This window comes from Spinacia oleracea, chromosome 4, assembly GCF_020520425.1.
Source record: "Spinacia oleracea cultivar Varoflay chromosome 4, BTI_SOV_V1, whole genome shotgun sequence".
Lineage (NCBI taxonomy): Eukaryota > Viridiplantae > Streptophyta > Magnoliopsida > Caryophyllales > Amaranthaceae > Spinacia > Spinacia oleracea.
In genome coordinates this window covers 132,378,233-132,450,321 of record NC_079490.1, presented here as the reverse complement: position 1 = coordinate 132,450,321, position 72,089 = coordinate 132,378,233, and the positions used below count along the sequence as shown (strand labels likewise).

The window sequence follows — 72,089 nt, the reverse complement described above, 5'->3', positions numbered from 1 at the left end:
TATTCTTTATATTGGTGAGAGAGAGTATTGAGGCCGTAGATTCTTAGCAAGGGATGACAATTACATATGGGTGCTTATTGATTTCTTTTAAATGTTAGGAAGGGAGACTCAATATGTTTTAACCTTTTAACTTGCAGAACGACACCAAGCATTAGGACCGTTTCTATGTATAAGACAACTAAGACTTAGGATTTAGAATGTACTTTGGCATAGCCTAGTCTAGACTCGGATTTATTTATTTTTTATTCGAACATTATTTTTCCTTGAAAACTTTATTTGAACATCATTTTTGAATACTTTGCCCATGTGACATTCAAGGTCATTTAATTAGCGTGCTCAGTTTTAGTGCCGAACATTGTTGTCATAGGAGGCCTATATAAGTCGTTCTTAGAATCGAGTGCCTTTTTTCATACGTCCTCGTAGCAAATTTGTTGCGATTTTTTTTATTGCTACGTATACTTTATGTGCGGGCACCGAGGCTGATGTGCCTGACCAAAAGGCCAGGCAGCAACTTCAGCGCTCAGCTCTGGCGTAGAAAATAATTGGCGCCCAGCCAGGGGCGTTGAAAATGCGTCCCTGACTGGTACTCGTATTCTGTTCGTCTATCCTTTTTTCGTACGACTTAATTTTGCGTGCTTGCCTAATAACGTCCTTTACGCGTTGTGCAGCGTTGTGGGATCCGTTACAGGTCGTCCTGGGCGTCGCTTATTTTTGTGGCGATCGCCCGGGATTGCGGAACACGTATTTTGGTATAACTCTTTGGCCAATCGGTGTTTATGAATGTTTGGGCAATTTTTAGGGTCGGTTTTCCGGTACTATTTGTCGCACACAATCACAACACAATCAAATAATTCGCTACACACAACTAGCATTACAACATGAAGCAAAAAATAATATGTCACGTAGTTTATGATAGGCTTCTATGGGTAATATTTGCGCCTGGCTTGGTACCGCTTCTATCGTAGATCCAACACGTGCCCCGGTCGAGGTAGTGCATTCAACAGACGAATTTCATCCCAAGAGGCCAATCACGATGTAAGCCAAGGGGGCATGCACCAATGAGAGGGACCTAGTGGGCGAGCGATTGGGTATGGGACAGGTGTCCTACTAGCGAAAGTGTCGAGTGGACAACATTCGAAGCGTATGCACCCCCGGAGTGGCAATGGGTATCCTTGGTCCCAACTCTCGAGATGAAATACACCAAGGGAGCCAAGATTCGTTATGCGGTTCTGTCCGTTCACATTAATATGCTGATTTTCAGGTCGTCCCAACTTGATAAGGAAATAAACGCGAAGTAGGATCGTTTCACCCTTCGGCTATTTTGATTACCTACGAGCACGAGTATTTCATTAACGTTCCCCAGTGGAGTCGCCACTGTGAGGGGGTCGAAAAAGCACGAGTCTAATGCGTGACCTCGTCCCTTGTGGGCGTGACGTTGTCAGATCAAGTGTAATTGGATTTCCTGTGAGTTTACACCCAATCAACTAGTAATATAGGAGTCGCCATTCAGTTTTTAACGACAATGAGAAAAACTGACAAAACCCGGTTATCGTGACATAAAGGGAGTGCAATTATGTTCGACCACAACGGCCATAGGTTCCCTTGTGATCCCTGGTGTGGGGATCGCTCAACGTACACCCGCCGGGCAGAGATTGAGAGTTCGGGGGACTGTAACTACCGAGAGAAGTGCTCATCGATAACTCCAGAGGCAGGTTATCCTTACTAGCTCAGCATAAATAATTGAAGGGACATGCGTTAAACTATTAAACTATTTTGAATTGATTTTAGCAATATGCAACACATAACACTAAATCGATCGTGATTATCTTATTTAGATTGATTTAAGATGCCTAGCATGATAATTCAATTGTCCAAGGTATTATCTTATTAGGCGTGATAGATAAATCAAGTTAATAGTTTGACAATTTTATAAAAGGGTGATGAAAGCGATTAAATCATATGAGGGACACATTACAACGCACCCTTGAGAGGTGCGTTACGGTTCTCAGAAAACTAACCACTTGGCTTTGCTATTTCTCCTTTTATTTAACGAATCTCGGGTTTCCAAGCAGTGTTCCAGTATTTAGGCTTAATTCATCAGCTACAAGGGGCAGGATGCGTTCTGTTCGACTTTTGGGTCGATTGCGACAGAACGCCGGATCAATTTCGCAGCGTGAGGCTAGGCTTAAGGCTGGAGTCAATACTCAGGTTATGCCATTGTGTGTTGTTTTCACGTCGGTTTTAGGCTGTATTTATAGGAAAAGGGTGTGTGGAAAGATAGATTTTTAAGATACGAATCCAAAAAGAATCCGGAGATAAAACGGCCCCAGGCATTTTCAGCGCCCAGGGCTGGGCGCCAAAGATTTCGGCGCCCAGGGCTGGGCGTTGAAAATGTGATCTGGGCCGAGTTCTTGTCAGATTTGGACTCTTAGAATACGGAGCTTTTGAGATTTATCCGAGTCTTTTAGTGCGTATTAAATTTATGACGGAATGCGTCTGGGCCCGTTACGAACTCTAGGTTCGTTAGGAATTTAATTAATACGTAACTCTTATTTTCGAATTATAGCAGGAATGTAAATTCTATCTCTTTTAGGATTTATGTTGGAGTGCAACACCTAATTCTGACAGGTTTCTATCTTTTATGACTTTGCCACTTTTAACAACTACCTTTTACGGCAGTTACTATCTTTAGCAGGTTTCCATAAATAGCAGTTTTGGCTGAAATGAAAAGGGTGATTGAGATTCGTTATTTTATAGGAGATGCGTTGCCAAGTGGAGATTTATGTTCTCATCATCGAACCTTCCTTTTCGGGAATGGGGACAAAAGTAGGTGTCTACAATAGGTAGATTCCGTTTTCAACAACGCGGAAAAAGCCTCATCAAGGCGTGGTTGTATCTTAAATGGGAATGGTAGGAAAGAAATTAAGAGTGACGCTGATATTCCCGAGTTTTTTACCGCACCCGAGAAAGATGGGTCGTACCAATTGTGTGTGGTACATGTTGAGAAGGGGTTTGATCCGAGGAGTAGATTTCCTTCACATGTGAGGTTGTACAGTGAGAGTGAAATGAGGGAAGTGAAGGAGGGAGTAATTATGTGAGTGGTGACTCAACAAGGGGGGGCCATCTGTTGTCCAAGTCAACAGTACAACCAGCAGTGTAGTCAGCCCTAGTAGTCAAAACCCTCAATCCAGTCAACACTCACAACATGTGAACAAGTTGCCTTCAACCACAAATCTGTCAAACACATTCCCTGCATCATTCTTGTCCAGAAAAAACCCACCCCCTCCACCAAATCTGATTCCATCCCTCATACTCCCATCTATCCCTAAAAAACCTTTCTCACTGCTACATCAAGCAGTGAGACAGAAACTACCCACAGTTTCCCTATTCAAGAGAACCCTTGACCAAAAAAGGGAACAGTTAGGTGTGACTGGTGGAGGTGATCAGGAGAGACCTAATGGTGTTCAGGAGAGACCTAGAGGTGATCAGGAGCTAGTTGTAGGTGAGCTGGTGCTAGCTGGAGGTGAGCATGAGAGAGATGGTTTTGAGCCGGAGTGATGTGTAGGTAAGCAGGTGAGAGCTGTAGGTCAGGGGAAAAAAGGTGTGGGTGAGGGGAAGAGAGCTGCAAGTGAGGCAAAAAGAGCTGCAGGTGAGGATACAGTGGTAGAGGGTGGGTGTGAGGATAGTGAGGATAGTGTGGATACTGATGTGCTCTTGAGTGACAATGACTTTGAGGATGGCAGTGATGATGATCTATTTCATAAGTTTATAGATCATGACATCAGTGAAGATGTTTCTAGGAGTCTGGGTGCACTGACAAGGGCAGCATGAGAAGGGGTTGCAAACAATGATTCAGATGAAGATGGTGATGTTGGTGGGCAAGAAATTGGTGATGATGTGGAGTTGAATGACAATGATGGTGAGGTTGTAAGTGTTATAGGGTCAGATGATGAAGGCCCTAACTACCTTGTGTTTAATCCTTCACAAGATTTCAAAGGTAGTGTACGTTGAGCTGTGGAAAGGGTTGAAGTTTCCATCTAACACAATTTTGAGGAAGGCTATTAGGTACAATGCAATTGAAAAGGGGTACAAATACTACTACTTACACACTAACATAAAGAGAGTGTCCATTTATTGTGCCAATAGGTGTAAGTGTCCTTGGAAGAAGGCTAGGATACTAAGTTGTAGTTGCAAACAGAAGAGAAAGTGTAGATTTAAGCTTCATGAAAGGAAGTTGAAGGGGGAAGAAAGTTGGGAGATTAAAAGCATCAGGCCAAAGCACATTTGTGGATGACAATATGAGAACCCCAAGGGCACCTCAAAGTATATAGCTGAGAGATACTTAGATGATTGGAGAGATGAACCAAATACAAAGGTTAAGGCTTTTATAAGGAGAGAAAGGAGAGAAGTGAAGTCAGAAATTGGATATTTCAAGGCATATTATTCTAAACAAATGGCTTTGTAAATGATCTTTGGTGATGCTAGCTTAGAATATAAGAGGGTGTGGGACTATACAGCTGCAATTAGGAAGTATAACACAGGAAGCACTGCTGTTCTGAAGGTTCAAGGCATAGAGAATCCACCCCCCTTGTTTCAAAGGTTGTATGTTTGCTTACAACCTTGAAAATAGGGATTTATGGGTGGATGCAGGCCTATTATTGGGGTTGATGGGGCACCTTTGAGAGGTGCATACCCTGGCATACTGTTGACAACAGTGGGGAAGGATGGGAATAACAATATATTCCCTGTGGCCTGGGCAGTGGTTGAGACAGAAAATGCAGAAACCTGGAGTTGGTTCCTTGAACTATTGAGGAATGATATCATTTATGTAGCTGATGCTGTCACATGGGTGCATGAGAAGGAAGAAGAAGTCACCTACATGTCTGACAGAGAGAAGGTACACTGCTTCCTTGTATTTTTTCTTGTTTTTTGTATTCTGTGAAGGCATGTTTCTTTAATTAGTTTAAGTTATTCATTAGTTATTGTAGGGGTTTTTTTTTCTCGTAACTCTTTTTTGTATTTTTCCCTACGGAGGGCGCGCTTTGTATGTTTTTGGATTTCGAAGGAGTCGCCACCAAACAATTTTAAGGGTCCCGTTTGGAAAGACCAAATTTGACTCTTTAGTGGATAAGGCATTGAATCTTAGAAACGGATGGGTGAGATCCGGGCAAGGGAACGAAATGCTTATTCTGTGAGCTTTAAAAATTGTATTTGAGTACTCCCTCCATCCCAAAATTATAGTCCCGTTTGACCAAAAACATGGGTTTTAAGAAAAAAGAAATATAGTACATGAAAAAGTAGAATAAAGTACAAATGATGATTGAGTTGGATGAAAAATAAGAATAAATTACATGGAAAAAAAGAATATAGTACATAGGAAGGTGGAACATAGTACATGGGTGGAGTTTTCAATGCATTTTTAATTAATATAGTACATGAGAAAGTGGGGACCTTAATAGCCAAAATTAGAAACAGGACTATAATTTTGGGACGTCCGATTTAGAAAACAGGACAATAATTTTGGGACGGAGGGAGTACATGGCAAATAGCATTTTCGAATAACCCTACCACTTTGCTTTAAAGTTAATTTGAGGGAACCTAAGGTCGGTTTGTCCAAGAAATTATCTTTGTTAAGCGTGGCGTAACTTTGTATTTTGTTGGATTTAGCATGTGAGGTGATGAAAGCAATAAACAAGTAAAGCAACATCATAATAAGTAAATGAATTATTGAAAGTGCGTACAAAACCACATCACCTTGAAAAAAGGTGAGTAAAGAGTGCGGAATTGAAATAGCAATAGTAAAGGTGCAATATTGAAATGCGTTATTGAAAGGTGCGATATTGAAATGCGTTATTGAAAGGTGCGATATTGAAATGCGTTATTGAAAGGTGCGATATTGAAATGCGTTATTGAAATGACGATATTGAAATTGCGACATTGAAATGACGATATTGAAATTGCGATATTGAAATGACGATATTGAAATTGCGATATTGAAATGACGATATTGAAATTGCGATATTGAAATTGCACTATTGTATTTGAGATCCGAACGCCAAACGACTACTTAATAATAAGTGCGTCCGACATGGCTTCAAGTCTAAAAATCTCAACTTTAGGACAAGTTGCTCATCCAAAAGTGTCTTAGATTTTGGGTTATAGAAGTTGAACTTGAAATATTGAATTTTGTATATATATTGAACTTGAATATTGAACTTAGGAGTCTTGAATCTCAATGGTTAGACCTTTTAATGTTAAAAAGGTTTCACCTTTGATATTCTCCATAAATTGAAAATGATTCTAGTTTAAGGAAGTGATTACAAACAACCTTAAACATGATAGAATCTTGAAAATGAAACTTGTATTTGAACATTGAAATGTGGAGTCTTGAATCTCAAAGATTAAACCTTTTAATGTTGAAAAGGCTTCACCTTTAATTTTCTCCATAACTTGAAAATGATTCTAGTTTAAGGAAGTGATTACAAACAACCTTAAACATCATGGAATCCATAACTTTGTACTTGAATCATAGAAAGTGTTGGTTTTGTAAAAATATGTGATTGTTGTAAGTGACACTTTTGAGAGAAAAAGTGTCATCTTTACTAATCATTTTGGAAGAAAAATTGAATCTTGTACGTCATAATGGAAATGGTCTTTTTGGACAATCATTTGGAGAGGGTTTCAAGTATGAAACCTCCCCAAAGATGACACCTTTGTATAATTTTCCTAGTTACCAAAAGGCATGAACCCTAAATGGTAACATCATTGGATTTTTGTATTAGAAATACATGGTAGATTTGAGTAGGGATTCGGAATTACCTAGTTAGGGTTAGGTTGGAATTCCTTTTAGAGCTCCCAATTGCTTGAACACTTGGAATTGTATAGGAATTTGAGGATTGAGGGTTGATTTTTGTATTTTGATTTTGAGATTGAATTTTGAAATTACGACGTTCTGATTCTGATTTGGTTCCCCTAAAATGCTTGGAAATCAGGGTTTAAATAGAAAATTAGATGGCTAAACGCCAAATGCCAGCTGCGCCCAGCGTAGAGACTGGCGTCTGACGCCGCTGACGTGGCCCAGGAAACGTCAACGCAAGGACGATGACGTCGTCCTTGCATTTGTCTTTTGTGAATGTACCATTGTATGAAATGTATGAACTTTGGCGCGTTGCATTTTCTTAATGATTAAGGATTTGATTTTGCGACTAAAAACTAGCCGTTTTCGGGTTTTTGAATTCGGTTTTACCGGTCGAGGCCCGGCTTGCTCGATTTTGTGGGTCGGCGCCCGAATTTGGATTGCTTAGTGTCATTTTGATTGGAAAAGGCCTTGTAAAGACAATGGAGAGGTCCATTAGGTGAGATTGTGTTTGGATTTTGAAATTAATTTTTGGAAATTGAATTTTGTACCAAGTTCGGTAATGGGAACGGTCTCGGGAATTGGATTTTGGATCTTGGACTTTGGAATGTGTTTCAGCAATCGGGACTTCCGCACGGAGTTGTACCAACCACCTAATAAGGATAATAGTATCGTCATCATCCCATGGGGGAGACACGATTTAGGTGTCTACAGTTATCATGCCACTAAGTCACTTAATTGTGTCCTAAAATGACTTATGTTGACTTAAATTGGAACGTTCGGGTCTAAATAGACCAAATTGTGTCCTAAAATTACTTATGTTGACTTAAATTGGAACGATCGGGTCTAAATAGACTTATTTGACCAAAAATTCCCTAAAATGACCTAAGTTGACCAACTTTCACTTAAATTGGAACGATCGGGTCTGAATGACCTTATATGTCCTAAATTTACCTAAGTTGACCTTAATTGACCAACTTTCACCTTAATTGGAACGATCGGGTGTAAATAGACTAATTTGACCTTATACGACCTAAATTTAACTAAGTTGGCCTTACTTGACCAACTTTCACCTTAATTGGAACGATCGGGTGTAAATAGACTAATTTGACCTTATATAACCTAAATTTTCCTAATTTGACCTTAATTGACCAACTTTGACTAAAATATACTAAAATGACCTAAAATGATTTGAGTTGACCAAGTTTGACCTAAATTGGAATGATCGGGTCTAAATAGACTAAAATGACCTAAAATGACCTAAGTTGACCAATTTTGACCTAAATTGGAACGATCGGGTGTAAATAGACTAATTTGACCTAAGTTGACCTTAATTGGGACAATCGGGTCTAAATAGACTAAAATGACATAAATTGGAACGATCGTGCCCAAATGGACTATTTTGACCTAAAATGACCTTAGTTGACCAACTATGACCTAAATGGGAACAATCGTGCCTAAATAGACTTATTTGAGCTAAAATGACATGCGTTAACCAACTTTGATCTAAATTGGAATGATCGGGTCTAAATGGACTCATTTGACCTATTTTCTGCTAAAATGACCTTATTCACTTAAGTTGACCAAAGTTGACCTAAGATGACCAAAGTTGACCAACTGTAACTATGCTCTGCATCTGTTTAAATTGTTTCTGTTCTGAAATTAGCTACTTCAATCTCTATTGACTGTGACTGGTTTTGTTTCTGTTTCTTGTTCACATTTTTATGCAGGGTTTACTTGATGCATTCAAAACTATCATGCCAAATGCAGAGACTAGATATTGTTGTAGACATATATGGACTAACTTCAAAAGCAAGTTCCCTGGTGTGCTGTACAAGGAACATTTCTGGAAGGCAACAAGATCATCCACAAAGGTTTATTTTTGAACTTCTTTTGATTCTGCCTTGGTTTCCGTGGTGTGTGGCTAATGCTTAGTCATTTTTTTTTGCAGCATCATTTCAACACCCACATGAAGCTATAAAGGAACTAAATGTTGAAGCATTCAAGTACTTGGAAGCAATCAAAACAACTCACTGGTCTAGGCATGGGTTTAGCAATACATCTAAGTCTGGTATGCTACTCAACAATTGTTGTGAGAGTTTTAATAATGTTTTGAGGGAATCAAGGGCTAAACCTATCCTACGGTTAATTTAATGGATAAGGAGGTATGTAATGCAAAGATTCAATAAAAAAAGGGAGGGATTGAAGAGCTTTCAGGGTGTTATCATGCCATATGTGGTTAAGATGGTTCAGCAGGGATTGAAGCAAGTGCATAGCATGAGAATCAGACAAGCTGACCTATATGAGTTTGAGGTGGACCATGAGCTCGATTATTTTGTTGTGAACTTGGAATATAAGGTTTGTGGATGCTACAGATGGAGTCTGGTGGGAATTACATGCTTGCATGCATTGGCATGTATCCAAACAAGGCGGCTAAACTATGAAGACTTCATCCACCCAGCTTACCATGTTCAGACATATGCTAAGTCTTATGCCAAACCATTTAGAGGTATGCCTGGTAAGAGCCAATGGGAAGTAACACCATACACAGGTCCATTGCCTCCTCCTTATAGAAAAATGCCTGGTAGGCCTAGCACATACAAGAGAAAAAAGGCAGCTGGAGAAGATGAGGGTAAGCAGCCTGTCAAAAGAGCTAAAAGGAAGAACAAGTGCAACAGATGTGGTGCTCTTGGTCATTACAAACCTAAGTGCCTAATGCCTGGACTACCTGGTCCTACTGAAACAGTGGCTGATCAACCTTCAAACCTTGCTGCAGAAGAGATGCTGTCTTCACAGAATGCTCCCCCTGTTACTCAAAGTCAGCATCTAGGGTGACTTAGTTAACTTAGTTAATTTGTTGTTCTTCTTATTTAACTCGGCAGCTGATTGTGTGTAGTGAATTAGCTCAAAGTGTCTGCTAGTATTTTGCTGACCAAACATTAGTCAAGTTTGGAATGAATTGAGTCAACCTTTTGTTAATGTGACTACTTTTGTAATATTTTGCCAAACTGAGGAAGGAAAAGTAATATATTCATCTTATTTTGCCTCTTATTTTAATAAGATTTGTCCTTTTGATTTAATTTTATTTTTTTGAATTTATCTTGTGAAACCGAAATCGAACTAGTTTTGCAAAAACGAGAACTTAAACAATGTTTTTGGCAATGTTTTTTGATGGAAATGAAAGTTGCATTATGAAAGCGAGCATGTCAAGTGGAACCGAGCTATTTATCAATACGTTGTGAAACCGAGTATGTTAGGTGGAACCGAGAACTTTAACATTGATCTTTTCATCGAAATGTAAAATCAATAAATACCTGATATGTATTATGATAGGAATTAATTGTGACAAATTTTCATTCATTAGAAACCATAATGGTTTTATTACAAAGAATTCATCACACCAAAAGACAATACAACGGAGAATTACACCAAACCTAGCTTCGTACTTGGCTAAAACACACCATTCTATGAACTAACCAAATACCTTCATAATGGTGAAGCTCACTACAACAGACACAATTTCACATACACCAATCATCACTACTAGCTTATTATCAACCAAATCAGACTTGTCAGACCCTCATTCATTCTTGGCACCATGAACCTTCATCATGCCCTTGTTCTTCTTCAACCTTTTGACCTCTTCAGCAAGCCTAGCCTTCTCTCGCTCAATACATGCCATTATGTTCCTCATAATGGCAATATCAGTTGAAAGCCTATGCTTTTCTGCTACAAGCACATTAGTAACATCTCTCTGCTAGTCAACTATACCTTCATCAACCCAATCAAATTTATCGCAACCCCTTCTCCCAGTTTCGGGATTATAGAACCTACAAGCTACAAACTTCCTTCCCGGGTTTTCAGGAGTCCACGCGGTCCTCTTTGCTACAAGAAAACCACATCCACATCTAACTCCCCTGTAAGGGGTCATGGTCCCTGCAATTTCTTCCAAAAATCGAATCAATTCACACATTTTGGGGGAAAAAACCCTAACTTTCCTACATTAAAATTAGGCAAAATTAATGAACAAAACTTAACAAAAATTAGTGGTAGAGTGTCGACAATCACTTAATTGAGAAGCAATCTACAAATAACATCCAAATGATTCAGCAGGAAGAGATGGCTTTGTGGGGGAAGATGAACAGGGAAGAAAGAAATTCTTGGGGATTTTTATTTTTTACGATTTCTGGCTCGAAATTGCTTTAAGTGGGAAAAAGGGAGGGAAAGTGGGTGCAAGTAGTAAAAGCGGCCAAGTCAAACCGGAAAATCCTTGGTCCACGCCTGAAAACACCAAAAGGTTGTCTTTCGCAAATTACTTTTAATTTAAGGTCTGATTTCACAATTTTTTTTAAAAGGTTTTTTCTCGCAAGAAAATAGTGAAACATTACTATTGTTACATATTCCCTCCGTCCCTGATGTAGTGTTTGTTTGACATTTTTCACAGGATTTAAGGAATTTGGAAAAATGACTTGATTAACAATTAACGTTACAATGCTTGACTAATTGATTTCATTGCTTAACTAATTTGTTTCAGTGCTTAATTAATTAATTTCATTGCTTAAGTAAGTAGTTCTAGTGTTTAACTAATTGGTTCTAGTGCTTAACTAATTGGTTCTAGTGCTTAAATAATTAGTTCATTGTTTAACTAACGGGTTCCATTACTTAACTTATATGACACCAATGTGGTCTTTTGTGTAAGACCGCCTAATATAAAATTTGTATAAAACTAATGTAACGCCTCGACCTCTAATTCGCATAATTAAGCAGCAGACTTTACCTAATTCGGTCGGGACATTACCGCTGTAACTCCCTCATGGGAATTACAAGGCAACCATCATAACATAAGCTATTAGAACTCCAAATTAATATAATAATCCTTTATAATCCCAAATAAAAGTACATAACTTACTAAAAGTCTTTAATTAAACTATTAAAACTTTAAGCATAAACTAGGTGAATATTATTAAAATGAAATTCCTCGCCACTACTCGTGTCCATCGTTCCCATCAGTACCTAAAACAGAAAACAAAACGGTGAGCCGAAAACTCAGTAACGAACTATTCTAGCAACGTAAATTCATTTCAATTCATTTTATTTAATAACACAGGGAGAATAGAATAGTGTAAAACATTTTATAAAACATCATATTTAATTCCTTCATAACATTTTATTAACATGCTAGTCGTTGGCAAGTATGACATGGTGGAACGTCTTCCACGATGGACCGGTGTCCATAAAACATGGGGCCTGGGCCCGAAACATGAGAGCTTGGGTCAACGGGCGGATGCCTCGTGGGTACATGCATGAGCGAGAATAGTAACTTGTGAACATATACTGCCAAACGGACCATGTCTTTCACTTTCCTTTATCATGTTTCGTTTAATTTTACTTTTCTTAGCATTTGTACTTCAGTTGAAGTAGTGTAAATTCCTTTAGATCATAAGATCAAATATCATTTCTTTCATGGTTTCTCATAAACATCATTTCATAGGAAAACTCAATCAAATCATTTATAAGGAATAATTCAACCAATCATATTTCGTTCCCACAATCCATAAAACATGTCAAAACATTTATTTCATAAATTCATCATAACGTCATAATTTCACAAATCATATTTATAAGGGGATTGAGGGTACTAACAATAGCCGTTACCTCAATTCCGCAATTTTCTAAGGCTTTTCCTTGGTTCGTTCTTCCTGAGCTCCGAGTCCAATTTCTTTCAAAATATTAAATCATTGAATTAGTATTAAAACGATAAATAATCTTAAATCAATAAATTTATAAGTAATAAATTTTATAAATAACGAATTTTAATAAAAACATAATTTCATAATTTAATGAAAATATTATTAATCAAAATTTCAATCGAAATATATATTTATATTTCATAAACCGGTTTACATGAAAATATTATTTAAATTCCGTTTTTGATAAATAAAGCTAGTAACTTATTTTCGTAAAATCCATAGTTAAATATATTTTTCCTACCTGAAAAATAATAAATAATTAGATTATAGAAATTATTAAAACATAAATATTCATAAGTAGGAAAATCTGAAAATTGGATATAACTTCCCCAAAAGCACAAACAATTAAAATGGGCCAGCTCAAAAGGGGGTTTGGGATAAATCGAAGTTTCAAAGTTGCGCCGGTGAAGATGGCGGTGATGGTGGGTGGTTTGCGGCGGCGGAGCAGTCAAGAGAAGGGGTGGAAGGTGCGAACAGGGGAGTTTGGGTAGCGGGTGGTACTAGGGAGTTGACTGGGGTGGCTCGCCGGTAATGTGGGCGGTGGAGGTCGGTTCACAATTTGGTGGTGATGGTGGCCAGAGTAGTGGTGAGGCGGTAGTACAGCGAGGGGAAGAAAGGGAGAGAGACAGGGGAGGAGCAGGGGATACGTGAGAGGAGGAGAGCAGGGGACGGTGGGGTGCGGTGGTGGTCGAGTGGTGTTGGGGTGGTTGAGGTGGTGTTAGACGGTGGTGTTAATGGTGGTGGACAATGGTGGTTGCAGGCGGTGTTTTTTGGTGGTGGTTCGAACAAAAGGGGAAAGAAATGGGAAGTGAGATGGAATTTTGGGTTTAGTTTTTGTTGGAATTCAGTGAAATTGCAATTGATTTGTATATTGGTAGAGTGAAGAAGAAGGAAAATTTGATTGGGATCCAAGGAGTGAATTTAACTGAATTGTGGGAAGGAAGGAAAATGCTTTCTTCTTGCTTTGTACGTGGAGAGCAAGGAGAAGAAGAGAAATGGAATTTACTCTTCCAAGGGCATTTTTGTAATTTCACATGGTTGTTCTAAAATTCAGAATTTTTTTGCTAATTTTGGAAACTACTAAAAATAGAAATGTTTAGCTAAAATAATTCTTTATAAAAATATCATCAACGAAAAATAAATAAATTTTCGTTTATACGTTTATCGTTTAAAATAAATCGTAAAAACGTTTAAAATAACAAAATTCGTTTATTCGTAATTATTTAAAACGAAATCAAGCTGATAAATATTTTAATTTGGAAAATTTGATAAGAATAGTCTCAACTTTCACTCATCTTCTAAAAATAATCCCAACTTTGGATTATTTTAGAATAATCCAAAATTTTGGGGTTACATTCTCAAATAATTCAAAGTTTTTTTTTTCTTGTCATTATTAAACCATTTTGGGTCTATTGTATATATGCAAATTGATAGTTTAGATTATTTTAAGAAGACATATACGATAGTTGGGGATTATTACAAAATAATTCAAAATTGGGATTATTCTGAGAAGATGGGTGAAAGTTGAGATTATTTATGTCAGTTTTTCCTTTAAATTTTAATAAATCAAGTTTAAAAATTTCGGGGTATTACAACTAACAACACTATTTTTCTTGACACAAACATTAATTAGGATCCCGCATTTTATAGGTAAAAGTAGGACAATTGGGGTATTTGATTTGTTTGACAAGGGCATGTTGGGGGGAAAATCAAAGTAGGAATATTTTGGGACACCGAAAATGGAAAACACGCACTATATTTAAATTAACAAATTCAATGGATTCCCCATCCACCTCTGTGCAGGAGTCGAGTACTCTGTCGCAGCCCCAAAACCTCGTATGCGGGTGTCCGAGACTCATATATATATATATATATATATATATATATATATATATATATATATATATATATATATATATATATATATAGGGAAGAGATCCTGTGAAAATAGGTCCCTATGTGAGTATACTACTTTATATGAGAATGAATCTAATCCGTAGGATTAGAATCAATCTAATGGGTAGGATTAAATGTGAGCAAACCCATCCACCCTCCCCATTAAAAGCCACGTCTCTATCACTAAACCCCACCCACTTTCTCTCTCTAAAACCTTTCCTCTTCTTTCTCTCTCCCGTTCGAGACTCTCTCTGTTCTCCCTCACGATTTTCTCTCTCCTCTCGCGAAAACCGCCATCGCAGCTCCAAAAACGGCCGATCAACGTCCTTCGCTGCCGGTGTATTGCAGATTTAAGGTAAATTCGAGTTCAATTGTTCTACATTTCTTCTCTCCTTCTACAATTTTTTCTAATTTTAACCTAATTTTTCAATTGAAGATGACTGGAGTACGAAACCAATACGAACGACGAAGGTAAGCGAATTTGTAACCTAATTTCGAACTTCGTTCGTAGTATATATACATTAATTGAAGATAATTTTTGTTAAATTTCGATTTTCAGCAAACACAAACACGACAAACAAGCAACAAATCCAGTCGATACTGAAGAGTAAGAATTCAGTGCTTTAATTGTAGCGAATTTTATTTATTAATTCCGTAATTTTTGTAATTTTTTCGTAATTTTCGGAATTATTTTTGTAATTTTTAGTCTGCGAATTTTTGTATGTTTCTAGCGATGTTGATATTTTTTATTAATTTTTATTAACATCATCCTATATTATTCTGAAATTTTTTAATGAATTTTCAGTATTTTTTAAAAGAAATTAATTTGTAATTTTTTGAATTATTTTGAGAATTGAGAATTTTAAGATATTTTCAACATTTTTTGATATTTTTGATTTGAAATTTTAAACAGAAGGAATAAGAATGAACGCGCCAAAGAAACGGAGCCAGTTGTCCCGCAATCACTTCTGAACGACATCATGAACAATTTAGAGTAATACTTTATACTCTCAATACTTTAGAACATGAAGGTTAAGAATGTAGAACATCATACATCATTGTGTAGAACATCATAGAAATTGGGTGCTTCTTGTTCTAGTTGAAGCTATATCATGTTTGTTTAATGATAATATTCAGTAATACTGTTATTCTATATATGTTGTTGTCTCATGGGGCTTGCTGACCATTTTAGGCACAATGAAAGCTTCACTAATATTTTCAGTTCTAAAATATCAAGCATCAGACAAATAACTTGACCACTTTCAACTTTTTGTTTGCTCTTAACTACAAGTATTATGCAATTCAATCATCCCTAATCTACTACCATGTAGTTTTCTTTCTATTCAATACAATGAACAAGATTTGGGTTGTACTCTGCCTTAGGGATGGGACTAATGACATGTATTGTGTAAGATAACCCAACTAATCAACTTTAAACTCTATTTCAATTGTGGTGATGTGAAGAAACGTTAGCAGTTTCTATTTCTGATATTAGTGTAGTTGTGGCCTTCATATGATTGTCTGACTAAGCTTTCTTCAATTTTATAAGTTTTACTTCTTGATTTATATGTTTTCATCTACATAATGTTTCCAAATGCTTTCTCAGTGTGTGATTCAGGTACTGCAATTCTTAGATATCCTGGACTTTTTGATGTTGTTTCAATGTCATGTTATAGTAGTGTTAGTCTTCCACATCTAACTTGTCATAGTTCTAATCTTGCATGAGTGATAGTTTCTGTAAAGGTAGTGCTATATGTGGTAATTTGATTGAGCGAACAGTCCGATCTATTGATTGCTCCTAGATTTTGGTCTCTGTCATGATCATGTTTGATTCTGAGCTAGGCCTTTGTTGGTTTGCATAGCTGGTTTTAGAATACTCAGATGCAGATAGACAAAATTCAGGAGTTGATATCTGCAGGATCGACACTCCCTCATGTTACATTCTCATTATCCAATTTCAAAGAATGTGTAGAATGAATACTGAACCAAAATATCTATTATTATTTCTCCCTACTGTAGATAGGGCCTGCTAAGGGTTAAAGCTCAAGGGATAAAAACATGCCCTTGCTACCCATCGTGCAATAGCTCCTCAACAGTTAGATCACTGAGATATGGTCTCAAAGTTTTAAATCAAGGTCTTGACTCTTGATGCTAGAAGGCACACACTCCTACTTAACCCCACAGATGTCCATGACAAGATTCTGCCTAATTATTATGTTTATACCCTACAAACAACTTTTTTTTTGTACTTTCTTATATTCAGTAACAGAAGGTGCAATATGAGTTTCTAAGGTAGAGTTCTATGTCTAGTTTACACTATCCAAATTTATCTACTCTACTTTGAAAACCGAAATCTTAGAGAATTTATCAAACACATAAAGAGGACCAGTGGCTAAATATAACTGGATTATAACTGGATGGAGATTGTGTTTGCAATAATCATCAGCTGTTAATCATACATAGGGCATAAGAAAGCCCAGTGGATAATTTGATAGAGTTTGATTGAGGGAAAAAGAATGCATGATCGAAGACTGCATTTGTTCCAATTCTCAGCTTAATATAATTTAAGATACACTGCTTCTTGTTTTTCATCCAATTTCCTAGTTATGAGCATTCTAGGTTAAGAATGTAGAACATCATAGATCATTGTGTAGAACATCATAGATCAATTTGAAAGCTAGCTAGTGTAATCATAATTGCATATGTTCTAAATATGAGTGCAAATGTTCTGAATTTGAAAGCTAACTAGTGTAATCATACTAGTTAATACATCACTACAACAAACAATATTCTGAATTGTTCAACGTGTTCGAATTATCTTGATTGGATTAGATTGGATGTAGACATGTGTATGAATCCTTGCTCTTTTGCTGCTTATGATCTCTTCTCCATCGTCACATTTGTTAACTTTTAGCTTTAATTTTGAGATTGTTTTTGTGTTCTAGACTAATAGCGATGTGAAACTGTGATTTGTATTCCTCTGTTTATTTGTCAGTTAGGGTTGATTAGTAAGAATACTTGCGGCAAATATATTATATATGCAGTGGATGATTGAAATAGAATTTTTGGGCTTTATGATCAATTTTAAGCTATTCGACGTCTATTTTCTCAACTCGGTCCCCGTCTTTGCCCAATTTTTTTGTCTTTTCCCTTCAAAATGGTTGTTCTATCTCCTATTTTCTTGTCTCTCTTTCAGCTTATTCCTTTTTAATATTCCCTCCATTTCCCTATTCTAACCTTGGTCTCGCATATATTCATAAATTCATCTCTTCTCTCAAAAGGAGTCAAAACCTACTACCTCTCCTCAGTCTTTGTCAAGCTGGTATCAGGCAGTCAGGGACTACTACACTAACCATGATGTTGCTAGTGTCTTACAAAAAATGAATAGGTATATGAGGATGCTATATTTTAGAGAATTTCTGTCAAGGGAAAGGAATTTTCTTGCTAAGCATGGGATAACTGTAGCGGATACAAAATGATAAGTTTGAGGAATGTAAAGTAGTTTTATGTTGAAGTGAATTGGCTGAGAATTTTCTTGTTGATGATGTATGTTAATTGGTAACCTTGATAATAGACAAGGTTAAATGCATGTCCAATTGTCTGAAACAATGTTGATTGACAACTATTTGGAAAGAGAGCATATCAGTTTAATGGGGTTAGCAAACAGGATTTACCGCTTTGCTATAGTACCATGGGAGATTGATTTGTGCAGAAGATTGATTTGTGCAGAAGATTCCCAAATCAATTTACAGAACATATAGGGTCACTTATTAGAACATATACCTCTCCAATACTTTTGATGCCAATTATTTCTCCAAACTCTTGACATATTAATTAGAATCCTGTCTATTCCATCGATTAATGAACGAATGGTGACTTTTTTTGTATCAGGGTTTCTGAAACTGTGTATGAGGTCATCATTTCTAATTTCTCAGCACGTTTTTCCTCCCAATGCACTGTCTTTTATACCTCTCCAATACTTTTGATACTCTTTCATCACTTGCTGATGACCACGTTATGAAACTGTGACAAGACATGGGATCGATTTGGCATGATGGTTATGTACTTAAATATCATTTTCATGTTTGGTGGAATTCAAATGCTGCAAGAGAATATAATAAATAGCTTATTTGGCTGCAAAAAGACCAGTGATAATGTCGTTCACTGTTGTGTGAAACCGCTACCTTCAGAAGAGTAACATGGCTTAAGTTTGTTTCTAAGTTTAGCTGACTTAAAGTCTTTTTGGTCATGCATATTTTCTTGAGAATTACAACATTTTCTCTGCACAAGTGAAGTTACATTATTCCTAATTGTTACCGCTACCTTCAACATTGAATGGAAATTGCTAATCTTCCATTTTGGGTGTTACTGTGTTAGATATATGATTAGGTTTCATTCTAAAGCCTTCCATATCTACAGAACATATAGTTTAGCTTCTTAGAACACGTAGCATAATTGATTAGAACATATAGAACAATTTACAGAACATATAGGTTCACTTATTAGAACATATAAATTCAATTGTTAAAATATTTATACCTATTTAAAAAAGAACTAATTTTGTTTCATGTGTTGCAGGGAACCCGAAGATCACACCAATCAAGAAACTGAAGTTAAAATCAATGAAGAAAGCATTGATAATGGAAACCAAGAACAAGAGCCTGATCTCACTAAAGGACGGGAAGAGACTGTCAGGTTTAAGACAAAACATAATATTTCAAATAGAAAACTAGTAGATTAATTAGACTTGAAATCACCAACATGTATGTTAGAATGTATCTGATTTCTGCCCCAAGATTAGTATTCATGTGTATCAATATGCAACAAGTTGGGACCTACTAAACTTTTCTATGTTTCTATATATAATTTGTACCATACCTATTCCCAAAATGGTTTTTAAGATTCTAATAATAGTTATAATCTGTGTTGCTGTTATGATGTTCCTATATTGTTGTTTTGGTTTTTAGTTCTATGACTTAAGTAGTTTGCAAGGTTTAATCCAAAATAAAATCTTTCTAATCTATCTAAACATCACCTCTCATTGTGCTAGAACATATAGCTTAATTGCTTAGAACATGTAGCTTAACTGATTAGAACATATAGATTCACTTGTTAGAACATATAAATTCAATTGTTAGAACATATAAACATATTTATAACATTAAGTTAATTTGTTTCATGTGTTGCAGGGAAACCGAAACTCAAACCAATGCAGAAACTGAACCTATCATCAATGAAGAAACCAATGCCAATGTAAACAAAGAACAAGAGGAAGTGAATCAGAAGAATGACAAAAGAAGGAAACATATTGCAAAAAGGAAACAAGGGAATGAAATTGTTGTTAGAGATGTCAAGAAGCACAAGTCTGCAGTTGTTGTGCACTCGGGATCAAAAGACTGTGTAGAAGTGGATAACAAATCAAAACCGGTGGAGAAGAAAAAGGCTAGACTTTTGGTCCAAAGAATACCACCAAATTGGTTCATTGCACTTATTCCTAAAATTCCGAGACAACACAGAGCTGCCATTAGGAAAATAGGCTTTGGTGCCTTCCTTGATTTAGATATTGGTGCCCATAAGTCTGCGTTTTCTGCTGAACTTGTAACAAGCTTAGACGCCAACAGAGTTAATTTGGTGATGGATAATAAAGAAGAAATAGATATTCAGTTGAAAGACATACACCTTGTGTACGGGCTTCCAATAGGAGGAAGGAAAATAGTGGAACCGAAGAAGGAAGAAGATGAAGAATGGGTTTCATTTCTGAGAACATGGAGGGGATTCTTTAACATGGAAAGTGGAAGTCCATACCTGTCAAAAGTATTAGATAGGTTGAATGAGTTATGTGAAAAAGACTTGTGTGATGAATTTTTATGGCATTTCGTGGTGTGTGTAGTGAATACTTGTATATGCTCAACATCAAGACCGGAAGTGGCATACAAGTTTCTGTATAGCTGCATGGACATACAGAAAATTCATGAATTAGACTGGTGCCATTACACTTTTGTAAATATGAAGATAGCTGCTGAAAAATGGAAAGGAGGAAATGCTTATTTCACTGGACCATTGCCTTTCTTACTGGTATGTACACTGCCCATAACATATAGTTTAAAAGTATAGAACAATTATGTTAACTGGTTAGAACACATACTTAAATGTTTAGAACATATTCTTTTTCTGCTTAGAATATATATCTTAAGTTGCAGAACATATTCCTCAATAGGTTAGAACATGTTAAATAATTTTGTTAGAACATATTGATTAAGTTGTTAGAACATATTGATAAAGTTGTTAGAACATATAATTTTAATTGGTAGAATATCAATCTACAATGAAACATTTACTTAATTGAAATAGCCTATGAATTTGCTAGTTTGATCTTAAAGTCTTAAACTTGCTTGATTATTACAGATTAGGATTAAAAGTTGCCCTTCTTTGTTTTGAAAGTCGCTCTGCTTTTAGCAAAGAGTTTTGTCATTGCGTATGTCTTAATTACTTGAAGCAAAATATTTATAAATATTCAAACTCTATACAGATTACATATTTTGACCGGTTGCAAAGGGAGAAGATTGTGCAACCAAGAGAGTTCCCTCTCCTTTCAGTCTGGAACAGTGAGAGGATAGAAGAAAGAATGAAGATTGAAAACAAGAGGGGCTTTGGAAAGGGGGTTGTGCTCAAAAGAATAGCTTATGAAGGATTACTAGAAGAACAAGTTGAAGAACACATATACCAGAAAGATCCTCACTTGCAAGCAGGCTCATCAACTTGATCCTACAACATTATGGTAAGTAACTGGAAACATAGAATTTAAATACTTACCATGCAAGTTAGTACACATGGTTAGAATATTCAGAACATATTACTTAACTAGTTAGAACATATTGTTTGGTGATTCCAACATAATTGTTTTACCATAGAACAAGATAGTCTCTGGTTATGATTCTAGAATGCATTGCCGTCTATGAGATTTTGTATTTTCCATTTTTCTCACCCTTGATTGATGGTAATTGGTAATTTAGAACATATACAGTAACATGTTAGAACATATGAAGTAATTAATAGAACATTTGGATTAAATACTTACAACATATTACTTAACTAGTTAGAACATATACAATAACAGGTTAGAACATGTAAGTTTAATTATTAGAACAATTAGATGAAATACTTAGAACAAAGTGTATTGGTTGTTGGAACTTATATTAAATGAATTCAAAAAATAGTTTTAGCACAGTTCCGAACATTGAATACATTCCTTAGAACATATTATAGAATATTTAGAACAAATAGACTTAATTCTTAGAACATATATCTAATTGATGAATCTGTTTTACTTGAATGAAGGGCTTTCTGGACAAATTTGGGGATTTGGCTAAGGCACTGGCTTCAAATATCAACGAGATGTATGTTATGGTAGATAAAGCATCTGACCTTTTCAAAGAAGGCGATACAGCAGAGGAACTGAAAAGGCTGGTCGATAATATTTGGAGCAAGTACACAAATAAGCCAACTGAGCCAATTCTGCCCGAAGCACAAGAAAAAGTCAAGAGTCCTTCAGTTCTTAGCCAGGACAAACAAATGTTTGATGAACCTGGATTCATTGAGGAATTGGACGTGGTAATGGCTAAGGCATGGGAAGATTACCAAGAGAGAATAGGTATGAGTAAGAAATTTGTCAAGCCACGTCCAACAAAAAAGAAAAAGAAGGCAAGAGATGAATCTGATATATTAGGCTTCAAATTGTTGACCCAAAGCCAAACCGATGAAGAAGAAGAGCAACCCCTCCCATTTGCTACAACAACGACACACATCTTTGTTCCAGAATCAGAATCACCAGTGATCCTTAGTGATATTCCATCTTCATCTGCATTAAAGCCAACAGAAGTGATTTCTCTCGACAGTGCTGAATCGTTTGAAAATATGGATTTGGATTTGGACTTGGATCTGGCACTTGGAGTTCCAAAATCCTTGGAAAATGCAGCAAACAATGTCAAAAGCCAAGAACAAACAGACACAGAAAATGCAACAAACAAGCCAAGTTCGGGTAAAGATGATGACCCTAAGGAAAGAGCGTCTGATGTTGTTCCAACAGAGGCTACTTTGGGTAACAATGATCAGCAAATGGGAACAGAAACTACTAAAACACCAACTGGTTTAGATATTGATGGAAAGCAAGTTGGTTCGCCAAAATATGAGGAGCCAAAACAGAAAATAGATGAGCAGGAGGGGTAATTACACATAATTTATTGTAATTCCTATTTTGGAAAAACCGTGAAACAATGAAATAATTGTATTTTGGTATTTTGATGGATTAGAACAATTATTATTTTCAGAATTGTTTAAAGATTCGAATGCTTAATGTTTTTTAGAACACAAAGTGTTATGATTTAGAACTTTGATTTTATTATATATTTGTGTGATAATTTGTACAGGGGAAATGATGAAAGTAGAAAGAGTCAAAGATGCATTGAGAAGCTCCCGCAATATTTAAGATCGCCTTTCATGGTCAAACATGATGCAGCGTTCAAGAGAGTAGATGTTGCTAAAAGAAGGATGGCTGATTATGCATTTGCTGAAGGACCAATTGAGTAAGTTATAAATTTTCACTTTCATTATTAAGATTTTATATATTATTTGAATTCAGAAGTTTATCTTTGTGAATTCAGAACTTTATCTTTGTGAATTCATAACTTTATCTTTGTGAATTCAGAACATTTACCTAGTTGAATTAGAACAATTACTAAGTTAAGTCAGAACATTGACATTTTGTGCATTCCATAGTTTTTAAATTCAGAACTTTATCTTTGTGAATTCAGAACTTTATCTTTGTGAATTCAGAACTTTATCTTTGTGAATTCAGAACATTTACCTAGTTGAATTAGAACAATTACTAAGTTAAGTCAGAACATTGACATTTTGTGCATTCCATAGTTTTTGAATTCAGAACTTTATCTTTGTGAATTCAGAACTTTATCTTTAGGAATTCAGAACATTTACCTAGTTGAATTAGAACAATTACTAAGTTAAGTCAGAACATTCACATTTTGTGCATTCCATAGTTTTTGAATTCAGAACTTTATCTTTGTGAATTCAGAACTTTATCTAGTTGAATTAGAACAATTACTTTCCTGATTCAGAACATCTAACTTTTAATTTTATTTCTCAAAAATTGATATAATATTTGTGTTTTTGTTGAATGAAGTGAGCTTTTGTACAACGATAAGCTAAACAAAATCACAAGAGAAGAAATGAAAAGTCTTGCGGGCGAAAATCATATGCTCAACAATATAGCTGATGCATGGGCATACCTTTTAAATGTTGAAAACAGAAGGCGAGGTGTAGGAACAGAAAGTAGATTTTTCTTCAGCACAAAGCCATATGTAAGTTAATACATATAAAATGATGTCTAAATTAAAATTCGAGTAGCACTTTTTTTTGACAAATATTTAAACATTTTCAGCTCATCTTATGCAAAGATAAGTACTTTCTTTCGAGTATCAAGTTCAGTGAAAGATATCCTGCTTTGTTTAAAAGAATGGATGAAGAACTAGCACATGCTAAAGTAACAAGCTTGCAAAGAGTTCAATTGGTATGATTCTAATTATGTGTGACAGTGTTGACGTAATATTATACTACTTTTACAAACAGCAACATAACTCTAAACATTAAATTTTCAGGTGTTTTTTCCGATAGTTAATGGTGGTCATTACTATCTATTGTGCATTAACTTCATGAATGGCAGTTTGGACGTGATTGACAACCAATGCATTACACCCCCTATGACGTATTTGGGAAAATACAAGAATGAACCAAGAAATATGGTACGCTTTCTATCTAAATCTGTGTTAAAGTGATGACATAGATTTTAACTAACTAATTATTGTCAGAACAAAATTTTCCAAATTCAGAACATATAGAAAGAATATTTAGAACATTGTGCTACAAATTCAGAACATATTCCTAAACTTCAAAAAAAATAATGTTTCTCACTTTGACAATTTCACAGTTGAAAGGCTTCGCAGAATATTATTTTGCAAGACACAATGGAGGAAACAAAAGTTCTGTAACTGATTTCAAAACAAGAAACCTGAATATGAAATGGAAAAGCAACGCCAATTATGATGATTGTGGAGTGTTTTTGCTGAAGCACATGGAAACTTATTATGGAGAGAGTGCAAAGGAATGGAATCCGGGACTGGAAAAAGACAACGTAAGTGTTTAAAATTTAAATTTAATGCTAAGCCTCATGAGTTTAGAACATTGGAATACACTCAAAACATATACTTGGTTATACAGAACATGTTCCTTAACTAGTTAGAACATATACTTGTTGATACAGAACATGTTCAACTTGTTAGAACATATACCGTAACAGGTTAGAACATGTAGAATTAATTATTAGAACAATTAGATGAAATGCTTAGAACAAAGTGTATTGATTGTTAGAACTTATATTAAATGAGTTCAGAAAATATTTAGAACATATTATTGAATTTGTTAGAACATATAGGGTTAGTTATTAGAACAATTGGATTAAATGCTTAAAACAAAGTGTATTTAACATCTATTTTTTTGTTCTAACCTTCAAATTGATGTCATTGCAGTTTGAGCAAATGAAGAGATTGAGAGTTGAATATTGTGGAAAGTTATTGGCGCACAAAGAGAATGATGAACATCATACAATGATTTCAAAATCAAGAACATGGGCACTAGAAAACAAATTTTGAGGAAATTGTAATAGCTAGTTGTAGATCAATGCTAGAAACATGTAGCTTACATGTAGCATCAAATTTCGTACTTGTTATAAATAGGTTGTGTTGAAGATGTAGCTTAAATGCTTAGAATTTTTGGCTTTCTTGTTAGAACATATTTCTGAAGTGGTTAGAATATTTATGTGAATTTCTTGTTAGTATTATAAATACTATGAGTATTAGCATAATTAGTTGAAAAATGTGAGAATTAGCATTATCAAAATTTAGTATTATCGATATTTAGTATTGTCAAACTAAATATTCAATGCAATGACTTTGTTTCATAATTTGTTGTTTTCCTTGATTTAATTAATGCAAATAGAAACAAGTCTATTAAACAAATAAAATATATTCCAATAATTTGTAATCATTTCTTGTTGAACGTGATTCGGAACAAATACTATGTTATTTCAAAACGTATGGTAAGTTGACTTAGAGCATTTACATTTTGTGCACTAACTTTTAACTTTTTCAAGAACTAAGAACTTTTTAAATTAAGAACTTTGTCTCTTTGAATTCAGAACATTTACTTAGTTGAATTAGAACAATTACTTTACTTACTCATAACATCGAACTTTTAACTTTATTTCTTAAAATTTGGTTTAGTGTTTGTATTGTAGATGAATGAAGTGAACTTTTGTACAACGATAAGCTAAAATGAGAAGTCATGCGGGCGAAAATAATAATATCAACAATATCGCTGATGCATGGGGATACCTTTTAATTGTTGAAAATAATAGTTAAGCAAAAGGAACATAAAGTATATTTTTCAGAGCCATGAAAAAACTATATAGATATACATTGTTCATGGAAAATATGACTATGTCCAAAAACGTAACACAAAAAAAAAAAACTATAAAAAAATAACACAAAAAAAGTGAGAGGATCTATGTGGCGATGGTGAATGATGAAATTGTGTATTCTTTGGCGAGAAGCTTTTAATGACAATTCTGAAAAAAAAAAAAACAAAACAAATTGTGTCAAGGGAACTAAATAATGAATACAAAGCATCATTGAAATTAAAACATTATAATTCTATAGTTTAGAACATTATGTATATTGTGTAGAACATAGTGCACAGTTTCCTGGAACATGCAGTTTTAAGTGTAGTACATGATATAGATTGGTTAGAACAATATGAATATTGTGTAGAACAGAATGCAGAATTCCCTAAAACATATAGTGATAAGTTTAGAACATCATGTATATTAATTAGAATATATGATAATTTATTCAGAACATCAAGGTAATAGAATTTTTTACATCCAAACCATGTTATAAAAACTTATAACTTACAATTTTCTTTCACTTTATGTGGGCAATTCCGGATATCATGGTAACCAAGCTCTCCACAACCTCTACATAACCTTTTCTTCTTTTGGCTTTGCTCAATTGCCTTTTCCTTGTCACCTTTCAATCGTTTGTCACTACCTGTACCTGGAACATGAACCCCCGTGCCTTTGTTCTTTGAAATTTTAAGCGGCTTAACCACAATTTCAGTAGGAAGGGTAGCTCCAATCAGTAGCTCGATGTCTATTGCTTTGCTAGGAGAACCATTGTTTTCATGATTGTTAGAACTCTTCTTAGCTTCCAAGTTTAACCTTAAACCTTTTAAATTCTTCACAAGATCAGTAAGATCTTCTTCATTACCCTGAGCCAAACTCACACATGTGTGAATTTCTGACCATAACTCATTTAACATTCTTTTACAATCAACAAAGTTAACACATGCCTCCAAGATATTTCCTTCTAAATCAAAAATTGGCGTTTTAGTTGCCAAACTAGTCCACCTATTTAGCACATAAGCATCAGGAATATACTCAATCATCTTTGCCTTCCACACCCAAACCATGTGCCTACAAGGAATCCCTAACCTCTCAAACATCTTGCACATACACTTACTATCTAGGTTAGCCGGGTTAAAACTAACATCGAACTTTCTTATTCTACATCCTTCTCTAATGGTAAAGATTTCAAACCCATTTTCTTTCTTTCTTGTACTCCTCAAGTCCACAGTGAAAGCAACCAATCTCGAGCTCCTCTTGAAAATCATAAAAGACTGAAACAGTGTAGATTTTAGAAGCATGTTTCTCTAATGCAAAGGAAGTCTTACATTCTGGATGCTTGTGTTTAGAATCATTGTCAAATTGACCTTGAGTATGTCTTTGAGCATCCAATGCACTCTCAAATCTCATGTAAAACTCTACTAGAGTGAGATGGGGATTGGTAAACTTTGTATAAAAATTATTCTCACTCTCTGACCTTGATGTAGTCCTCATGATACCACATAGAAACGAATCTCTAAAGTATGCTGGGATCCACATTTGACGCTTCTCATACAACTGCTTCAACCACTCATGGTCTTGAAGCTTGAACTCAGCAAGAACCTTTCCCCATTTCTCTTCAAATTCTGTTGGCTCAATCTCTTCACTCCAAACACATTTGCAAATTTTATTAAGAAATTTGACGGCCACATACAAAACCTATGCTCAGCGGTCTGAAACACTTTAGGAATAGCTATTTTCATTGCCGGATCTTCATCCGTAATCAAACAAGCTGGCTCATTACCTCCCATTGCCTTGAGGAAAGTTCTAAAAACCCACTCAAAAGACACGGTGTCCTCATGGGCTATTAAAGCAGCACCAAAAGTAACACACTTCTTGTGGTGATCAACTCCAGTAAATGGGCCAAATATCATATTATACCTAAAAACAAATTTCAGAACATTCAGTATAATGTTCAGAACATATGAATAGTTATATAGAACATGCTAAATAATATTTAGAACATATGTACAGTTATTAGAACAAGATAACCATGCATTCAGAACTTGATGAGTAATGTTTAAAACATGCAGATTTTAACTTAGAACATCATGAATATTATGTAGAACAAAATTTAGATGAATTCAGAACATGACAAGAAATTACCTATTTGTTTGAAATGTGGTGTCAAAAGAAACCATATCACCAAAGAGTGCATAATTCTTTCTACATATAGGATCTGCCCAAAAAGCTTTACAAAGTTGCTCGTCTTCATCCACCTCATAGTCAAAGAAAAATGCACTCCATAACAACTTCTTGTTCTGAAAGTTATTCACAAACATTTGGGCATCCGATCCTTCAATGTAAGCCTTCAAATCTCTATGAAAATTTTTGAAATCTTGCATGGATGCACCAACGTTATCATACGATCCAACTAACTCCTTCATCAATCTAAAAGTCTTAACCGGACCAATGTTCACCTTCGAATTATCAATAATCATCTTCTTATGAAGAATATTCATTTTCCTACCCGCTTTCTGAAATTTTAGACAACCCGGGGTGTAAAGAGGATGAACATGTGGCTCTCGGAATTCAGTCACCACATAAAAACCTTCATTTTTATACTTCATAACCATCCGAGCCTTGCAACCAACACGAGTAACTAGCCTTGTTCGAGGTATAGGTACTTTATCTTCATTACCTTCCCCTTTTTTAACATTTGGCATGCCTTCAACCTTAACTATTGCTTTTTCTTTGAAACCAGCCTTGTTGCATAAACAATACTGAAAAGCAATAACGTCTAGTGCCTTCCTTTTTGTAGCAGTAGATTTCCTCATCACAAAACCAGCAGCTTTTGAATATGCTTTATAAAATGAAATACCCTCTTCGACACTCATAAATTTCATCCCTACAACAGGTTTTAACTCATCAGAACAACATGGAATCCATTCTCTCGTTCCCCCTGGACTTAATATAGGAATTACTTCAGGAGTAACAGCCACATTTGAATTAGAACAACTTGCATATTGTTCATTATCCACAACAGAATCTAGAAAAAAATAACAAAAAAATAATTCAGAACATGTATAAAGTTTACATAGAACATTGGGTTAAAAGTGGAGAACAATGTAAGAATAATTCAGAACATCAGAAAGAATGTGACAGGAAAATAGAGAACTATACAAAACCCTAGAAGCAAGTATTACTCAAAACAATTTAAACGACTATGCAGAAGATATAATGCAATCATTCACATCATCAAAAACAATTTACAACTTGCAGTTCATTAGAGGTGAACATTATTCACAACATGATCAAAAAAAGAATTAAAAAACAATTCAGAACATGTATAATATGTACATAGAACATTGGATTACAAATGCAGAACATTTATAGCGATTATTCAGAACGTTAACAAATCAGACACAATAATAAGAAAACTCACTTGATTCCGTCAATGATGAGGACGAACTATGATGAAATTCTGATGCCATTGCTCGAAAGAATACTGATCTGTAAATCAAAAACTACATGATTGAATACAAATTTGAACACATAAATTAAAAACACAAATTGAAAGGAACAAATAGATAATCAAAAATCTAAAATATATAACAAATGCAAATCAAAAATCAAAATAAAAAACAAATCAGAATATCAAACACAAAACAAAAACAACTCACCAAATATGAGTGCAATTCGGTAATAAAAAACAACTCAAAAAATTCAAATTATAAAAGCAGCTCACGAAATTCAGCAAATAAAGAATTCGATAATCAACAATTAATAATTTCAATTCAATACTAATGGAATTGGAATAAATAATCAAAACTAGGTCAGAAATTGGGAAATTATCAAGCAAAAAACACAAATCAAAATTGCGAAAATTGATAAAAATACCTTGAAATAATCAAGTAGATGAATGTATTCGAGAATTGAATTGAATTCTGAAGCGAATTTGGAGATGAATTGGACCGTGATTAAAGTGCTGTAATGGCGGCAGTTTACGTGAAAAAAGAGAGAGAAAGCAGAGAGAGAAAGCAGAGATTAGAGAGAGAAACTAATTACGTGAAAACTGAATTTTATGGGCTGAATATATCTTAAAAGAATTTACCAAATTGCCATTAATAATCCTTCATTTCAGGCTGTTAGATTAGAGATGATTCAAGGGTCAAGATCTATTCTCACATAGGATTGTGTTCTCACATAAAGGAGGTGTTCTCACGAGAGTCTTCCTCTATATATATATATATATATATATATATATATATATATATATATATATATATATATATATATATATATATATATATATATATATATATATATATATATATATATATATATATATATATATATATATATATTATATATATATATATATATATATATATATATATATATATATATATATATAATATATATATATATATATATATATATATATATATATATATATAATAACTAGGTATATATATATATATATATATATATATATATACGCACATATAAGACTAAGTATTTTTTTCTTTTCTGAATAATTTATTTAAACGAAGTTTTTAATAAAATAAAATCAATTTTTATCAACGGTTTTTAGGAAAATGAGAGAAAACTATTATTTATTTTGATTGTAAAGTGATTTGCGATTTTATGAGTTTAGCGTTTCGACAAAAATACTTAAGTTGAGAAAATATAAGAAAAAAAACTTATCAGACAATTATTAGATATCATTTTCTTTTGGAATTAATAACCGTAACCATACCCGTACCCTGGATCTATCCAAATTTTTGGATATGGTATTGATTTGATAACCATGTCAATTATAATACCCTATTTTCTAGATTGGGTATATAACAGGCTTTCAGGTTTATAAGTAATTTTTGATATTTTGCTTTTATGGAGTTTCCGTAATAGTTTACTACGTATATTATAGAAACAGTAATATCAAAAAAAACTGTGCTTTTTCCATTTCTAAATATATAAGTTCTTCAAATCAGTAATAATATATATATTTTTTTATCCTTGTCGTAATACATGAAATCAAAATTTACTTTTTCATATATAATTCTGTTATATTAAATAGAAGGAAAAAATAAGGGAAAAAAATAATCAGAAAATCTGATATATTTTAAAAGATTCTTAAATTAATTTATTTTTTTGAAAAAAATACTAAGGATGCACTAGGAAATGAGACGTGTCATTCCTAGTGTGTCTTTTAGTATACAGAGTAATAGATAGATAATAACGTATAATAGTACAATTAGGAATATACCCTTAATATCCTTTATTAAAAATATTACATGCACTTTTGATATGCGAAATATTTAAGATTAAACTTTTTGCAACCGCTATTCCACCTCGCCATTATAGTTTTTTTATTGATAAAGACTAAGTTTTAGTTATTAAATTTATTTTCTTGCCTTGAAATAGATTATTACTAATTAAGGGTCTGTTTGATAAGCTATTTCAGTCACCTTAAATTATTATGTGCTAATATGATAAGTCACCTTAAACAATTAGGGGTGACCCCAGCAACCGACGGAGTTGTAGTGCAAATAATTACCAATCTGATGCAGCAAAAAAATCTGAACTGGCACCAGCAATCGGATGAATCCAGCAAAGTAACAGAGTTGTACAACCATACCATTAAGATTACATAATTCTGTTAACTTACATCAAATTCCCCGGCAGATAAATACATGAAACTTGCCTGAATCTAGAAACGGATCACACCAGTTAGCAATATAGACAAACCAGCAAAAGCTATAACTAATCACCTAAAACTAAACAGAAACATTCTTACAGTCACAAATTACAACCTAGCAAGGGCAAGGCTTTCCACCTTTTTGCACATTATGAAACATGTGCTACAGCAGCAGAGAAAGCCTCAAGAATAGTCAGAACAACTGTACAACTACCAACCTCAACACGTTAAGATTCATATCCGAAAGCAAAAGCTACCATCACCTATCAGCAATGCACCCTCCTCCACAATCCTTTAGACCTACATAAACTGCAACATTGCAAAGCATATATCAGAACACCCGTAGCTGGCTAATGCCAAAGACCACTCCAACTAAACAAAAAATGTGAACATGATATGATAAATACCTTCTCTTCAGTTTCCTTTTTTTGATCGATCTATTTTGGATGGGGGGTGGGGGAGTCAACAGTCAACCTACTTCTAAAGCAGGACTGAAATGGATTCATATTTCATAATGCAGCTGTGTTGACAAGATTATTGACCTGTGAATTACTAGAACTATAACAACAATCTAATGCAAAGTAAAGGACCTCATGCATACACTACGAAGACAATTAGAATATACCATAGATATTTGCCAGGAATGTCAATGCATGCAATAACTACAGGAATTCTCTGGGAGTTTCCATGGATTTGCCAACTAATTTTTACCATAAACGTCTATGAAAGAAAGCTGAAATAATATAGAAACTACGCATAAATATTTTAAGTTCAAAAGGCAATAAAATTCAGCCATGTACAGGTCTAAACTAACCAAATGTCTCTGTTTACTGTCTTGTAAGAAGGGCATTACTTGAATATGAGGCTCATGATGTGCCCCAGCCATTCAGACAAAAGAACTAATGGTAAGGAACGCTGAGTACATGTGAGCCACATCCCACATCCAACAAGCAAGATACCACACTACAAGTAACGTTAGAATTCTTACGTATTCCATCGGGAAATTATCTGGATGAACCAACTTCATGAAACCATTCCCCATAAACTTCATAGTTGAACAAATTTTATGTTTTAAAAAATGAAGTTCCATATCAATGCGACTCATTCTCATCAAGGCCTTCAACCAACTTTCAGTCAGCAATCACAGACAGCACAAGTACAACTCATTGACATAAAGAAAAGGAAAAGGAGCACCTAGCTTAACAATATACCCAAATACCCAACCCAATCCATAATAAGGGGGTGGGATGGAGTGGGGGAGGGGATGGGGGTGATGAAACAGTTAAGACTTAAGACTGCCCCACAACAAATTACCATTACAAAGTTTGTTGACATTCTCGTAATCTCGTGTAAGTTTTTAAGATTATTTTTCTTAATATACCACAATTTTGACAATTTCCTAAGTGGATTTGTTATGCAATGCAAATCTAACTCATTATATTCATTTAATAATATTTACTTGATACCTTACTAGAGAGGTAGATTGATTTAACTCATTATATTCATTTTGATAATATTTACTTGATACCTTCCAGGTCATATCATGTCACAAGTCCGAGCAACAAAGAATATAATGAGAAAATCAATATAAATTGTAGATATTAGACCATGTGCATTCTTGACCTTCGCTCAAGTGAAAATTGATTTCTCTCTCATCCTTCTCCTTCTTCCACCTCATCTTCCACTAACTTGACATACCACTTACTTAAATCCCTCATTTTTCTTCTACAATCTTGACTCAAGATCATTAATTTCTCTTACCTACTTTTTAACTTTTACATATACTCCACTTTAAATTCACCTTCAAACACAATTATTAATTTCAACAAACAAATAAATATGAAATTAAATTAACATATGTGGCATTGTAAAAAGCTTATCCTAAAAATTGTACACACGTGGCATTGTAAAAAATTTATCATGAAAATTTTCTAAAAAAAATAAGTGTAAGAATTATTTGCCGTAATGATTCTCATTCCTTCATTGCGTTAATATACAACATTTACAATCATAACTGTAGGCTTAGATTTAGGCTACAATTAAGGGATTATTATGACTAATAATAACATATGCTACTCTTATGCTAAACGTATGCTAAACGTATGCTAACTTTATGCTAACCTATTGAATAACATTGACTAAAATATTAATCATATTACATAGTCTATTACACCCCCGCAGTCGAAGCGGTAGGTTTACGAACGGTTAGACTGTCCCGAAAATCATCAAATAGGACGCGCGGAAGACCTTTGGTGAAAATATCGGCAATCTGATAACGAGACGGAACATGTAAAACACGTACCTCACCACGTCTAACCTTTTCTCGAACAAAGTGAATGTCCATCTCAATATGTTTAGTACGCTGATGGTGGACCGGATTACCAGATAAATAAATGGCACTCACATTGTCACAATATACCAAAGTTGCTTTTCGAACGGGGCAATATAGCTCAAGCAACAAATTTCGAATCCAACAGGACTCGGAGACAACATTTGCAACGCCTCGATACTCAGCCTCGGCACTAGACTTTGAAAGAGTAGGTTGACGCTTTGAAGACCAAGAAATCAAGTTATCCCCTAAATAGACACAATAACCCGAGGTGGATCGTCGAGTGTCTGGACAACCACCCCAATCTGCATCCGTGTATGAGAGAAGTGATTGGAGAGAGGATTTATACAAATGTGTACCAAAATCGACCGTACCTCGAACGTAACGCAAAATGCGCTTCAATGCCTCCATATGCTCAACCTTCGGATCATGCATAAATAGGCAAACCTGCTGCACGGCATATGAGATGTCCGGGCGTGTAAATGTCAAATACTGCAAAGCACCTGCCAGACGACGATACTTGGTAGGATCTTCAAAAGGAGCGCCTGCGAAAGTGCTTAGTTTGCCTTTCGTATCAACAGGGGTGGGACAAGGCTTACAATGAGACATGCCAGCCCTATCAAGAATATCCTCTGCATAAGAACTCTGAGACATGAAAATGCTATTATGGTCCCGGGAGACGGCAATCCCCAAGAAGTAGCTCAACGGACCCAAATCTTTCATAGCAAATTCAGTAGCTAAGTTGGACATAATGCGGAGTCTGAGAGAGTCTGAGGATGCAGTTAGAATAATATCATCCACATATAACAAAATATATGCAACTTCCTTTCCACGACAATAAATAAACAAGGAATTATCAGAAGCACTGTGAGAGAAACCAATGGTTGCCACATATTCAGCAAATCGCTGATACCATGCCCGGGGGGCTTGTTTCAAGCCATAAAGAGATTTGCGCAAAAGACAAACATGATCAGGACGAGCCGGATCTCGAAAACCCAATGGCTGATACATATACACAGTTTCATTCAAATTACCGTGGAGAAAAGCATTCTTGACATCAAGTTGATGAATAGGCCAAGAAAGAGACAAAGCAATAGTGAGAACCACCCTGATAGTGGATGGTTTAACAACCGGACTGAAAGTTTCATCACAATCAATCCCCTCCCGTTGAGACCTGCCATCACCTACAAGACGGGCCTTATGCCGCTCAAAAGAACCATCAGATTTCTTTTTATGCCGAAAAATCCACAAAGATCGAATAATATTAGCATTTGACGGACGAGGAACCAAATCCCAAGTCTTACTATCAATTAGAGCATTGTATTCATCAAGCATAGCATTTTTCCAATTCGGGTCATTAAGGGCATTAACCGGGTTCCGGGGAATTGGAGAGATGGATGCATTTGTGGCATGGAAGGCATGATCCTTATATTTCAAGTTCGGTTTGAAAATGCCATGTTGACTACGGGTAGTCATGCGGGTAGGTGGAGTGGAAGGGGGGTGGGTGGAGCCGGTTGTTGGCGAGCCCAAGCGTTGATGAGGAGGACGGTACAGTCCTGGGCTCACAACAGGAGAACATGGGCTAGGGGGGGAGTGGGCCGTGCTGCCAGGAGGAGAGGCAGACCGAGGAGATGCTGGGTGGACTGGTGCAGAAGGGTTAGGAGAAGGAGTATGATGGGCCAAAGGGGAAGTTGGCACATCAAGGGGCCCAGTAGGAAGAATGGGTTGCCCGTGCTGCACATGCTGCTCATGTTGAGTGGGTTGGGAAGTTTGGGCCAATTCACTTAAAACATGAAACCTAAGAGGGGAAATGTCATCACCCAAAAAATCATAAGAGGTTGAAGTTGAGGTATGGACTTTTGAGAACGGGAAATTTGTTTCATCAAACCACACATGTCGGGCAATAATAATTTTACGACTCGATAAATCATAGCACTTGTACCCTCGATGATTGGAAGGATAACCTAAAAAGACACACGGAGTTGATCGAGGTTGAAGCTTATGGATTTGGGTAGAGGGAAATAGAGGAAAACATAAGCACCCGAAAACCCGTAAATGAGAATAGGAGGGATCCTTTTGAAAGAGAATGTGAGTTGGTGTCTTGTATGCTAGGAGTTTAGAGGGCAAAATATTGTGTAAATACGTGGCCATGGCCAAAGCATGGTGCCAAAAGGAGGGCGGCACAGAGGCATGGGCAAGTATAGTACGAACAATATTATTGATTGATTTAATTTTTCGCTCGGCTTTGCCATTTTGTGGGGAAGTATGAGGACAAGAAAACCGGAAAACCATCCCATGTTGTTCACAAAGTTTATGAAAAGGTCCATTATCAAACTCACGCCCATTATCACATTGAAAAGCCTTAATTTCCCTTTCAAACTGTGTTCGAATATATGTGCGAAAAGACAAAAAAACATTATGAACTTGTGACTTTTTGGATATAGGGAAAGTCCATAGAAAGTTTGTGTAATTGTCTAGGAAAAACACATAATACCGATGGCCAGATGTGCTAAGAACGGGTGACGTCCATAAGTCACTGTGAACAATGTCAAAAGGCATAGTAGTACGCGAAATTGAATCATAAAATGGCATTTTAATCAATTTCCCTAAAGGACAAGAATGACAAACATCAAGTTTAGCCTTATTACATTCAATTAAATTGCTATTACGTAAAGAACGAAAAACTACATCACCCGGATGACCTAAACGGGAGTGCCACACATTTGGTGAAATAACAGCAAAGGCAAATGGTGTTGTGGAAATGGTATGAGATTTGGTGGTGAATGGGTAGAGGTCGCCTGTACTCTCACATCTCATTAGGTTGCTCCCCGTCCGTAAATCCTTCACAGAAAATCCAAAAGGATCAAATTCAACAGAAACCATATTATCGGTAGTAAACTTACGAACAGATATAAGGTTTTTTATGAGTTTTGGTGCATGGAGGACGTTTTTCAGTTTTAATGATGAGTTAGGGGATGTAAGAGATGTATGACCATAACCGTGAATTGGAATCATGCTACCATTACCAACAACAATGCCATTATGTTTGCTCAATTGAAAGTAAGACGAGAGAGTACCTTGGGAAGAGGTCATGTGTGACGTCGCTCCGGTATCCATATACCAACCGTTGTCTTCGGGAGGAACTAGGGACATAGTGTGCATAGCCTGGGAAATGTCTGTAGGCATGTAGCCTGCATAGGAAGGAGCAGCAGTAAAGTATGCTTGAGGAGGACGGGAACCCAGAATGCCGGCCTGCGTTGGCGGAGCAGGCTGATGTGGCGTCACTGACCGTGGCTGTTGCCAGCCATTAGTTGGGTACGGACATGGTGGGGTGGCCCAAGGTTGTGTCCCCCACGCTGCCCACGGCGGAAAGAACCAGGGCTGAGGTGCAGGCTGGCGAGGTGGCTGACTGTTGGTGGTCTGCTGGTTGTTGCGGTGTCCGCCGCCACCACCATTCCCACCACCACCGCGGTTGTTGCGGTTTCCGCCGCCGCCACGACCGCGGTTATTTTTCTTCCCTTTGTAGTTGGAATTCCCACGATTTGGAGTGGAATTATTAGAAGATGACTGCCCATTAAGAGAAAAGGAGTCATTAGAAATATGATGAGAAAGAAGGGCGGTGGTCGAACCTGTGTCTGGAGTGAGTTCGTCGCCATTGTTTTCGTCCTCGAGATCAAGCATTGACCGAACAACTTCAAAGGAGGGAAGAGGGACACGGTGCTGAACCGTGGTCCTGAAGTGTTTGTATTCGTCGGTGAGGCCCCGAAGCAATCGTAAAACCAGACGCTCTTCCGAGACCTTGTGTCCGATATTGGCCAAATTGTCAGCGAGCAACTTAAGTCTTGTGCAGTAGGCCATCACGTTCGGAAAATCAACCAACTTGGTGTTAGTAAACTTTGCATCTAGGGCAAGAGCCCTTGCCGACTTGTTGCTTTGGAATAAGGTGACCAGCCGATTCCAAGCGTCGGCTGCGGTATCGTCCTGATTGATGATCGTGTTGAGGAGATCATCCGTTATCGTGCCATAAATCCACTGTCGAACAATGTCGTCCAGCCTTTCCCACATTTCTTTGGCAGCAATCTTTTCAGCGTCAGTAGCAGTGGCAGAAGGGGTGGATGGTGTGGCCTCTGGGAGGATGTGATCAATCACCAAATGGGCTCTACAATGGAGCTTGAAAAGAGTAGACCAATTGTTGAATTGATTACATTCATAATCGAGGACGATAGGAATGCAAGTTTTTATATTGGCGACTGTCGTTGCAGGATGCAATTTCGTGACGTCGGCCATTGGAGATGAAGAGAAGAAGATGAGGAAGGAAGGAGAAAATGGACGAGTAGGCTGGAAGAAGGAAGGGAACCTAAACTCGTGATACCATGTAAGAATTATTTGCCGTAATGATTCTCATTCCTTCATTGCGTTAATATACAACATTTACAATCATAACTGTAGGCTTAGATTTAGGCTACAATTAAGGGATTATTATGACTAATAATAACATATGCTACTCTTATGCTAAACGTATGCTAAACGTATGCTAACTTTATGCTAACCTATTGAATAACATTGACTAAAATATTAATCATATTACATAGTCTATTAATAAGATGCGTGGCAGCACATGAACCCAAAAAAAAAAATATGCAATGCATGCATGCATACAGTACAAAATAATTTTAGCCAATATTAGCCTAAAATAATACTCCGTATGCAAACAGGTAATAACTATTTCCTAGGCTCCATGCAAGTTGCGCTTTATTTGGCCCCACATCCCTTTTTAATTAACTTGACCTTGGGTCACATCTACGACCCGGGTCAAGTTAATAAAATGTTGACCCTTGCACACTATCAACATTGTAGTCATTTTGTCCGGTCAATTATCACTTGACCCAAGCAACATGTCAAGGTTGCGTGTTGTCTTAATGAACTTATTTTATAATATTAGAATGCTGCCCTCCTTTCAACTAATCATTTAATTAGTCACAAGTTCATCCAACAGCAAGGACCACTTCCAATTCCATTGAATCCTGACAAGGCTGGTGTCTACAGAGTTCAAAATAAACACAAATAAAGTATCTTACTCCTTGGTAGCAGCAAGCTGATTTAAAAGGGCCTTTGCAGACAAGATTTCTGAAGTTCTTAATTGAATTAGAGTATTAATGTCCAGTCATAGCCTACAGTAGCCGTAAAAGGAATGGGTAACGAAGCTACTTTGCCAGTTTGCCACTAAATTACCAACCGTATAAAGAATAGGCTAAAGATATGTCCAAACAAAATATTTTCTCTAAAGTGAGTTCCAGTAGCCAACTTTCCCTTTAAATGATAAAAAAATAACGAATATTAATACTTCCTCCGTTCTTGAATGTTAGTCTCTTTCCTTATTGAGCAGTCCTTTCTTATGATTAGTCCCTTTTGAAATCTTTCCTTATTTATCCAACATTTATCCCCTTTATACCCTTATAAATATCCAAATGGCCCACTTGTTTACTCTCAAATAAACTTTTATCCCCATTAAACCCCTTAATTATTTCTCTCTCATACCCACATGGGTTATATTCTATTGAATTTCATGTGACGATTATACTTATTTTGGTTTGTCTTAGATTTCAAAAGGGACTATCATTCAAGAACGGAGGAGTATTGCCTTTCTCATCTATTATTGATCAAATGTTTTCTTTGAGATGTCCCAAATACAAGACAAGTTTCAACAAATGATATTACAGACATTTGAATTGCAAAAAATCTAAACAGTGACTGTGAAAGTACATATAATGGGAGACGTCCTAATAAATGATGTTTCCCTATACTTTTATTTCTGTAAACATGACAAATAGTAGACGATGAAGGGAATATTATTATCCACTTTACTTTCAAACGTGCTGCTTTTCAAGGAAGAAGATCCCCTAACTAAGAGAATTACACCGGGGAAAGACAAGCAGATAAGGGAAACAAGAAACATTAAACAGAGAATGACTAAAAGATAATCTAATCATATTTACCTAAAATGGGAGCTGAAATCCCATTATCGCTCGTGTCCAGCCCTTAGGTTGAGGAAGCATCACTGTCAGATTCTGCATCAGTTTAAAACATATTTAAGAAAAAAAGGGGGTTATGCATACACTTGCGACAATTGGCAGAAAACACAGAACTTAAAAAGGCAACAAACAAAATATTTTCTAATGAATAACACTTAAACAATACCACTGGAAGAGGACCCAGAACCGCTGCTTGAGCTTCTTGAACTGTTTGATCTACTTGCATTTCCAGCTTGCTTTTCACGTTGAACAGGAGGCACCAAAAGGTTATTCTTTTCTTCTGCTCCATATATTAGAAAAAAGATACATATCAGATACTCAGAAGACGAAAGAATTCACAAGTTAAAAGCATAGAAAAAAGTCCAGATATTGATAATAAAAGCTGTACCAGCATTATTTTCTTTTGGTTCTTCCAAGATGGACGGAGCTTCATTCTGCATGCAGATATGATATAAATAAGATCAAAGAAACCAACAGGCTAGAATCACATTGTGCAATAAACAAGCGGGATTTTTCTCACCTTTTCCGCAGTTGGCTCAGTTTCCCCTTCAACCTGGATCACTTCAGCCATTTTCTTGATTTTTGTCAGATTCTTTTTATAATGCATCACAAACCTGTCCAGCTCCCAAAGAGTCTCGGTGTCAACGCTATCAATGTCCACCTCAATCTCATCGTCATTTTGACAGAGTGAAGGATTCCTCTTCCTAATTATCTGGACAACGTTGTCAAGCTTTTCTGAAGGTAAGTTCTGAAGGTCAGTGCTAAGCTTCTGCTTCTCCACATATGTCATGTCCCGCTTATTGGGGTCTTTGGCCTTTGGCTTCTTTGGAACAGCAGGCCTGCCTGTTGGCGTAATATTAGGGTTTTTGGGTTTCGCACCAGCAGACTTTGTCATAGATTCTGACTTATCCAATGTTCTGGCCATATCAACAGGAGGCAAGAAGGATGGTGGAACCGGAGGAGCCTTTCTCGACGTTGGAGTCAACAGACTGGCTTCTGCAGAAGGCCTTAGATCTCGCATACATTCTGCCTCTACACTACTCCACTTCTCTTCAAACATCTTTGATATCATCTCTGCCATTATATAGACATCATGCCCTTTTGGATTATATGTCATTGCATTATGAAAGGTAAGTCTGACATCCTCGGCAAATTCCTTGGGAGATTTGTACCAGTTGGTATTTAGCCTAGATTTCACAGTACCCAAGTCCATTGGATGCTTGATTACTGTGAAATAATCATGTAAACCAAGGGCCTTCACATCAACAGGGGTATTAAAAACCCAGCCATGCTTATGCTTCATTAACTTATCCAGCAATGCACTACAACTCTTAAATACCTTACTCAAAGAGTTGCTCATCCCAACTGCAGATCCTGACTCCCCATTCTTCTTCCCCATGCCTTTTGATTTCTTGTTCTGTTCCGTAGGTGGGATCCTCTCCTTACCCAGTATAAAATCAGAACTCTGATAAAACGGATTCGCCTTAGGGGTCCTCTTCTCCTTCTCCACATTGTCACTACCACCTTGACTATGATCCGGAACAGTAACACTCAACTGATCAATAGGCCTACCCTCATGCCAACCCACTGAACCAACCTCAGAATGAACTCTCTTCAACTTCCCTACACCATTAATACCATCATCCACCAAAGAGCTGAAACTACCACCGCTGCGCTCAAGCTTCTTCACCAAACTCCTTACTAAATTCAGCTCACCCTCAAGCTTCCTCCTCAGTTCACGCCTCTCCTTCTTCGTCTTACACATGAAACTAATCGAAACTCGTTCCTCGACCTGGGAAAACCCCGTCCCACTGATTCCATTCCCCAACATACTGCAATAACCAGTGTTACCACAACCACCAACTTGTGGAGCACAATAAGAAGACGACGAGTCCTCAACCTCAAACCTATTAAAACCAAGCTCCTTCACGGAATTAAACTCTAGGAAAGGCAAATTTCGAGAATTTTTTCAGCTAAGTTAGATATCCTACTGTAAACCAAGCTCCTTTGAGAGATTTCCTATTGCAAACTTTACTATCACCCCCACTGTAGCCTATCTTTAGAATTTCTACCTTCTCCCCCAGAAATTCAAGATGCCATAACCCCACTGAAACCCCCAAAGTGCAAAAGTTACCCACCAAAAAACCCTAATTTCTAACAATATTCAACCCAGTAATCTGAAAAACAGCAAATAATCACCAATAAACACAGCAAAAATAAAACCTTAATCAAAATTTCAAAAAAACTACGGTTTTAGCGTAATCATACCTGAGAAATTCCCGAATCTCTTAGATCTCTCTCTCTCCTGCCGTCGAGCTTAGGAGAACGGTGGAGTACAGCAAAGTTGGTTGTACTTGGGAGTTGACTACTGCTTGTAAGAACAGATGGCGCGTGACGTACACGGAAAATACAGGATTATTTTTCACGCATGTGTTTACCACGTGGTGGCTAGTCAGAATTTTGCTTTCGTCTAGCGCGTGCATTAGTTATTATTTCAACGCGTTGTTGGTTGGATTGGAAAATAGAACTAGTGTGTGGCCCGGGCGATGTCTCGGTTGCTATATTGAATAACTAAAGTTTTAGATTTTTTTTTGAGCTTAATATTTGACCAAAATACTTGTATTCTATAGTATGAAAAGTATCTGTTGAGTTCGTCAACTACATAGACACGCTAAGTCATTTAACATGGCAAGTAAGTTTTCAATCATATCATCTTACAATTTGTATAATTTGTTTTCTCATGGAACTAAGTGCGTTAAACTAATAAACACCAAATCTAATATACATATATAAAGGAGGCATATTTGCTGAAAGATTAGAGCGTCACCTAGGATTACTAATGGTTTCGGCCAATGAAAAATAAGATTTCTAATTTCTTTTTGAATTAAAAAAATCAAGTGCCACGTAGATAATTGATTAGGTGCCATGTAGATATTTTAATTAATTAATTATTAATATATACAACTCCATCGAAAATCAAACACTCTAATAATTAAAAAATAATCGATTTTCACGTAGATAATTAATTAGGTGCCACGTAGATATTTTAATTAATTAATTACTAATATATACAACTCCGTCTAAAATCAAACAATCTAATAATTAAAAAATAAATCTAAAATAAAATTCATCCAAAATCAAACAATAATCTAAAATAAAATAAATAAAATTCAATTTAAAATCAAACATAAATCCAATATTATAGCGCTACGTAGAAAAATCTAATGGATTCGGCCAATGGAGGAATATTTGCTGAAATATTAGAGCGCCACTTAGGATTACTAATGGTTTCGGCCAATGAAAAATAATATTTCTAATTTCTTTTTGAATTAAAAAATCAAGTGACACGTAGATAATTAATTAGGTGTCACGTAGATATTTTAATTAATTAATTAATTACTAATATATACAACTCCATCGAAAATCAAACACTCTAATAATTAAAAAATAATCGATTTCCACGTAGATAATTAATTAGGTGCCATGTAGATATTTTAATTAATTAATTACTAATATATACAACTCCATCTAAAATCAAACACTCTAATAATTAAAAAATAAATCTAAAATAAAAATCATCCAAAATCAAACAATAATCTAAAATAAAATAAATAAAATTCAATTTAAAATCAAACATTAATCCAATATTAGAGCGCCACATAGAAAAATCTAATGGTTCGGCCAATGAAAAATAGGATTTCAAAATTAATTTTGAATTTAAAAAGTCGAGTGCCACGTAAAGAAATGATTAACTTTCACATAGATATATTTTATTAATTATTTATTAATATTACGCACATACAATTTCATCCAAAAATAAACACTTTCATAATAAAAAAAATTTAAAATGAAATTCAATGCAAAATCAAAAACTAATCTAATCTAATATATAAAAGTGGTATATACATAGGATTTTTATTTAAACAAAACAATTTAATAGAATTCGTGCATCGCACGGGCTAAAATCTAGTTAGATATATATGCAGCTATGTAAGACAATGTTATAGTTGATTCTTATGAGACTTATGACATCAGGTTTTTTCATGGTTGTCATAATGCTTTAATTTTTTTTCTTTTCAAAATAGTCCATAGAAGTTAAAAAGTCACATAAAATTTTATTTGTGTTAGACTTCATGTGAACATTTATTTATAAATTAATGTGAAGAGATAAACCAAAATTGGTGGTTGGTTAAGATGGTAATGAGAATTATCATCCACACTTGAGGTCTGGTGTTCAAACCTCATTGTATTGATTTTTGATTGTCAATTACATAATAGTTGGTGAGTGGATGATGTGGCGTGAGGATAGTACGTACTACGTGACACATATACATTTTCCACAACGCCTTTTAATATATTAGTACTAGTCTTATATGCACGCATCGCGTGCGAGATAATATAAGAACTTTAAATTGTGTAATTGCAACTAATCACCAAAAATAATATGCCACAAATATTGTTCACAAAGTTCATCTAAAGAAAAATTATACATCATCCTTGTATTTTTGGGTAAAACAGCGAACTTTATTACCAAAACGTAGAAAATAATCAAAATCCAACCATAGAAGCAACAAACACCAGTTAAGGGAGCACAACCGCACCCTCAACAAAACAAAATACAAAGCAGCAAATTAGCATCCAACCTGCACAGAGGCAAGCGGCATAACCAAACCAGCCTAACGGAAACTCAAAGCAAAAGCACAACAAACAGGAAGCACGCAGAGCGAGCCTGCACACCAGAAACACGGAGAAGGTGCCTGCAAACCACACTGCAAGAGCAATAGAACCATCCTGCATAAGTAACAGGATCCATAGCAGCAGCCTGTAGAGAAAGCAACAGCTACAATTACAACCAGAAGCAGAGGTGTCCAAACCCCCTGCATACACCAGAACAAACAAACAGCAGCCTAGTCCATAAAAGACCAAAAGAAAAGCTGAATGCAATCTGAAAACAGCAAGGCAAATGCAGAAGCTACTAGCCTGTACTCAATTAATTGTGCCTTTAGAGAAGTGAAATCTAAACTATAATGTCAAAGTAAAGAAATTAAGCATATAAAATGGTGTACAATAATTAAATTTGAGGATGGATATCAAGGTGAGCAACCAACTATAACATCTGCATAAACAGACACAATTTAATCTTTTGATTTTATTTAAGACTGCACGCATTATATGTTCAAAATTTTAAGTGAATCAGTTCACTTTACTGATTTGATTGGATTTATGGAGGTACTTCATGAATTCACTAAGTTGTTGAATAAGCATCAGAAATTGAGTCCTTTTACTTCATATGTATCAACATCTATGATAGATGTTTTGGCTCTGTATCATTGTATGAGTAGAAAAGGAGATAGTCATCAATTGTACAACCTTTTGGATATATTTCGAATTTTTCATTGTAGGAAGGGAGTGTTTCATCTCTGCAAGCCCGTTTACATTTCAGACTTACTGGAAAGATATATGTACTAAGTTATACTTCAAGCAGATCTTTCCCTCTGTTTATCTTTCCTTCTGTTTATCATTGACTCATTTTAAATTCCACAGCAGCCCATCTAATTGCAACACTTAACTATTTTTCAAAAGTCATACTAAAAACAAATCAATGACTAAGAAATCTAAAATCTCGTTGAGATCATCGACATTAAACAAAATAAAGAAACAAAATCAGACAGATTCGTATAATTTCAAAACAATATACAAACGTGAATAAGTGATCCTACTCGAATTCTACAACAAAAATACTCCAGACACACAACCTTCAACAATTTTCCAAACACTAAATATAATTAACCAAATCATCCAGACAGACTATATTCAAATTCCCAACACAAAATTCATAAACATGATCAAAGAATCATTCAAAAGTTAAAAGAAGCGGAGAAGGGAAAGACTGACATACCAAAAACAGTGATCGTAGGATTCATGTCAAATTATAACATCTTCATAAACAGACACAATTTAATCTATTAGTATTTCAATTAAAATTCTATTAATTTCTCTTAATATGAGAATAATAATACAAAGTTGGACTATGATAACTGCAATATGCTTGCAAACTACTCCATCCAATGTTTAACCAATCAGCCTTAACACGAATATCTTGCATTTAAAGCTTAAAGATACACCATAAATAAATAAAAATATAACCAAGCAAGCAAAATATAGCAGTCTTTAAAATGATAGTAAAGCAAAGAAGAAAAGGACAATATGTAAAACCTGTTTTTGTGCTCAGAACCTTGCAGCAGATTCTCTATTTTTTATCATTCTCCTCGGCCTCCTTTCAACAACTTTGTCAACAACATGAATTCCTTTTCTCCCTCTAAGACCACCTTCAAACTTATATGGAACTGGTGAAACATAAGATCAATCCCCATTGCTCCTTCCACGACCATCAGATGACAAAGCTGCAGGAGATACATCAGGAACACCAAGTGCCCCACCTCCTCCCAACCCAACCATACTCATTCCTGCACCACCTTGTGGAGCTCCATTTTGGACCAAATTGTTGTTCATCCCTGGATAATCAAAAGATCAAGCAGAAAGTAGTCAAGGGCAAGCCAAAGGGCAACGTAATGAAGAGCAAGAAGCCATGGAACATTGACAGGCACTAAGCTTAACTAAACAATGTAAAATCATAACTAAATGTAACAATGCATTAGCTGAAGAAAGTACACAATTGCGCATAGTGTCTGATTATTGATTTAATCAGACTATTTGTTTGTGTTTCTAGCCGTGCAGCGGTGATGCTTATGAATTACATGGACAAAAGTATAATAGCTGAAAGGGATGAAACTAAAGAAATCAACCCTAAAACTGAAATAAAAAAAAAATTGGAATTGGAAATAAAACCCTAAAACTGAAATAAAACCCAGAAAATTAAAAATAAGAGATAATTACTAATTGGAATTAAAACCCTAAAACTGAAATAAAACCACCAATTCCAATTACTAAAAGGAACATTTGATTACATGCCTGAGCTTTACATCCACCAGCAATGAGATTATTCCGATCCCTTCACCAAATGCGAAACTGAAAACCTCATGTGAAGGACAGGCATTAATCAAAGACACCTGAAAAATATAATTAATTCAAAACCCAAAACAGAAAGTCATTCACAAACCTCTACTAAATCATAATCGTTCAAATACTAATCGAACAACCAATTCATTCATTCATAATCATATCAAAAAAGAGTTGGCAAACACCGAACCAAGCTGAATTAAGCAGAAAACATTCAATTTATGACCTATCACAAAAACATGAACCTCGTACCTTAACGTGGAAACTATTACTGTTATAAAAAAGAAAACACATAAATAAATAGGTTCTGAATACAACTACGAATCAGATTAATTTATCGCATAATCCTCAAAATTATAAAATCTACATCAAAATTAAACAGTTAATATGCACAGATCAAACACAAAACGAACGGGACCGATGATAATTGTTTTCTTCCAGCAAAAATCAACAAAACCCGGAATTTGACTCACGGAAAAATATTCCCAGAAATCAATCGATCCAGATAATAATTGTTGCAAACAATATTGAGTAATTTTTACAGCCATATATTGGAGTACTATTTCAACCAAAATCAATACCAATATATAGCCTTATATCGGAGAACTTTTGAATTTCATCAAAGCAAGTACTATTTCAACCAAAATCAACCGGCCAACTGTCAAATCCCATAAAAATAAAAATTCACAAATAGGTAAAAACAAATTGGTAAAATTAAATCAAATGAAACTCACCACTGATGTTGCATCATACATCATCTCCTTAAACTCAGGCTGCGACCTCGGTATATAATTAGAAGCAATTGGATATTTCCTATAATTAATAAATCAGGCAAACGTTGAGGGAAATTTCTTCAAATTTAAACTAAAACTGCAAAATTAAATAAAAAATCTACCCAGAAGAAAGTAATTTAAACAAAAAAAATACGAACTTTGATTCACCACAGACGGTATATACACGAACATCAAGAGGTTCATCCTTATATCGCGGCATAATTTTTTCAAGCGCGGGAGCAGAGCTAAGTCGAAAGGTAGTCCGGCGGATCTCGGTTGGGGGGTGGAATGTGAGAGACATGACGGTTTGGCTACAACCAAAAGTATGGGATCGATTTCGAGGGCTGCACCATCGGTCCGGGCCTCAACAATTCTGGCCCGGCTAAGACTTTGAAATTTGGCGATGGAGTCGGTTTGGGGTACGGTCAGTTCACCGGGAGGATCGCCCGGTCTATGAGGAAGATTTGGCATTGTAGATTTTTCAGAAAAAACCCAGAAAAATCCCATCAAATTAACAAAGAATTAGAACAATTAAGCGTTTTTCTGAAGCTGGATATTGCTGGCATTCTATCAAGTATAACATCAGCAACAAAATCAGCATAGTTGAATTAAAATTACTGAAAATTAGAAGGATGCGAACAAAGGAAACTAATTGCATCAATTAACAACCAATGAACACATATAATCAGCATAGTTCACGAAACTTGCACACAATATTTAAAAACCCTCAAATGAGCAAGTTGAATAGCTAGAATCACAAAACTTGCACACATTTTTTAAAAATTACTGTGAAAATAAGATAAATCAAGATCCATAACAACAATATACAGGCGAAATTTCAATGAATTGAAACATTAATCAAAAGACAGAGAGATTGAAAGAAATAATTGCCTTGATAATTCGACGGAGATATTTAGGGAAAACGTGATTAGGTTGTAGAGAAGTGGACGTCGATGGAAGGCCGATCAGAGTGATGGTGGAGACGGCGGTGATAGCAGACGGTTGAGAAGCAGTAGGAGAAAGAAAGTTTGAGAGAAAAAATGGCAAGGTTTGAGAAGCGAAGACGGCGAAGATCGATTGATCGAAGGAGAAGATCTGATGGAGGAGAGAGAGAGAGAGAAGGAAACGAACGGGACTACGGGAGGGAATGCGAAGGGTTTGGGGTAGGAGCTGAAGTGGGAAGGGTATATTAGACATTTTAAATGGGGACACGAAAAGTTAATTTACTAAAATGTCCTCAGGAACTGGCTTATATAATAGAGATAGATACTGATATGGAATGCGGTGTTTTCCTGGGAGCGGAATTTCGGCATGCTGTGATGTGTTTCATTAAAAGGAAAGTACCATTTCGTTAAAAGGAAAGTACCATTTCATCAAAACACATCACAGGGGCATTTTGTGTACCATTCATTAAAAGGAAAGTACCATTTCGTTAAACGGAGTACCATTACGATAAAAACAAGTATCATTACGATAAAAACATGTACCATTACGATTAAACACATGTACCATTGAAATTCAATGTATTTACAGAAATGCCCCTGTGATGTGTTTTGAAACACATCACAACATGCCGAATTTACTTCCTCGTGTTTACCTTACCACTTTCCAGGAACACTAAATAGTTTTTACCCTAAAAATTCTAAGATAGTCATCATAAAAATGACCATGGTGTTGGAAATCCTAGTGTGAATACAAAAGAAAAATAAGTGGGGAAAAGGGAATGTGAAAAGTCCCACATGGGAAAAACACCAACTACTTTCAATTTTTATATTTGGAGACTTGGGGGAAACATTTGTTTAAGAAAGCATGTGAGTGGCATGGGTGGACACACAACACACACGCGCGGGCCGGACCATGGGCCTTGGGCTGCTTTAATTAGTTCTCAGAATTAATTCCCCACTTAACATTCAGTAAATCGTGGTAACTTCCACTACTTCTCGTTTTCCCATTTACTGACCGTTTTTATGTCCACTACTTCCCGTTGCCCCACTACTAGCCGTTTTATGGCTGTTACATTTCCCCTATAAATACCTCTCTTCAGTTTCTTACAAACATAAAAAATCACATCCTCTCTCAAACTCTAAACACTGTTCTCGTTTTTCTGGGCAAATATTCTGGTCTTCAACCGAGGCTTGTGAGTGCACACAATCCTTGGTGTCGTGTTAACCTTGGAGGGCAACCGCAAGTGTTCTACTGCATCGGAGGTAGCGCGGAATTGTCTTTTAGAGCAGTGGTCCGGCCACTGCGCCACAAGTGTTCAGTTCGTATATACGCATTATCCAGCTAAGTTGTTCCAATTATTTATTTTGCTAAAACATGGTAGGGAATTAATATAGACCACACAAATTGATTTTCTTTTATCTTTTTTTATTTTATTTTATCTTTATTTTTTTTATCCAAAAACACATTTAATAGATTTTTGAGAAATATGAAAAATCAAAATATTTAATTTTGTGAAAATCAATAAATAATTTCCAAAAATAATTAGGAAAATAATTAACTTTTGAGTTTTGTTAATTTATGGGTTAAGTTCAATTCTCTCTCCTCTCCCTCTCCTCTGTCGACGCCGGAAAACTCACCGGCGAAACCAAATCGAGGCGCGCTATCACCATCTCCTTGCCCCGATATACACTCCTCCTTCTCAACTCTCTCAGTACATCATGAGATGATTTCCATCATTTTCAACCTCTGCTCATACTCCAAGAAAATAAATTTAAAAAAAATAAATTGAATGGCGACGATTCCAAAAAAAAAAAAAGAAAAAAATGTCACCATTTCGTTCCTCGTTTCGAGGTTTATTCATTCCTCGTCAATAAAAATGTCATTATTCCGCATTTCGTGTTCCTTTTCGAGGTTTATTCATTCCTCGTTAATAAAAATGTCATTATTTCGTATTCCCTTTCGAGATTTATTCGTTCATCGTTAAAAAAAAATGTCATTATTTCGTATTCCGTTTCGAGGTTTATTCATTCCTCGTTAATAAAAATGTCATTATTCCCTATTCCGTTTCGAGATTTATTCATTCCTCGTTAATAAGAATGTCATTATTTCGTATTCCGTATTCCGTTTCGAGGTTTATTCATTCCTCGTTAATAAAATGTCATTATTCCGTATTCTGTTTCGAGGTTTATTCATTCCTCGTTAATTAATACAAACGTCATTATTTTGTATTCCATTTCGAGGTTTATTCATTCCTCGTTAAACAAAATGATATTGTTATGTATTCTGCTTTGAGGTTTATTCATTCCTCGTTAATAAAAATGTCATTATTCCGTATTCCATAAACCCATATTATGTATTTCGTATCCTGTATTCTGTATTTCGTATTCTGTATTCTGCATTCCGTATTCTATATTTTGTATTCCGCATTCTGTATGCCGTATTTTGTATTCCATATTCTGTATTTCATATTCTGTATTCTGTATCCCGTTGTCATTCCGTATTCTGTACTTTGTATTCCATTGTCATTCTATATCCTGTATTCCGTCCTCAAAGAAAATCAGGTTAAGTATATGTTTTTGAAAAACTCTATTTCACCGTTTGAACGTCTTCAATTACTCTGTGAGAAGTTTGTTCAAGTAAGTAGATTCTCAATGACTCGTGAGGGAACTGTTGGTATTCCAAGTGATGACCCTTCAGTCAAATGTTATCACCCGGGGGCTCGCGAGACCCTCGTTTGAATTTAGTCTTAAGCGGAGTAAGTTCTAGACGCACTCCGTCTACCAATACTTTGATTATCGTCTTGCCCAGACTTGATCAAAGTGGGGGCTAACTATAGACACCTACATTTGTCCCTAGGCCCGATGCGGTTTGTTCAATGATGAAACCAAAAACTGCTTGACTAAGATTTCCTAAGTATGCAACGAACGATCTTGACAGACTGACAACCCCGTAAACCATATTTTCATTTTTAGAAACTGCTATTTATCGTAACTACTATGCTTAACCGCTGCCCAGGATGGTAACCGTATAAGATAAATATTCAAGTGATTAAGTTGCATTACAATTGATCCTCGGATAAAGAATAAGAGTTGCATCCCAACCAGTATTCTTAAGAGATAAAACCGTAAGTGACATTAGGATAAAATCGGATAAATCTGGGAAAGTAGAAGTAAAACACCAGCGCTAGAAAATTCCAGCGCTCGGCACATAAGCGTTACTTTAATTCCAGCGCACCAAACAAAGCGCCATAATTTTTTGGCGCTGCCATTTGGTTCTCACCTAATCACGCAAAGATAAAGTTTTAACCCAGCTGTCAAAAACAGATTTGGTGCTGACTTGCTATGCGCTAGAAAATAATAACGCTCCTGATCATAGCGTTGGAATTTTCTAGCGTGCAAGTTGCTTTTCATAAAAACTCTCACTTTCTCGAACTTTATCTTATTCTGGCCTGTTACACTATAAATAGGGCCTCTGAAATCCGGAAAATAACATACAATCCCAACCTAAAACCCTAAGCTTGAGTATTGACCAAAGCTTTTCTCTGTCCCGCATTCTCATCCGGTTTCCGTATTAACACACTATTAAGCAGACGCTGCCCGCACGATCGCCAAGTTTAGTCCAGACGCTGTCGAAGTTCTGACTCAATCTCTAGCCTAAACACACAAAACTTTAGAAGAATAATGTCCCGCAATCAATTAGTTACCGAAAAATTCGAAGGTTAAAAGGAAAGCTAACAAAGTCAAGTGGTAGGTGTTCCTGAGAACCGCAGTATAGCCTATGCTATACTGTAACCTGAAATCCATGGTTTTATTTCTTTCATCACCTTATAAGTCTGCTCACTTAATTTTCTAATATTATTCACTCCTAAATTAGATAATCTCTGGACAAACCGGTTTATTTCTAGGCACCTTGAATTAATCTAAATCACCGTTTTGACGTCTGTTTAGTAAATATATGTGCATTAAAACCATCTCAGATTAGTCATGTAGCATAATGCATGTCCCGTTCGTCGTCTCATTGAACTAGTAACGCCGTGTGGGCTAATGTTGGGCACTCCCCGTATTAGTAAACGTCCCCCGAACTATCAATCTCTACTCCGCTGGATGTACGTTGAGGGATCGCCACACTAAGGATCACAAGGGAACCTATGGCCGTTGTTAGTCAAATATGTTAGCATTCCAGGCATATCACGATAACCGAGTTTTTTCAGTTTTCTTAAACTGAATGGCGACTCCTACAGACTAGTAAAAAAAGAGGCTAACGCCCACAGTTAGTTCCTATTTACTAAATATGCTTGCCACATCCAGAAAGGGAAAAGTCGTGCGGGCTGTATACTCTCTTTTAGAGGCGCCCCGTTGTAGTTTTCTGACCACCTCACAATAGGTTAATTAAAACATAAAGTTTATGATATTAGAACATAAGTTAAGGTTATTAGAATGTACATTACAGTTAATTAGAACATTGATACAAGTGACTAAAACTTAAAATCCAACAATATTAGTTATGTTTCTCAAGTATTCTGAGTGTTTTAATTTCTACATAAAAAGTGTTTATCTTTGATCGTGGACAGATATAGGCACCGCCTTCACCCCATAAAGATCACCTTTAATTTTTGAATCTCATTTTTTTTTTGGTTTATCCCTAAAGGTTTATAATTTTTTCCAAATATTAGTACATAAAGTGTTGTAGTTTTGGAACATAAGACATACACTTTTGAAACATAAGCAACGTATGTAGATTTTTTTCTTCTTTTTGTGGAATTTTAAGTTTCACTATGATCTTTTCTTTTTCTTTCTTGTTTATTTGTAGTTGTAAACATTCATTAGTAAAGGTTGTGAAATTGAAATTTATTTGTTCTTATGTTTAAATTTAAGTAGGATTATTACCTCTTAATCGGAATTTCTTCAGTAGTAATGTTTTGTAACCCTTCAGAAGTAAATTTCAAAGTATGTCTTATCTTCTCTTTCGGTTGAGGAAGTTCAGTGTTCTCAGCTTCACCGGTAGAGTTTCATGAACATTCCTAACACATCGATTAAACATTTTCAAACATAAGAACATGGAGTAAGAACATTCAATATTATATTACACAACTTATGAGTCATTTAATATTGAGGTATAATTCTGAAACTTACTTTCGAATCAAACTTGTTGATTCTGTAGAAGTTGCTTGCAACACAGACTCTTGTCCACCGTCTGTTCTTTCTTTATTTTCCGTTGTTTCTGGATTTGGATTATCTTCTTCTATATCTTCATTCCTATAAATAAATTTGGATTTTTTTTGGCAATTAATACTTATATTAATAACCAAAGATCTTGAGCAAACACTCAAGTTTACCATGAGACCAAGCCTCCGAAACACAGCCTACACAATTTCACAAAGTTCTAATTGTGTAGTAACTATTTCTAAGTTCCTCAGAACTTCTACAACAAACTCTAAACAGAATGTCCTTAGCAATTCTCTCAACTCTCCTTACAGTTTTTTTGAAAATTATAGCATTCCTAGTGAGCCAGATGCTATAAATTGCTTCATTGAAACACATTACATACAGTTGATCAACCCCGCCTGTTTTTCTGCATTTCTTCACCATTGTATCCAAATCAGATCCAAAACCAGCTCTACTTCCTTGTATACCCAGCTGCAACAACACCATTTTCCACACTGCAGCAGAAAAGCTACATTCAAAGAATAGATGCTCAACTGATTCTTTTCCAACTGAACACAAAACAAAGATATCAGAACATTGAATCCCCCATGCTTGAAGTCTATCAGCAGTGTACAACCTATTAAGAATAGCTAGCCAAGTAATGAACAAGCTCCTTGGACTAGCTCTATGGTAACACATTATCCTCCACCATGGAACCTTAGGAGTAACACCTTGAATGCACTTGTACACTTTGCTAATAGAGTATTCACCATTAGCAATAGCCTTATCTCAGCCACCAATCTGCAGGATTAACTCCCTGCTGCTGAAAATCTTTTGAAAAGCCTATGAATAAGAACCAGGCACAGTACACTGTAGAGGATTTTGCCCTTTCATATAAAAACTATCAACCCATTGCACCCAGATTTATCTTTTTAAAAATTTAAGGCCCACAAGAGTTTTCCTATAGCAACCTTGTTCCACACTGCTATATTCTTCACATTCCAGCCTCCAGAGGTTTTAGGCAAATACAACTTATCCCTGGCTACCAAGGATTTTTTTGAAACTACAGTATCACCAGTCCAAAGAAAACACCTGCAATATGCTTCCACTTCCTTGATAATTCTCTTAGGAAGAATGAAAACTTGACACCAAAAAGTCTGCATACCAAATAGAATTGTTTTAATGACAAGCAACCTTCCAGCATAAGAAAGATATTTTACTGACCACACCTTAGCCCTAGCAAGAATTTTATCAACCAAGGGCTTGCATTGTTGATAACTCAATTTCTTGGAAGATAGAGGTACCCCTAAGTATCTGAAAGGGAGACAACCCTTTGAAATTTTCTCACCAGTCAAGATAAGAGCTTTATCAGTAGTTGAAACACCCCTAAAGTAAATATTGCTTTTATCCATGTTGGCTTCAAGCCCTAATACTGAGGAAAGTTTGAAAAAGGCTTCAAGAAGTAGCTGCACAGAAACCTTATCAGCTCTAGCAAAGAGTAATAAGTCATCAACAAACATCATATGTGTGATATTGAGCCTTTCATACCTAGGATGAAAATTAAAGTCTGGATTAGCCTTCAATTGATTCATACACCTAGACAGGTACTCCATTCCTATAGCAAATAGGAATGGGGATAAAGGATCCCCCTGTCTCAAGCCTTTCTTAGCTTGAAAGGCTTACTGGGAAATCCATTGATAAGTATTGAATAGGATAGAGTAGTGATGCATGCCATTATCCATTCCACAAACATTTCAGAAATACCCAGCTCCTGCAAAACAGTTTGTAGAAAGCTCCATTCAACAGAATCATAAGCCTTCTTTAGATCGATTTTAAGAACACATCTTGGAGAAATATTTGACCTCCCGTAACCTTTAATCAACTCAGTAGCCAACAAGATATTATCAGCAATATACCTCCCAGGGATAAACCCTGATTGACACTCACTAACCACCTCAGTAACCACCTTTTGCAGTCTTGTTGTATGAATCTTTGAGATGATTTTATACATTGTAGAACAGCAGGCAATAGGTCGAAAATCCTTTACATAGGAAGCATTAGCCACCTTAGGCACCAGAGTGATAGAAGTACAATTCATACCATGGTACATCTCCCCAGTCTGAAAGAAGAATTAAACTGCTTTATAAACATCTTCTTTGATCAGATTCCATGACTTCTTGAAAAAACAGCATTATAGCCATCCAAGCTAGGGGCCTTACTATCAGCTATGGCTTTAAGAGCCATATCTATCTCAGCATTAGTGACTGGAACACACAAGGAGAGAGCTTCTTCCCTAGATAACTTAGAACCTGATCTAAGAATAGTAAGATCAGGCTTAGGCATGTGAATAGCTGAAGAACCAAGAACGCCAATATAAACTTTTTGAATCTCCATTGTGATCTCTCCTGGATCAATAATCGTGTGCCCTTGATCAGTATAAAGCATAGAGATTCTATTAACATTTCTCCTTTGATTTACAGAGCCATAGAAGAACTTAGAATCAGAATCATCATCTGCTAACCACTGGATTCTAGATTTCTGTTTCAAAGCAGACTCTTCAACTGATAGCCACTTCCTGATTTTTTCAGCATAGATCTTATCATCAACCTATAACAGCAAATCTGTAGGGTCAAGAATAAGCTGATTCTGAACCTCCTCCAAGTCTTGATGTGCTTGTTGGATTCTCAAAGAGATACCTGCAAATTCTTCTCTATATAATAACTTCAACTGGCATTTCAACCTTTTCAAGTTAAACCAGATTCTACTAAGAGGAGTGCCTTTGATTGGCTTATCCTTGTCTTGAGCAACCACTCTTTCAAATTGAGAATGACTTGCAAGAAAGTTAAAAAATTTGAATGGTCTTCCCCCCCTCCCTGTGATCATCCCCAAATTTCAACAATAAAGGAGAATGGTCTGAAATTGAGGTGTTAAGATAATCCACATCCAAGTGTCCATACTTCAGCATCCAACACCCATTTCCTAGAGCTTTATCAATTCTACTTGTCACTCTAGAATCACCAACCCCTTGTTACTCTAATAGAAGAAGTGACATGTGCTTCTTAATTAATTCACTCCAGCATTGTTCAGAAAGGACTCAAAATCCCGTGTCTCATATCTACTAACACTAGCTCCATTAATTCTATCATGACTAGAAAGAACAACATTGAAATCTTTAAGTATTAACCAAGGTGCAGAAGAGACCATAGTAGCAAGCCCTGAAAGAGCTGACCACAAAGGCTTAATTCCTGGTTTCTACAGTATACAAACCATACACAAAAGTGATAAAACACACAACAACACCTTTAGTATCTAGAAGCTCCCCATGAACTAACTTCTCTTGAACAATCAGTATCTTCATAGTGACATTCATTACCTTCCACCCCACCCATATTCTTCCTCTGGGATTACAGGAGGAATTACAATGCCAACTTTACTAGTATTTTTATCCTTTACTCTAGTTTCAAGAACAACTATCACATCAACTTTATTCACTGACAAGAAGCTTTTCAATGCTCTTGTCTTATTAGGGTCTTTATGACCCCTCACATTCCATGAGCAAATTATTATCTATGAGGAAGATTAGTTCTACCAGAGGAGTCCCCTTCAACCTCTTCTTTTTCCTCTAAGGTCCCTATGCTTCCATGATCAAGGATTAGAACTCTAAAAGAGTTCTGCAGCCCTGTCCTTCTGAGCTTCTCTATGTTTTGTTCTCCTAGTATCAACTTTACACCCTGCATCATCATCAGAATGCACAACAACATTAGTACCAACAGGTGTAACCTGTTGATCCTGAGTCTGATCCTGTGCTTGTTGATGAACCTGTTGAACCTTTTTGGAACCTATTTCTTCATTACCCTCTTCTCATGAACTCTAACATTAGTATATCTCTTAGTTTTAGCATCACAGGTATGCCCCACAAGGCAACATTTCTTGCAATAGGCTGGCTTCCAATCATAGGAAAAAACTTGTTCAAATTCCTGACCAGATGGATCAGCAACTGTAATGCTACTAGGTAAAGGTCTAGTCACATCAACTTCAATGAGAACTCTAGCAAATAAAATTCTCAGTTGTTGGGTTGTGCACTCATCAGCAAATAAGGGAACACCAATTACACTGCTCATTCTGCTAAGAGGGTTTTCACACCAACAGTTCAAAGGTAAGTTTGGAAACTTAACCCATAGAGGAATGACTTTCAGAACCTCCTCATGAAAGCTAAAATGTGGAGACCATTGTTTTATTATGGCAGGTTTACCATAGAAATATTGTGGACCAGCAAATAAAATTGCATTCCTATCCTCAAGAGCGCTAAACTTAAGCACAAAGTAGCCTTCATCACGAAGGAAAACTTTGGGTGCTGATAGGGCGTTTTTCGTGTCATTTCATCGAAAGCCGCCGAATCAAACAAAATTTATAAGATCCTAAACCAACGCACTGTATGGACTATAGTGGCAAGCTAAGGTATCGTCCAAAGAGAACGGATTGGTTTGAGCTTAAACACCAAGCTAGCTTAGAAAGAAAATTGAATTGATTGTGTCACAACTAAGGAATCTAGGCTAATTAGGCAAACAACTGTGGAAAGTGTTAGGGAATCAGAGATCAACTTGGATTCATTGGGGAAAAACGAATTGCAATGCAAGCATGATAATGTAAAGATATGCAATTAAGGAAGCAACCAACAATAATGGCTTGGCACACCTATCGGTTAGCAAGCCTTGCCAACTCTAACTCCAATAGTACGCTCTCGTGTCACCTTAGAACTATGATGGGAAATCAATACCTAGTATTTAAAAAAAAACCAACACCATATCAATGACACATGTATAGTTTCACTATAAAGACACGTGGCCCATTGTGTATTGTCACTAAAATACACGTGGCCATAATATTTTTTTTCATTAAAAAATAAGGCAGAGAAAAAGACTAAGCTCGGCATCACCATGCCCCTTTCATCTTCCCCATTACTCCTTGCCATTATTCTATAATTCATTCCTCTCCATTAATCATCATTGACTCCAAATTGATCAATAATCTAAATACAAAGTATGAGCACTGAATATTAATCATCTTTAGTTTCAGCTTCAATGGAAATTCAACAATATTCATTTTGCATTACACTCCAAAGAAACACCCTCTCAAAAACCCTCAATTGGACCTCAAGCTAGAATCAAACTCCAATTTCACCTTCAATTCGATCCCACAATCTTATCCCTAACTTTAATAGCCTTCACTCACAAATTAATTTCCCCCAAAAATATTGACAATTTCTTAAATGATATCGGTTACGGTTTGTTTGAACAAATGGTCATTGACCTTCCATCTCTCATCTCTTAATCCAATTCTAACTCTATTTAACACAGTTAGGTTTGCCATGAGTGATGATATGACCCAGAGCTACAGACAGGTATGATTCCATTTTGTATGCCTGTTTAAAATTGGTCTGATTTATAATTTTGAATTGCTGTATTTTTTGTTAATAGGTATAGATTTCTACTTTTCAGGTTTCAAATTGATGTGTTTATACGTTGTTGTATTTTTAAAATGTAATATTTACTAAACAGTGACATTTCCCCCTAATTTTATGAATTATGCGGTAGCCTCAGTTGGGGTTAATCTGTTTTGTATCATTGCTTTTGGAAAGGAAATCAACAAAGTGTTCCAAAAGCTTACACAACATTCCACCATTTGGGTCAGTAATCTTGATGCCATTATCAAATGCTTGATTATGGGAAGTTGTGATCATCAATCTAAATCAAAAATTGATTTTGGATTGATCTCAAACCGCCCAAGATTCCAATCCCGTACATCATACGATAATTTCCACCCCTGCAATTTTTAATTGCTTAAATGTCTAATTTTTTGTTTGATTCAAAAATAAAATTACTTGAAATTGGATAGAGATCAGAGAAAGATTATACCTTTGCGTGTAACAGTGGTCTTGGTTTGTATTTCTGATGGGTTTAACTGAACTGACCTCAAGTTGACTCATTGTTAGTAATGATTAAAGAATAATGGTATAGGGATAGGTAATAATGGAAGAAGGAGTAGTAGTAGTGGGTTTGTTAGTGTTTCTGGGATGGTCGGGTTTATGGTTCTTAAACCGCAGACAATCATCGAGATAATATTGATAGATCGTGCTCTATATTTAAAGACGCCAACATAAGCTCAAAACCTTAAACCTTATATGTCATCAATAATTACATTCATTACGTTTCCTCTCAACCCATCTATATTCCCCAATATTACCCAAATTTTATTCCTCATGCATCCTATGTCCCATTGTATCAGACTTACGTCCAACCACAACAATCTGATCAATACCTGAAGTTGTTTGAAGGTCTGAAGTTGCCATAATCTTTTTAAAAAGCCATTTTCCCCATTTATGGGTAGTAAGCCATTAGAGGGGAAATGGTTCACCACCTTACCTTCTTGTGCTCTTTCTTTTCGCAAAAAGTGTATAAAATGCCTGTTTTGACAAATTTTCTTAATAATATTTTTGTGCATTTATACCGAGGATAAAAAGCCTTTGGTATCAGTATATCACTACATAAAGTTGTTTCCCTTTCTTTTTAGTTGTATTACATGGGGCTTTTGTAGATACTGTTTACTATGTGCTGAGGTATTATCTCCAATGTTACTTTACTTGTGGGAATCGATGGATATATTTTTAAGTTGAGTATGCCATTGCTTTGGCCTGGTGGATGCTCTCCTGCAAGATATACCTACTTATTTCACTTTTTAATGCCTACATATGTATCTATATATCCACATGATTTTTGTTGAATGACCCTCTATTTTGTTTGGTAGAGGTTGCGCCTTATTGAAATTTATGATGTTAAACGGCTTTAAATGCGGCATGTCGCCTCTCTGATAGGGTGAGTCTCAGTGATGTTGTCACCCTCTCCCCTCCTCATAACTGTCATTCACTTATTGTCAAAAGTTTTTACTTTCAGAGGACATATCACTCTTGCAACCTTTGTAGTTCTACATCAGCTTTTTGTTCATACATATCCAGGGATTTATGACAAAGAGGGATTTATAATCTATAATATCAAGTAGATTTTCGGGAGAAATCATCACTGTTCTTGGTTTTATTTATTTTCATGATTTGGTCTAGGCACAATTATGTACTTTTATCAAGAAAATAGCTGTAAATAATCCAACTATAATATACGAAGTACATTTTTTTTTAAAATGTAGTATTGTATTTACCTTTTATATTCTTAAGTTGTACCTAGACATTAACTAAAACTAAGATCTACGTCAACCTAGACATCCCAAAAGTTGAACATTACAAGAGAGAGTAAGACACCATCTAACTTCAAATGTAACACCAACGAATCATCAACAATTACAACTAATACTTTCCACGTACGTTACTAATTATCCATTGCAGCCTTTCAAAAAGCATGGTTGATGTGCCGCTACAAGAAATTACTAGAATAGAAGTCATGCAACCGGAGAGTTGGTTATCTTTGTACTTATACATGGATAATGCCTAATTACTTATAGCAGCAACAGGGGAGATACCGAGGAGATAATGGGTAATGGCTAAATGTCAAACACACATACAAGGCCTTTTTTGTAACTTTAACTTCTTCACTTTTCTTTACCAAGAATGATAGGTTATTTAGGTTTTTAATAGTTACTTATGGTTTCAAACTATGTGTTGTGATATGGTAGATTATATGGTTGAGTTTAATTAGGAATTTCTTCAATCCTGTTAGTTGGTGTGAAAAGGACAAATAAATTTCAGACAATCCATTTTTATTTTTTTAAAAGGGAAAGTTACACAGTTACAAATATGCCAAAACCATTAAAAAAAAAATATACGCAAATTTGGCATTTAAAGTACGCAACATTCTAAAATGGACATGTATTTTCAATGCATCATAGTGCAATGTCTGAACTACTATCATCATGTCAAAAAAAATTTAAGGGTGGTTACGACAATGAAACTTTTATACAAAGTTGCACTTTTAACAAAAGCGAACCTTCAAAATAGATCGAACATCCAGATGGACCAATATACTACAAGCCCGTTCGACGAACGGGTCCAAAGACTAGTTAAATCAACTAGTCACTCAAATTCATTCATACACTCTCAATTTCTTGACAAATCCCCAAAGAACACTCCAATTATAATGACAATCATAGTATTTGCAACTACTAATGAAATCATACACGGAAATCCTAAATTGCAAGTCACTATTTAATCACATCAGCAATTCAAGAAATCAACTCTACATTCCCCAATTACTCCCCAAGAATCACCCCTAACCCTTACAATTGGACTACTCACTACACATTGAGCTAAGGAATGAAATCAAGGAATTAAACATAGTGATGGTATTGGAAACGAAATTGGAGATTAAACTAGCAATTGAATTTGAAATGAATAGAATCCAAAAGAAATAGCAATCAATAAGGCAATCACAAAATTCAGAATTTAAAGCAATTAAGAATGCGAAAGAAGAAGTAGAAGAGAATAAGAGGAAGAGAAATTACTATTAAGCTTCAATAAATTCTGCACTAATCTTCAAATTGAAATCTACAATCAAGAATTCTTCAACTTGTAACAGCCCTGATTTTAAGCAGCTTTTAATATAATATTAGGAGTAGCTGTCGTCTTAAATGTGTCATCAACATTTTTCTTAAATCTAATTTGAGATTAAGATCTTGAATTTTTTTTTTTAAATTGGTGATGAATTTGAATATTTTTTTTAAAGTATGGTTAAGCTAGTTTTCGAAAAAGATTCTCCAGTTTTACCTTGAAATAATTTTTTTAATTTTATTTTTGGAAATTTGTTTGTTTATTGATTTTATATTTTGTTAATTCTAAAAAAAATTGGTAAGTGAGTTTGATTTAGATATATATGTAAAAATGATTAAGGTTTTATGATGTGAGATTTAAAGATTTGATTATTGGTTATACTTGAAATGACAAGTTCACATTGCTTCCTTCTCCTAGCCCACGTGTATCACTTAGGAAATGTCACAAATTGTCTTGTTGTCAATTACTCACCTCATTAGAAGGAAATGGGACTCTTTCACTCCTCTCTCACGCATGTTCCTCTCCCTTCATCCTCTCCTTTTCATACCTATTGTCTCTCTCTTCCGCGAGTTCTTGCTCCCCGCCGGCACGGCTGCTGCCTCGTCGACCGACGATCCTTAGTGGTCTTCCCTCGCCGGTAAAGTTGGTAGGGTTATTATTGTTCGTTGTTATTTCTTTGGATGCTCACTTTGTCTTTCCCCTCTCCCTCGACCTCCGCCGTTACACCACCATCTGTAATACCTCGTATTTTCTGTATTTTATAAATATATTTTATTATATTTATAAAGTATTTTTATGATTTTTAGAATTTAAAACGCATTTAAATGTTATTTAAATGTATTTTATTTAATTAGAATATTTATTAGTCTAATTATTACCAAACGAATTTATTATTTAATGTTGATAATTTAATTGGGTTTCAAAAGTAAAACGATTTTAAATGAATCTAGCCCAATTCAATCCCAAGTTCAAGTCCAATTAAACAAGCCCATCCTATTCTTAATGAAGCCCGAAAGGGAATCCTAAAGCCTAGCCCATCTTGGAGTTTCCTAATCCTATAAATATAGGTGCTCACCCTCAAAATCGCTTACTATTATTCATTAAACCTAAAAGTAAAACCCTAACCCTAAATTGTTCCTTCTTTCGTCGAACTTATGTTTGTCCGTTTTTCTCCTACTCCCGTTCGTTTTCAGAAAATAGTTCTTCTTCAAAGTTGTAGGTATCGAAAAGTTCTTGAACTTTGCTTCAAGAATAGATCGATTCCGAGTTATAGATTAAAAGTTATGAGCGTTCTAAATTCCTGCTGCAGTATTTCACTCTTCTCTTTCTCTCCTTGCCCGTCGCCCCTCACCCGAGCACTCAGCACGAGCGCTGCTGCTAGTTGCTGCACCCCGTGCCTTCGAGCACCATCCCTAGCACTCCCTTGCTGCGTTGCTTGTGCCTTGTCCCTCACACTCTCTCTCCCGCCCCCGTCGTTGCAACCTACCCGCACAGCCACACCTTGCGTGTTGTGGTTGCTGTTGTTGTCGTGTGTTGTTGTTGTGTTGTTGGTGCCCTCACCCACACACACTCGCACACTCGCCTCTCTCCTTCCTCTCGTGCCTGCTGCGCCGAGCCCTCACCGCCCATGTTGCTTGCTTGTTCGCTGCCCGCACACGCAACACACCCTTCGTGTGTGTTGTGTGTTTGTTTGTGTTCCGTTAATTCTTTTTCGCCCAATCACATTCAATTCGTGATTGTACCGTGCTATAGGCCGGATTGGTATAATTCTCTTCTTCCTTACCTATTCTATTTCAATTCCGTATTTAAATTATATTATTATTATTGATTTTGATTAATTAAAATGCTGGGATCGGTTATGAACACCGAATTTTGATGATTTGTATGTTTGAATTATTGAAGAATGGTTTGAATTGAAATATTATAATTTCAGATTTGAAGTATATTTCAATTTTTATTAGTTTTAATGGTTTTAATTACAAACTATGATTAGAGTTTTAATCTAAGCCTTATGGGCGATTGATTAGCGTAATTAGATGATAAATTTAATTATGATAATCAATTATATTTTTCAGAATATTGTAAAGACTTAAAACGTCGACTTTTAATGGTTTTATACATGAAAATAAATTAATTTTATGCTAGGGTTTAAAACGATTGATTGAGTCTATTATTTTATTAATGAACGATTAAGTTCTAATTAATTCAAGTGTTTTTTAAACTAAACAAAGTTGCTGGAAATTTAGTAAACATGGATAATAATTAAGTTTCTCCATTGTGTTTATAGGAGTTGATTTCTAGTAAGTTGTGATTCGCGCAGTGGCCCTCGTACTTAGGTATTCCTGGTACGTATAAGTCTAGGGCGACCACATTAATTGTCAAGGGACATTACATGATTGTTTATGGATGTGAATTGTATTACGTGAACTTGGTGAATTCATAGTTGATTTGGTGAACGATCATTGAACAAGCATGTTGGGACTATTGTGAGTATGGATTTCATTGTTAATCATGTTGTTCAATATTTATGCATGTATGGTTTGTTTCACATGCAAGGGATGGATTATTTATTGTTATGCTATTGTACGGGATGTCTAGCATACTTTTGAGCCAATTATTCGTACCTCGTTGTACTATTTATTTTACCACATGTGAAGGGTTCTCTCACGTAAGCCACCGCACATGTAGGGTTCAATTGTCGTGCAAGGGCACAACCCTCATGTTAATAGGCATGATGTGGAATCTCACCTTTTGTGAGAAGGAACTTGGTAGTAATTTTCACTACGTCTTGATTTATTGATCACAAGTTCTAAAGGGTTAAAATGAGATTGTTTTGGTTGTCGTTTATTAATTGTATGTATGTATGTATGTATGTATGTATGTATGTGTGTCCGAGTCTCGAGTTCACCATTAATAAAATATTAATAAACGTAAAGTGCAACCAGAATAAGCTTCAAAACTCTTGGAACGTATATACCTTGAGTATGAACAATGGGGGAGTCTTGCCGGAAAGCTCGTTCTCCTACTAATGATACAAGACGTTGTTTCATTTAACTTATGCGTTGGAATTCCGTCGGTATGGCCCGATACTCGGTATGGTCCGATTTTTATTATTTATTATTTCGTGTATGGTTGGCTCCCAACACCCTTCCTTTATGGAATATTCTTTTGGCCCGTTCGAAGGTTATTCTAATTAAATTGTGAGTCAAGAGTCTAGTCTTGTATTCATGATTCATTTGTTAATTATTAAATGGATTTTGCATGTTGATTAGTACTTTAGCGAGTGATGCATGTTTATAGTTTTATTTCACTCTAGCCTTGTAAGTACTCAGCTTTTGCTGACTACGTGCTTTGTGTCTTTTGGTCATGGCCTTTGCCATAATGACCCTATGATGATCCATCATTTGCACTTGCATTGTTGGGGAGTAGAATAATATAGCAGGTTGGTAGATCGAAGTACGATCGAAATCATGTGGCTTGGGATGATTGAGAGAGTTGCATTCTTTCGTACTTAAAACTAATTTAAGTTATACTTTAATCAAGTTTTGGGTTTATTGAATTTTAATACTTTGGTTTTTGGGCCGTTATGGTTCCATCTTGTAGGAGGCCTCAATAATTATTATTTATGTTGTTTGAAAGTTAGTTAACATTAATTTCCGCTGAGTAATTCTGGTACTAGCCCTAACCGTTATCACGGTGGCGGTAATACTTTAGTAATTCCTTTATTTTAAGTTGGAAAATGATTTTATAAAAGCAAGGAATTATTAGGGTGTTACACCATCAATGGTGGCTTTTGCTGTCAATGATGATCAACTAATCATTCGCCACCGCCGCCGCTTCACCTTCGCTACTGCATGTAGTCTCCACCGCTGTGTTGTTGTTCCCGATCTTGGGATTGTTGAATTCCCTTTTTACTCTTCCAATTAAATTAAGGGTATACTTCAATTCCTTTTACTTTAGCCCAATTAGATTGAAATAGTTATTGGAAATCAACTTGTCATTGACTAAATGTTTTGGTTTTATGAAAATAATTTCGGTTAATTTATTAAGTAATTTCGATTGAATAAGTGGACAAGAGGATTTTTCTAAATGATGGTGTAATTAAGATTTCTATTATTATTTTGATTTAATCGCATTTACAAGTTTATGAACGAATATTATCAAGCTATATGATTTTCAAATCACCATTCTTGTTTAAAAGTTCAAATCGGTTTTCTTGAAATAGAATACGCGATACACTAGTTTCTAAGACAAGGTTTTGGAAATCAATTAAGATTTATAAAACAATTATATGGAGCTCTAGCTCAAGTTAAGTGAACGTTTATTGATTAATGTACTTTTATGTTGAGGAAAGTGAGTGGAGGACGATTAAGGTGAATCAAAGTACGGGGTTATGCGGAGAGCCGTGACCAAGTGTGTAGCCTTGGAGTTTATATATGTGGTGATTCGAGGTACACATTGTCCAACCAACTTCAATGTTTGAAATTATATTTTGTGTTTAAGTACTATGAATATATGTAAATATGTATGTATGGATTCTGAATGGTGTATGCAAATTAAACTGTGCTTTGGAAATTAATTTGTGCTTCGCAAATTGAATTGAATTTTGCAAATTGAATTGTGTATTTCGAATTGATTTATGCTTTGTAAATTGGATTAAATGTTTTAAGAATCTTTATTCTTTTGAATGATTATTTGTGCCGATTGGGAATTCAAGTGAGGGATGGTTTCGGTTGAAATGTTGTGTGATTAGATAATTGAGTTGATCAAGGGTTCTTGAGGATTGAAATTGGGATTAAACTAGTGTCATGGTGAATTGTGAGATATGTGAATGATTCAAAAGGGTCTTAAATGAGAGTTAATCATAAATTGAGGGCGTTATTGATTACGAAAAGGTCAAGTGCATAATGGGAGTAATCTAACTCGAGTCCCTAAGGTATTGAGGGTTGAATGATAAACTTTATACTAAAATTTAGAATAATCTAAGGCGTGATTGATAATGATCTTGAAAGAACTGATTTTCAAGGAAGAAATATATTTATAATTTTATTAAATTATATTCTCTTTGAATTTCTTGTAATCAAACGTTTTTCTTTTCTTAAAACTGTGAATCATGAGTTTAAACTAATTTTTAATAACTATAAAGATCTAAATTTAACATAGATATAATTAAGATGAAATCTGTTATGAGCGTGTTTTCTTAAAGAAAGTGAATTTTTACAAATAAGGATAGTGCTTTCAAATAAGTTTCACAAAACGAATTTTTTGATATAAACGATGTTAGAACACTTTCTAAAAACGATTTTGTTATAAAGAACATTGAAATGATTTGAATTTCCATCTAAATTAAGATGCTTATGAAAATCGTTAATATAAAAAAAACTAATAGTTATTTCCTTATTCGATAAGATTGTTTTAACATAAAGATTCTATTAAATGTTTTATAAATACATTTCAGGCACATTAAGCTCGCCTAAACTTAATATTTATAACCAAATCATACTTTGAGTCTATTCAATTATTCATTGGAGTCTCAAATAGATTTATGTTAAGGATGTTACCCTTTTGAGGTCAAATTATGAGTTTGTTGGTTAAGAAGTTTAATCAGAGGAACAAATCATTAAGAGTGAATTCATGTGTTAACTAGATCTTTACAGTGTGAGTAGTATAAGTTCAAAGAGTCAATGAGTCTGAGTTTGGTAGTGAAATCGAGTTAAAGATTTATATAAGATAGAAGCTGAGTTGAGATATAATGTGGAAGAAGCTAATTCATTATTTAGGGATTGTAACTTAAGTTTGAGAGCGAACCTCAAAGTTGCTAATAAATACTTAAGTAGGGGAAAGTAGTCGTGTATGTGTGGCATAGTGCTCACATGCATCGGTGATGAAAAACATTGGAAGCGAGTGCTACATCAGTAGACTCGTGGTAAATGGGCTTGACCCATATTTGGAAGCGAGTGCTATATCAATAGACTCGTGGTAAATGGGCTTGAACTATATTTGGAAGTGAGTATTACTCGTGGTAAGCGGCTTGACCCATAGTTAGGGACATGTCCTAGTTAAGTCTTGCAAGCGTATGTTTATCAGGAGGGTGACGACCCCCACCAAATAGAGACAGTTGGTCATAGTGACCCCTCTCTATTCGTGTTCACTTTCCCCAACAGTAAGCTAGTATGTTATGATTGAGTAAGCTATTATGTTGAGATTAAGTTGTGTGTTTTCTCATTGAGTTATAAATTTCTTATAAATATCTATACCTTCATTCATATTGTGTTATGAGAACTTTATGAAGGAAATTATATGACTTTGACAATGTTGTGCCCATGAGTATCATATTGTGTTATGAATAATTATATATTGAGTTTTAACCTTGTGGTGAAAACTATGGATTGGGAAAAGATTTTCTTATAACACTCGAGCTATCGTTAAAGAGTAATTGACGAATTAGGTTTGATTGAAAATGATTAAGAGTATGAGAATGACAAGATGAATCTTAAGTTGTGAGCCTAATTCAGTTGATTTGATTGTGAATTTAGAAACTTTGTGAGATGGTAAGTAAATTCTGAAGCTTTTGCGAGTAATGCTATTTTATTGTTTTCCAAATCGTTGGTTGAATAATCGAGATTTTTCCAAATAGATTTCAAAGAGGTTATAACATTTTATCAAGTCATGTTTTGCAATTGAGTTTGATAAGCGAAGTTGTTTTTCAAAACAAAACATAAAAACTTAAACAAATAATATTTTGAGCCACCTATCAAATGCATTTCAGGTTGGATGTGTGTACTCAGATTTTTGCTGATTTTGTTCTTTGAACCTGTCCTGGTGGGGGCAGAGTTAAAATGTTTTGCAGGTAGCAAGAGTCAGGTCTCAGTTCAGGTTCAAGGTTCGTAGAAATCTCCAAGGGCCTTAAATGTCCAAGGTTGGAATATGGATTCGTCAAATGTAACTAAGTTTTATAGAGATTAATATTGGGCTGTATAATTTCTTCATAAAGTTTTTGGGTCTATAATTTGTGGATTATATATCCGTGTTAGAGTAGTAGTTAAGTCAAGTTGTTTGGTTCAAGTTTAAGTGAGATTAGGAGTAGCTCATTAAGTGTGGGTTGTCACAGTGACACCCTGATGTTGTTTTGAGAAATGTTATATGTTGGAATGTTGTATTTGATGCAGGTGAAAGAAAATCTGACGTAATGTCCTAAGCAATGTTTTAGGTTGTCCATATTTAGGGGAAGTGCTACCGAAATTTTAATAATTAAATAAGTTTAAGAGTTTTAATTAGTGTCTTTGAGATAGGCTAAGCCGAGATTAAAATCTTTGAAGTTGTTTGAAGAGTTAAAGTTTGTTTAGCAGGTGTTAATTGTAACTTGCAAGCAACTCGTTAAGGGCGGGCTGTTACACACCTTCTCTCTCTAGAATTGAAACTGAAAATCGAAGCTCTCAAAAATATCTCTCTAAAACTAACTCACAAAAATTTACTAAAAACTTCCTCCTAAAATAATAAAACGAAAAACTCTTTATATGTTTTCGAAAATATAATTTTGAATGACGAAAAAGAGCCAGCCCGCGTCTGCGTGCGAGCACACATACCCCTGTGCGAGCGAACAGGAAAGTGTGTGTGGACGCACAGAAATTCTGTGCGTCCACATAGAGCGACGATTCAGAGGCTTCGCACAGTGCGTGCGCACGAAATTCCTGCGCGGTCGCACAGTCTAAATTCAGCAATTCCCTTGAATAATTCTCGTGTGGTCGCACACCCTCTGTTGTGTGGGCGCATGGAGGAGCTGGTGCGAGCACACCGTTGTTTTTCGTGCGGGCGCACAAATTAGTCAGTAGCTCATGAAATGTGGCTTCAAGTCTGTGCGAGCGCGCAGACTGTTGTGCGGGCGCACAACCTGGAGTCTTCAGCAATAACTCCTTTTCTTCACTGTGCGCGTGCACAGCTGACTTGTGCGCGCGCATAGTCCTGTTTCTTGCACATTCTACCTCGGATTTCCACATTTTCTCAAGATTTACCTATAAAACATCAAAGTGGAATAAAACATATAAATGGCCTTTAAACTACACAAAAATCATACAAAACATAATAAAAACGATAAGAAATCCTAAGCTAAGAGCGACATAAATGCCGCTCATCAAACTCCCCCAAACTAAGCGTTTGCTAGTCTCTAGCAAACTAAGCATAAAATAGGGAAGAACGAGCTCATTATTGAGATTCTAGAAATTACGAAAATGAGAACTACACGAATATACAAACTAACTCACTATCGTAGGAATCACGGTTGCATTTAAGCACATGGAACAAGCTCTTTGAACCCCCACAATCGCTCATGAGGGCGAGTGGGATCTCGTAAGGGTTTCCAAAGAGTTCAACCCATAACTCTCAAAAATGAATCAAGGCAAGACCTAAAAAGGAAAATAAACCAAGAGAAAGAAAATAAAAGAGAAGAAAGGAAAACAAAACACAACTACAAAAATTCTAAAACCGGGCTTTTATTATTGAACGAGCACAAAAGGATGCAAATATTCTAAATCGATAAACGAATGCACGATAATCAATGTCCTAGGTCGAGTGAAAGATTCAAGTGTAAAGCATAGAGAACTAAGGAATTGCACTAATCTATCCCCCTTCCATCGATCATACCGCGTCTACTCTCTATATCCTATTCACCCTCAAAGATAGCTTCACGTGACACCACGAAGGCGCCGAAAAAACAAGAATTTCAAGAGAGGAAAGAAAGCTGTTCGACATCTCGGCATGACAATCCCGCTCCTTAAACTTGACAATTTCCTCCCTCCACCGACAATGAATCAACTCTAAAGGGTCAAGAGGGATTTTATGGTGTAACGTTTAGCCTAGGGGTAAGGGCGTGGATAAATTTGGTAATTGGAGCTCAATCCTAAAATGAAGCACAAAATGAACTCAACTCAAGTGACAAGATCAAAGCCAAATCATACCATTTATTTGGGACTCCCCCAAGCTTAATCAACAAATAAGACCAAACTAAACTTCTTTTTGCACTTTTCTCATTTCATTTTCTCATTTTTTTGCGTTTCAAGTGAAACTTTTCTCTTTGCCTTGTTTTTCTCTATTTTTTGCTTTTTCTAAACTTTATGCTTTTGCTTTTGCCTATTATTCAATATATACAACATACTTCTCCAAGCTTTTCTTTCAAACCAACATCCATCATTTCTCAACATTTTGCATATTCAATCAAAACCACAAAGCACAATAACACTAAGCTTTAATATCACTTCTAAGGGTGAAAATAAAACAAAGGCTAATCGGCTTGTAATGAGCTAATAAGAAATGAAGGGGCAAAGCTCAAATGGCTAGCAAGGGGGCAAATGCAAACAAAATACAAGAAAATAAGAAAAAATGATGTCCTAATCTATAAAAAGAAAATAGTCACCGAAAGAAATGCCTCTATCGCCCCCTAAAGTAGTTCGGTCGCGGTCTCGGCAAGGAAAAAGTCAAATTCAGGATATGGGAAAGTCAATGCCAAGGATCCATGCCACTCAATATTTGTGTTTGAGAATTGGGCTAGAAAGAACAAGATCCTCACATATGGGTAGCAATTACT

The 72,089-nt window shown here is 35.7% G+C and overlaps 5 protein-coding genes across 5 annotated transcripts; 2 read left to right on the top strand and 3 right to left on the bottom strand.

The window, feature by feature from the left end:
• Nucleotides 1-18,837: 18,837 nt before the first annotated feature.
• Nucleotides 18,838-21,265, top strand: LOC130471903 (uncharacterized). The gene is made up of 3 exons (XM_056842260.1): nucleotides 18,838-19,197; nucleotides 19,692-20,577; nucleotides 21,032-21,265. Exons 1-3 carry the CDS (start codon nucleotides 19,070-19,072, stop codon nucleotides 21,263-21,265), a joined length of 1,248 nt encoding a protein of 415 aa, XP_056698238.1. The 5' UTR covers nucleotides 18,838-19,069.
• Nucleotides 21,266-23,962: 2,697 nt separating this feature from the next.
• LOC130471902 (uncharacterized) lies at nucleotides 23,963-25,223 on the top strand. The gene is made up of 4 exons (XM_056842259.1): nucleotides 23,963-24,085; nucleotides 24,174-24,317; nucleotides 24,503-24,706; nucleotides 25,101-25,223. Exons 1-4 carry the CDS (start codon nucleotides 24,032-24,034, stop codon nucleotides 25,221-25,223), a joined length of 525 nt encoding a protein of 174 aa, XP_056698237.1. The 5' UTR covers nucleotides 23,963-24,031.
• Nucleotides 25,224-26,453: 1,230 nt separating this feature from the next.
• Nucleotides 26,454-29,719, bottom strand: LOC130459350 (protein FAR1-RELATED SEQUENCE 5-like). The gene is made up of 3 exons (XM_056826668.1): nucleotides 29,457-29,719; nucleotides 28,178-29,060; nucleotides 26,454-27,952 (listed from the first exon to the last, which is right to left on the bottom strand). Exons 1-3 carry the CDS (start codon nucleotides 29,503-29,505, stop codon nucleotides 27,595-27,597), a joined length of 1,290 nt encoding a protein of 429 aa, XP_056682646.1. The 5' UTR covers nucleotides 29,506-29,719; the 3' UTR covers nucleotides 26,454-27,594.
• LOC130471901 (uncharacterized) lies at nucleotides 26,533-27,526 on the bottom strand. Its single transcript, XM_056842257.1, has 2 exons — nucleotides 27,227-27,526; nucleotides 26,533-27,132 (listed from the first exon to the last, which is right to left on the bottom strand). Exons 1-2 carry the CDS (start codon nucleotides 27,524-27,526, stop codon nucleotides 26,533-26,535), a joined length of 900 nt encoding a protein of 299 aa, XP_056698235.1.
• A 1,900-nt stretch (nucleotides 29,720-31,619) lies between the features above and the next one.
• LOC110794937 (transcription factor GTE4) lies at nucleotides 31,620-42,495 on the bottom strand. Its single transcript, XM_021999901.2, has 6 exons — nucleotides 42,345-42,495; nucleotides 40,597-42,253; nucleotides 40,465-40,510; nucleotides 40,243-40,356; nucleotides 40,041-40,112; nucleotides 31,620-32,024 (listed from the first exon to the last, which is right to left on the bottom strand). The coding sequence occupies exons 2-5, from the start codon at nucleotides 41,905-41,907 to the stop codon at nucleotides 40,084-40,086; spliced, it is 1,500 nt and encodes a 499-aa protein (XP_021855593.2). The 5' UTR covers nucleotides 41,908-42,253; nucleotides 42,345-42,495; the 3' UTR covers nucleotides 31,620-32,024; nucleotides 40,041-40,083.
• Between the last annotated feature and the right edge of the window lie 29,594 nt (nucleotides 42,496-72,089).

Coding starts and splice junctions, on each gene's coding strand:
- LOC130471903 (XM_056842260.1), top strand. CDS start 19,070: ATGTGTTGCAGGGAACCCGAAGATCACACCAATCAAGAAACTGAAGTT. Junction 19,198..19,691: donor GGACGGGAAGAGACTGTCAG/GTTTAAGACAAA, acceptor CATGTGTTGCAG/GGAAACCGAAACTCAAACCA. Junction 20,578..21,031: donor GACCATTGCCTTTCTTACTG/GTATGTACACTG, acceptor AACTCTATACAG/ATTACATATTTTGACCGGTT.
- LOC130471902 (XM_056842259.1), top strand. CDS start 24,032: ATGGATGAAGAACTAGCACATGCTAAAGTAACAAGCTTGCAAAGAGTT. Junction 24,086..24,173: donor GCTTGCAAAGAGTTCAATTG/GTATGATTCTAA, acceptor TTAAATTTTCAG/GTGTTTTTTCCGATAGTTAA. Junction 24,707..25,100: donor CGGGACTGGAAAAAGACAAC/GTAAGTGTTTAA, acceptor ATGTCATTGCAG/TTTGAGCAAATGAAGAGATT.
- LOC130471901 (XM_056842257.1), bottom strand. CDS start 27,526: ATGAGGACTACATCAAGGTCAGAGAGTGAGAATAATTTTTATACAAAG. Junction 27,133..27,226: donor ACAAGAAAGAAAGAAAATGG/GTTTGAAATCTT, acceptor TGTATGTGCAAG/ATGTTTGAGAGGTTAGGGAT.
- LOC130459350 (XM_056826668.1), bottom strand. CDS start 29,505: ATGGCATCAGAATTTCATCATAGTTCGTCCTCATCATTGACGGAATCA. Junction 29,061..29,456: donor CTCATCATTGACGGAATCAA/GTGAGTTTTCTT, acceptor ATTTTTTTCTAG/ATTCTGTTGTGGATAATGAA. Junction 27,953..28,177: donor ACCACATTTCAAACAAATAG/GTAATTTCTTGT, acceptor ATTTGTTTTTAG/GTATAATATGATATTTGGCC.
- LOC110794937 (XM_021999901.2), bottom strand. CDS start 41,907: ATGTTGGGGAATGGAATCAGTGGGACGGGGTTTTCCCAGGTCGAGGAA. Junction 40,357..40,464: donor ACCAAAAGAAAATAATGCTG/GTACAGCTTTTA, acceptor TATATGGAGCAG/AAGAAAAGAATAACCTTTTG. Junction 40,113..40,242: donor TTCTGGGTCCTCTTCCAGTG/GTATTGTTTAAG, acceptor AAACTGATGCAG/AATCTGACAGTGATGCTTCC.